Source organism: Rhinolophus sinicus, chromosome 14 (assembly GCF_057876585.1).
Source record: "Rhinolophus sinicus isolate RSI-liver-muscle chromosome 14, RSI-T2T, whole genome shotgun sequence".
In the NCBI taxonomy this organism is placed as follows: Eukaryota; Metazoa; Chordata; class Mammalia; order Chiroptera; family Rhinolophidae; genus Rhinolophus; species Rhinolophus sinicus.
Window position 1 is genome coordinate 21,686,123 of NC_142514.1, and position 52,073 is coordinate 21,738,195.

The window sequence follows — 52,073 nt, forward strand, 5'->3', positions numbered from 1 at the left end:
ATCTGTTTCTCAGAGTCCCTGGGGTGGGGTCCAGAGGTACCTATGTTGTGAAATCACCAGGCCGGCAGCTGCATCTGTGATCCCTGCCTCTGGTGAAAGAGCCACAGAGCTTACTGCAAGTCATTTTCACACACTGATCCTACAGCCCCTCTTCCACGGTGCCAGGGAACTGAGCAAGGGTCCCTTCACTCAGGCAGATAAAGGATATGCCCAAGGAATGAGTCTCCTACCCTTGTCCTCTGGCACCTAGCCAGCCTGACCCCTCGACCCACACGCACCCTGAACCTTTGAACCTAAGGCTCCACCACAGTCTGGCTCCCGGCCACTCCCCTGCAGCCGTAAAGACCAGGCCCCTGCAAGCTGAGCTCCAGCTTCCTGTCCTACCAGTGGGCATTGATAAAGGTGAGGTCCCCGTCCTGCCTCTGTCTGTGGCCTTGGGCAGGTCACTTCCATTTCTGACCTCCTTTTCCTTTCTACAAAATGGGCAACCTAAAACCTTCCGGCAAGGTTATGGTGAGGGGTCAGGGGTCATGTGTGTGAAGCTCCTAGCACAGAGCACAGCATGAGACCAAGTGCCAAGGGACAACAGCTGATACTTAAAGACCTTATTCTGTGCCAGGCAGTCACTAAGTGCTTTACATATACATCAGTTTGTTTTATCCTCATAACAACCCTATGAGGTAGGTACTAGTACCAACCCCATTTCACAGATGGGGAAACTGAGGTCACCAAGCTCTGCCTGGGCTCCAGCTCAGGCAGTCTGGCATCTGGGCTCCAATGAAAGGCCGCCATGACCATCACAGCCATTGGGGAAGGCCAGTAGCAAGGGGACCCACTCCGCATTCCCAATCTGCTTACCCTAGGCCCTGACACAGAAAAGGACGTGTCCAAGGTAACCCAGGGATTCAAGGGCAAAGATAGGGTCAGAGTCCAGGTGCCCTCTCCCAATCAGAGCCAGCCCGACTCTATCATACAATTTGACAAGACCAAGCAAGGTGAACCAAGGAGATGGAGGAACAAAGTTGGCATCCCAGGGCTGGGCCTTCACCTGGGAGAAGCAAACAGCTCAGCAGCAAAATCCACAGAGTGAAGTTTATTCCCAACAAAGTTTCCCTCCCCCCTCCCCAGCCCGGGACAGAGACAGACAGGCTGGGGCAAAGATGGAGCTCCAGTGGCTGAGGGACCTCTGAGAAACAGGGAAGGGTCCTGGCCCCCCAGGCCCAGCTGTGTCTGGCTCCCCCAGCCTGGCTGAGTCCATTGTGCCTCCCTGCCCAGCCCTCGGGGGAGGGGAGGGGGCGCTGGCTCCTGGGTAGTTCCAAAGTGGAGTGTGAAAATAGAGAGATATATATATTTATACGCAGTGGACAGTCCGGTGTGGCACTCACACCTCTGTCTGGAAGTCGCCATCTGGTGGTTCTGTGGGCTCCCAGGCTGTTGCCCGGTGCAGAGCTAGCCGTTCTCGGGGCTTGGGGGGCAGCGAGCCCAGTGTCATAGACTTGAAGGTGCTCCAGCTCTGATGTCGCCGCTGTTGGGACAAGCTGGGACGTTCCCCCGGACTGGGCTTCTCCTGTCGGGGGAGAGGGAAGGGCCCGTGGAGATGGGCCAATACCCTCTCACCCATTGTACAGAAGGAGAAACTGAGGAGGCCCAGTGATGGCCAAAGCTACTGAGCGATCAGGTGCTCAAGTCAGGTTCAAATACAGATCGGCCTGGCTCCAGAGGTGGCCCCCTGAGACCATCTCTCCTGTCGGTCCACCCTCCTTAAGACCCTGGTAGAATCCCTGTCCATGTTCCCCATCCCCGAGCAACTCCAGAGCTGTTGCTTATGCCATGGGTAGGCCCTTGTTGAGGCAGGCTGAGGTTGCCCAAGCAGGGGAGACGGATAGGGAGGGAATGAATCCCCGGGAGTCCCCTCACCCCCATCCAGCCCAGGGGGACTTACGCTGGACACGCTCCGTTCGGCTGCCCCACCCGAGGACACACTCCACCGCTTCTCCCTCTGTAACGGGGGCCATGGGTCAGGGTCTGACCCCAGGGGCCACTGCACCAGGCCAGGCCCGGAGCTTCAGACAGGGGCAACCACAGGAGGAGCCCTCACCTTGGCGGTGGACTGGCTGCGGTAGCGGTCGAAAGTGTGGAATTTCTGGTTGAGCTCATGGTAGAGTTCCGAGTGCCGTTTCCGGGTATGCATCACCTTCTGGGAGCCACAGGGCTTCAGAGGAGATGCTACCCAGTGGGGCAGCCCCATGAGCCAGCCCCCCACTCAGGGTCCCCATATCCCTGCCTGCTGCTGGCCCCTCTAGGACAAGGCCTGCCTATCTCTTTACCCCAGAGCTACAGGCTTGGGCAGGGAGAGAATGTTGGGAGGATCCCACAGAAACCACAGGATTGTGGGGTCAGGCTCTGCAATGGGGTCTGGGCTAGTTTTAGGAGTGGACCCTCCAGAGACGACCCCTGGCCCCAATACACACATACACACACTTACCTCAAAGTCCAGGTCTGAATACCGTAACTTCTTTCGCTGGGAAGGAGCAGCAAGGAGGCAGTGAAGGAGAAGAAAGCTTTATACCATATGCAGGGACCGGAAACCTGGTACCCCGGGTTCTGCCCACTGCACCTTCCCCCAGACCATGCCCAGGAGTTCAGGATCCTGAAGGGGCAGCCCCTGGGGCTGTGGGAACAGGGGCTGCGGCCTGAGGCGTGAGGAGCTGAGGCACTACCCTGCCAAGGGCTGCAGCTCCGGCCCCAGGCCCGCACTCCTTGCCACCTCTGCCTGCACACCTATGGAGACAGACGCTCACAGGGAACACACCCACATTGGCACACGTGCAGACATGCAACCGCACACAGGCCAAATGTCCCGTGCAGCCTTCCAACGTGGCAGGGACACGGATTCCCACATGGGAGCACAGAGCCGATGCTCCTTCCTCTGTGCCCTGGATTCCACCCTTTGCCCCATCTTGCCCCTTTCTCATTGCCAGCACAGGCTCCCCTCGCCCCGGAACCCTCCACTTGCGCTGCAAACACGAGGACTCAGGTTTTCAGCCCTTCCTTTGATCCTGCCTTGCCCCTTTTCCTTACAAACCAGGCGCTGCCTCCCTGGCCTCCCTACCCTGTCATGTCTCTGCGGTCCTCACTTGCCCAAGATCAGCTCCAAGGCCCCAACAACCTACACAGTGTCCAGCGCTGCTGAAGGAGGAGGCCTTAGTCTTCAAATGCTGGCACGGAGCACTCATGAGACCAAGACCAGGTTACATTGGGGAAACTGTGGTCCAGGGAGGAGAAGGGACTTGCCCCAAGGCCCTCAAGGATGATGCTAAAGCCACCATCTAGACTTCCCAAGCCCCAAGCCCAGCAGATTTGCTCGCCACCACTGGCCTTCATTACACCCCTCTCCCGGTTCTCCTCCCACCTCCCTGCCAGCCCCTTGCCCACCAGCTACCCTGGCTTCCCTAACACTAGGCTCTGTGCTCCCTGCCCTGGACCTTCCTCTGCCCTTTACCATGCACATGTGTGTCCTCCCTGTTCCTGACCACACCTTGCTTTTTGGAGGCAGCCAGATACCTCCGTCTGCCCCCTGCTGCCCACAGGCCCTGCACACACAGCTGTGCCCAACGGAATAAAGGTGGACTCCTCAGCCGCAAACCCACTCCTCCACTTCTGCGCCCCTGCAGCTGCCCACGCTAGAATTCCGGATGTCAACCTTGACCTCTCAAGACGCTGCCACATTTATTGCCACCTCCCACACAAGGAGCACAGTGCTGGCCTCTCCTCAGTGGTCCAACCATGGGCAGCTGTCCACAGACCAAAACCTGCTGTGACGCTGAGCGCAACCCACCGCTAATGCCAACATCGAGTTTTCTGTCTTTGTTACGCCTTCCTGTTTTTGCCATCTGCAGCAGGAGCAGGCACCAAATGTTCAAGAAACATTTTGGGAGAAAAACGAAACTTGAGAATCTTCTAGCTGCTAACTTAATTTCCTTAGTGCGGAGGATGGGGAGCAGCTTTCTGAGGCCGAACATGAGCAGCCAACAGTGTCTAAGCTGTGACTCCTGTCCCTTTCCTTATCCATATCCCACTTATCCCTCCAACTAGAGTTCTAGAATGTTCTAAAGTTCTACAGTGGGTCACCACCACCTGCTTGTTCCCAGTGATTCCATGCAGGCAGCAGGTCCGAGGAGGCCAGAGGGATGGTGGGGCATCCACAGAAACCACATAGGCAGGGTGAGAGAGGGGCTGACATTTTCTCAGGAAAGGAGTGGTCAATTAGCACAGGCTTATGGGCAGTGCTGAGGCTGATTTCAGGGATGATAACAGTAGCAATTCCCAATTATCTAGCACTTTCTACCCATTCCACACAGGAACAAATGTTTTATGTCACTCAGTCCTCACAACAACTCTACAAAGAGGCTGCTCTGTTCTCCCCACTTTACAAATGAGGAAACTGAGACTCAGAGATTTTGTTCCAGTTCTCACTGCTGATCAGCAGCATCCAGATGCACAGAACTCAGAGGCCCAGGCTCTCAGCCCGTTATGTCTGCCCCCAAACAATACAGCATCTGGCCTGCGCCACAGGCCCCTTCAAGGAAGACCCATCCTAACCAGTCACCCCAAAGTAAGACCTAAAGCAAGTGTGAATACACCGAGAAGTGTACCCTCAGTGCATGGAGTCCAAGCCCACTTGAGTTCAGAGAAGCCGGGATTCCCTTGGCGCTGCCATGGGCACAAGCAGAGGTTAGACACGCACGGCGTATCACTCCCAGCAACTTCGTACAAAGGAGCTGCTCTGGGGAGCTGCCTTCCTGGCTGTGGCCTGCGACTCAGACACGGTCTCAGGCCCGTGGGGGCAGGCCTCCCACCCCACCCTACCCCTGTGCCCTGCCGCCCCTCACCTCCAGGGAGCCCAGCTTCATGGTGGAGCCGGGCACAGTGCGGGGCATGGTCCGGCTGCGCTCCCCAGGCTCGGGGACTTGGCGGGCGCTGGGGGTCGGCGGTGGTGGTTGGAAGGTCATCCCATAGGGGTTCTGTAAAGACCCATAGGCAGGGCCCAAGCCCAGGCCCGAGTGGTCCACAGACAGGAAGCTGGGGTAGCCTTCAGGGTGGGCCAGTGCCTTGGCGGCCCGTCGGGGGGTGCCCTCAGGCCGGGCCCTCGGGGGATCCTCACCCCCTCCGCCCCCACTGCCAGGCTGCAGGCTCAGAGTCCGTCGGGGCAGCACCATGTAGTCCCCTTCGGAGCCCGGCTCAGCTGACCGTAGCCATGTGAGATCCAGCTGCCGCAGGCTGCCCTCCCCACACATGTACACGGGGTTGGCCTCCTGCGGGGGAGGCGGCTCCCCCAGGCCTGGTGGGGCTGCCATGGGCACCAGGATATTCCCAGGCAGAGGTGAGAAGCTGAGGCCACCTTCAGGACCCACAAGGCAGGACTTGGGCTCCTCGTCCTCATCCAGGGACAGGCGGGACAGTGTGCCTGTGATGGTGGACGGGTTGCAAGTGTTGACCTCCTTGAACAGAACTGGGGGCAGGAGTGAGAAGGAGGTTAAGTCCTGGGGAGGAGGAGCCCCAGATGCTTCTGTCCGGGCTGGGCAGGTACCAAGCCCCTGAGGTCAGATGGAGGAGGAAACTGAGTCCTGGAGAGACGGCTGGGTGCTTGGTACTCGCTCCAGCAGCAGAGGGGTTAAGAAAACAACTGGCCCAGAGGCTCGCAGCAAGGCAGGGCAAGGAATGAAGCCAAGGCCCAGCTTCCACAGGTCAGCCTCTGCTGCAGGTCCTGACCTCTGATCCCACAGCCCAGAGACTGTCACAAGCATCTTGCTCCTCCCCTCTCCCTACGCAGTTCCCGCCCAGGAGACAAAACTAGAAAGCGACTCTGGTAAGAATCATGGAAATGACATAATACTGTAACAGGCACCATGGGCCAAGCACCCTGCTAGGCACTTGATGTCCCCTAATCCATTTAAGGCTCAGAGTGGTAAGCCATTTGCCCAAAGTCGCACAGTAAGTGTGCTCACAGCCTTCAATCCGCTAAGGACTGTCTGACTCTAAAGCTAAATCCCATAGCCAGACCCCTGTCAGGGCCTCCCACGATGGGGCTGGGGACCCTCCCTTCCTGCCCTTCCCTGGGGGGCCATTCTCAGCTCTGCACAGGGAGACTCACCTGTCTGACAAGCCAGATCCACATCCTTTTCAAAGTCTGACTATAGGCAGAGAGGGACAGAGCAGGTGGGCAGAGAATCAATGTATCAGGGTGGGTGCGGGCAGCTCAGTCCCCTCCCTACCCACCCAAAGCTTCTGCCCATGGCACACCGCCCAACCGAGCCCAGGACCCCAGACACGTCCACTCCAGCCCCACCTGACAGATGGGGAAAATGAACGAGGGAAAGACTTGTCCAATGCTACCCAGCAGTCAGTGGCTGAGCCTGAATTAAACCTGATCTCTGTCCCCTCCCCACCATGGATAGGAAAGGCGAGGGGACTGGGGCAGGGGAATTGGGGAGGGCACAGTCAGAACCCACTGTGCCCTGCCCAGGCCTCTTCACTCACCAGGATCTGCAGCTGCCCATTCTTACACGAGTCGGGGGAGTCTTCACTCTCATCAGCCCGGCACACGCCCATCTGGCACTTCACCACGTCCTGGACCTGGGAGCAGCAGGTATCTGCTGTCCTGAGGCCGCCACAGGGCCCTTCCCACCCCAGGCACCCAGGCAGATGTGGAAGGACAGAAGCGCATTCGGCTAGGGGGAGGTCAGAGGGGAGAAGGAGCTGGAGACCAAAAGGCCAAGGACGAGGCTGCCCAGGCTCTCAGCTTCCACACCAAGGGCTGCCCAGCTGGAGGCCGGGGCGGGGCCTCAGCCCGCCTCGTCTGCACAGTGAGGAGAAGTGAGAGGACTGGCCAGGTGAGGTGTGTGTGCAAGGACAGGAGAGGCCGAGCCCCACCTCTCGGCGCAGGAAGCAGTGCACAGCCGTGATGACAAAGCCTTGCGCAGAGTTGAAGACAGCGAAGAGGGCCTGGAAGAGGATGGAGCGGCGGTCTGTCATGGCCAGGACAGCAGACATCCAGGTGAGCGCCAGCAGAGGCAGCACCACACAGGAGCTCCAAAGGGAGGCCCTGAAGACAGCAGCAGAGCGTCCATCAGGGTGACACTCCAGGAGACAGAGTGGGCTGAGCCCAGGCCTGCACTCAGCCTTAAGCTGCCCAAGACTGGCAGGGCCCCAAACTCCAAGAGCTCAGTAATGGTCCCAAGCAGAGAGGGGCTGAGGAACCGAAGGCAGAGAAACAGAGAAAGAAAGGGGAGAACTGTGGGGCCAGAGCAGGGACCAGGAGAGATGGGAGGGGCAGGCACCCTGACACAGTGGGGCTGAGCCAGAGCCAGAGGCAGACGCAGCATCAGGGGGCAGAGCCAGAGAAGGTGAAGGAGACAGTGGGAGAAAAGACAAGAAGGGAGACAGATGCAGAGGCTGTGACTTTCAGCCTAGTCGCAGAGAATCACAGGCCTGGGCCACATCCCCAGAGATTTGGGGAGAGGAGGAGAGGAAGAGGGACAAAGAGATGACAGGCACAGTGAGAGAGAGGATGAGGCAGGCAGAGACACACAGACAGAAAGAGCACATGGAGGACGCCACAGAGCACACATCTTTGGGGAGAAGATGGGGGCCAGGGCCGGTGCAGCAGAGGCTCATCCCCTTCAGTTCCCCAAGGAGAGGCCACCAGGCCCTCAGTGGCTGCTCAGAGCCCTGAGCAGAAAGATCATAGCTGGTGCTGGGGGTAAAAGCCAGGATCAAGGCCCAACCCACACATCCCCTGACTTCTTGACAGGGGAAGGCAGAGGGAAAAAGGCAGTTGGGCCCTGCATCCAGGTACCAGTGTCAACCTGCCATCACTGGCTATAGCCCACCTGGGCACAGGAGGGCAGTCTTGCCCTATTGGGCCAGGTGCCACACCCAGCCCATCCTGCTTCATGAACACCCCCGGTGGGAGAGTCAGCTCTGGCCAAGGCAGAAAGATGGGCAGGGGCCAAGACCCATCCTAGGAAGAGCGCTTGGGGGTTGTTCAGCCTAGCCAGGGGCAGGCACAGCGGTCTCCACAGCCCCCAGGGGCAGAGCCAAGACTGAGAGAGGGCCTAATTGGAGTCACAAGAGCTACCATTGATTAACCACCAATTCTCTGCCAGGCCCTACACTGAACACTTTACATACATTAGTTCACATTGTGATCAAAACAACTCCAATAAACAGGCATGGGAATTATTATCCCAATTTACAGACCAGGAAACTGGAGTGTGCCCAGCTGGGTAGAGAGAGACCAAGCTGGGATGCAAACCCAGCTTGGCTGCCTCTGAAACCCAAGCTTTTAACTACTAGTTCTGACAGAGAGTCAGAGAGGCAGATGGCAGCCCAAGTGACAGCAAGCTTTCTATTCCACACAGCTTCCCAGAGATGGTGTCAGCTGCCTCCTAAAGCAGTGAGCTCCCTGACTCTGGAGGTGTGTAAGATAAAGCTGGACCCCGCTGGTCAGACAGGCTGAGATGGATTTCCGGCCCTGGGTGGGATGCTGGGCCTAAAGCCCTGGTGGATTTGTGCACGGCTGGGATTTTGAGATTCTCAGCTGCCGAGGACAGGGGTGTCTCAGTGACGTAATTCTCTACCTCCAAGATTCTCTGTCCCCCAATTGGTTGAGATTCAATGCCTGTGAAATTCTAACTCTCAGATTCTATGACAGGTGATAAGACCATGATTCACATTCTAACATTCTTAGCTTCTGATTCTTAGTCCAACATTCTATCACTCTAATTCTAAGGTTCTATGGGCTCAAAAATTCTAAGGCCCTGAGATTCTATGAACCTCTCTATAGGTTGGGGTGTAAGGGGGGGGGTTTCAGCTGTGCCTAGATAAAATGTAAGCCAGCAGTGAGGGCAGGGGTGGGAGGAAGGGGTGGGCACAGGAATCTAGCATTTTCCAGGAAGCAGACATTTACTCCCAATGCCCTCTGCCACCTCAATGCCAAGCCCTTGAGAGTGTGTGGCAGCGGCACGGCAAGCTTTCCAGGGCACTAGACTGATTCCCTCCTCCACCCACCAAAGGCACTACCCCCCAATTCTTTTGCCCCCGCCCACCCCACCCCACCCCCCAGGGGGCACAACTAACATGGCGTTCCTGGCCGAGGCTGAGCTGAGCAGGGGGCTGGGGACCGCTCCACACGCTGAGCAGGGGAGGAGCAGGCTGGCCCAGGGGCACCGCTCCGACCTCGGGTGTGGCACAGACACGGGAGAAGGGGGGAAACACATGGGAAGTGGGAAATGGGGCAGCATGAGCCCCGAGTGGGGTGGGAGGGGGAGGGCAGGTGAGAGAGAGAGAGGCGGGTTAGGGTGGGCGAGGGGCTGCAGCGGAGCACTGAGTGCCCATCTTGCCTGCACCCTTGATGCACCGAGGTTAGGGAGCGCCAGTCAGTCGCAGCGTAGAGCCCTGAGTCTCTGAGAGTGGCCGTAGCCCTCCCTCCCTATACCATTTCCCACAAGGCCAAGCCACAGAGAACCCCCTTACCCGGCCCTCTGTTTCTTGGATTTGTCTGAGATGCCGTCGCGCGCCATGAGCTTGTTGAAGACAATGATTCCAATGAGCATATTCACCTGAGGGCCCAGCAGCGTGGGGGGAGGGGAGGAGACAGGATCACCAGGTGCCCTCCTGGCAGGAGAGCCCCTGGTGGGAGCTGGAGGGCAGGGAGGAGTAGAACCCTGGCCACACCCCTCCCAGGACAAGTGCACATACCAAGACGATGACAGCCGCAGGGCCCACAAAGGCATAGAGCAGGCCACCCTCCAGGGAGAGCCAGCAGCTAGGGGGTGGGGGGAGAAGGGGCATCAGACATCCTCAAATACCATCTCTCAGTGCCCTCGGGGCTGCCAGGCCCACGTCGGCAATGGGGCTGAGCCCCAGACAGGGGTAGAGGGAGCCACTGGCTCTTGCTGAGCCTCAGTTTCCCGTTTATCAAAAACTAAGACCTTCAGGCCCAGCCCCATGGGGATCAAACAAGGCTGATCCCCGAGCTAAAGGGTTCTCAGAGATTACCCAATCCCAGCACATACTTTAATAGTCAGGGAAACTGAAGGTCTGAGACGGGGAAGGATTTGCCCAAAGCCCCACAGCAGGCGTGGGCCAAGCGTGCAGCCTGAGAGGGCCTGAGGCCCAGTGTGGGCGCCTAGCAGTAACCCCCACCGCCCACCACGGGAGGCCCACGTACTAGCTGGATGTACCATATCCTTTGGTGCGGGTAAAGCCGACAGACACGGCCACCACCAGAGCAGGCAGACCTAAGGGAACAGGGGAAGCCAGAGTGAAACTGCTGTCAGTCTTCAGGGTCCTCTCATCCTCCCAGAACCCCACCCAGCCCAGCTGACTCCTGTGCCCACAAAGAGTGGCCAGGGCCGAAGCTGAACCTGTCTTGCTGCCCCTGCTCCCAAGGCCCATTGGCAGAGTCCAGCACAGGCCCTGCTCACCCCAGCCCAGGCAGAGGAAGCGCTTGCGAACAAGGCGGGTACGCATCCGTCCAATGACAGCCAGGTAAGACTGCCAAGCCTCAGTGAGCACCCAGCAAAAGGAGGAGAGGAAGAAGAAGTGCAGGAAGGCAGCTGTCATGGTGCATACACCCTGGAAGGAGAGGGAAAAAGAGGGAGTGGCCCTGAGCAGCCGCCAGGGCGGGAGGCACCAGGCTTCCCACGCCCGCTGCTGGGCGCTGCCATGGCCGCCCACCCGAGCTCCGCCCTCCACAGAGCCCTGCCAGGCAACCCCCCGTCTTCCTGCACCCACACACAGCACGACACAGGCCTGGTGACATGCACACAGCGCTCAGCATCCGGGAGGCGGGCAGGCAGGCTACCCACGCACAGACGGGGTTGGCAGGGAGCGGGGCAGACAGGAGCACCTGCCATGTCACGGCCAGGCGGGCCCCAGACCTGGCACACACAGTGCTGGCACTGTGCAGAGAAGGCTGAGGGGGCATAAGGGGCAGCCAGCACAGGTCATCTATAGGCAGGTGGCCCAAGAGGCCGTGCTCAGGCTCGACATGTCCACAGACATGAGAAGGCTCAGGTTCCACCAATGCCACCCGCCCAACACATGTGCACACAGGCACTCAGCTCACGTACTCGTTCACAGAGGTACACAGACATTCATCACTCGAGTACACACATCCCTCCTCTTCAATGCTTTCATGTATGCGCGCACACAATTTTCCCACACACACCCAACACACAGCTGGAGTGTATACAAACATCCATCACTTACGTATATATATACACAAACACACATTGTCACCTGCAAACACTCTCCACCCTCACCCCCTTCACCCCACTCTCACTCCCTGGCTCCCCCATGAGCCTGCACCTGCCTTGCTCAGCACCCGCGACTGGCCCACGAGGATCAGGATATTGGACGCCAGAATGGACAGGCAGAAATTGAGCAAGATGATGGAGCGTTCAGATTTTATAAACCTGAGAGGGCACAGCAGGCAGAGACAAAGGAGCTGGCTGCCCCGCCCAACCTGGGGTGACTGGTCACCTCCCCCCCTCCATCTTCCCAGTGTCCCACCTACCTCCAGAATGCAGCATAGATGGCAAGCAGGGTGAGCAGTGCCATGCAGGACACAGCACAGCCAATCACAAGGGGGACCGAGGGGGAGCCTGCCAGCTCCAGGGTCTGGGGGAGATGAGCAGATGTTCAGATGGGTCACTGGGAGAGGGCTGCTGCAGAGGTGCCCTTGGCCTCCCCACTCCCTGTCTGGTACAGACTGGCACCTGCACCTTTATCACAGCCACACACAGACGAGGGCTCACCATTGCCTTCACACGTGCATGGAGCAGACCCATGCATACATGTGGAGGCATATGTATGCTCAGTCACCTACACTCTCGCACACACAACCAGAAACGCACATGTGTGTACATGCACATGACTGCCCACTGCCACACACCCTCAGGCACATGTCATCACTGTGAGCACCATCCCAGGGGCACAGATTTCCATGTGCAACCCCAGAAGTGCAGCTGCTCAGACACACGTGTGGGATCACCCAGGTCCCTGCTGACGGTCACAGATGGCCGCTGGCACCCAGGCATCTCTTCCCTGCCCACCCCAGGCACCTCCCACTCACCAGGTCTTTGGGTGGCTGGGCCAGCACAGCAAAGGTAGACAGATGCTGGCACTGGCAGCGGGTGTGTGCTGCCTGGGTCTCCAGCGTCTGGCAGCTCTCAGTGTCCCAGTCCCCTGAGCTGGCGTCTCTTGGGTGGGTGGAGAGGTAGAGTGAGACCCAGCCCAGTTCTGTGTCCCCACCTCTAGCAGTGACCACTGCCCAAGGACAGGTGAATCCAGGGCAAGGCCATATCCAAGAGGTAGGCAGTTGGGAGCTCCAGGATGCACCCTCGAGCCCTTAGGCCAAGGATGGCACCGAGGAGCCCTCTGGCCTTCCAGACAGGGGGTCCCCTCCTGAGGAGAGGTCCTAGGGCTGCACTCTTCCCCACAGAGACCCTGCCCAACTCACGCTCTGGAGTAGTCCCAGCTGGCACAGTGGGGATCCGTGGTGCCCTGGGGAGTGGGGAACAGAACACCTGACTGCAGTGTGGGGTGGGGAGCTCACCACCCTGACCACCACCCGTCCTGCCATGGCAGGGCCCACACAGGTCTGAGGGTCATCCTGCCATTGAGCACACCACCGTCCTCTCAGACAGGTCTGACCACCCAAGCTGGGGTGTGCCCAGGGTCCCTGCCTGGGCCCCTACTCACATTGATGATATAGGAGAGCTCCACTGTGATGAGGGGCTCAACTGGTGGCTGTGTGGGGGGCCGCACAGTCACTGTCATCACCCGGGATGTGACGGCCAGGGGGGGCCTGGGGACAGGTTCTGAGGTCAGCTCCTGCCAGCGGGTGCCCAGACCCAGTCAGAAACCCCAAAGGTGCTTTGGATGGGAGGCAGGGGGTGACGGGGCCAAGTCCGGGGGAGGCCTAGAGCTCAGTGGGGCCCAGGATTCGGGTGAGGTCTAGAGCTCAGTCCAACACCCCCTGGACCACAGCAAAGCCTCTGGGAGCTGCATGGACATCTCTGAGAAGCATGTCTGTTCAGAGCCAGGCAAGGAGTCGCAGAGGCTGCAGGAGGCTGCAGCTGCATCTCTCCGTGACCAGCGCAGGCTCAGTCCTCCTCTCACCGGGACCTTCCTACACCCTTGGCAGCCCCATCCATCTCTCCCAGGGACTCACCTGGGGGGCGGCAGGATGAGGCCAAGGGTGCGGTAGAGCACAGCACCGATCACAAAGTAGGAGGAGGCGTCCTCGGGGTCTGCTGGGAGGAGGCGCTGGTGGGAGTAGCCCGGGCCAGGGCCCACCGTTCCTGGGCCCCTCCCCCTGCCGGGGCTGCTTGCTGCCCCCGAGGCAGCTGGCTTCCCTGGGGAGGAGAGGCTGAGCACCTCCTTGGGCAGGAAGAGGCGGTCCTCGGAGTGCCGCACCCAGTCCTTCATGCCCCGGCGGCCGCGCATGGGGAACGTGATGTCGCTGGACACAGCTGAGACGGGCTCTCGCTGAATGCTGATCACTGCAGGGGGATGGAGGATGGCAGCCCACACCAGGACAGACAGACACAGGAGACAGACACAAGGAAGAGACAGATGTGGGGGAGGCGGACACCAGGAAGGCAGAAGCATACACCCAGGTTGGCACCAACCCAGAGGCGGGGGGATGCGTACATAGAGAAACACCACACAGAGATGGAGGAGGGGAAAAAAACATGGAAAGATACAAACAAGAGGTTAAATGAGGGAAAGACGGGGCCTCGAGAAAGAGAGAAATAGAAGAAACCATCCCTCCCCCACCGAGGCCTGGCTTCCACCACATGCGGCACCCCTGCCAGCTTTCTGTACCCAGGTTGTCTGTGACGATCAAAGAGCTCTGGAAGGCCTTGAGAGCATCGCCCACCAAGTGAATGAAGTCCTCCACGACACGGAGCAGGTGCACAGAGCCAGGGGACACCTGGGGACAAAGAGTGTGTAAGGGTCCAAGATGGCGGTGGGTCATGGAGGAGGAAACTGAGCAGCCTGGCCTCTCACCTGCTGGGCATCATCCCACTTCTCCTTGTTCTCTGCATCCACCATGAAGCTCACCACCTGGAAGAAGCGCTGGGGAGACAGTGATTGTCAGGAGGTCCCAGCCCCAAGGACGGGGCTTCCCCACCACAGTCACACTGGCCACCCCCAGAGACCAGGACTCCCCATTCAGTGTGGGACTTCCGCACCCTCAGCCCTACTTCCTCCCACAAGGGCAGGGAGGCACCTGCACATCATCAGCCGAGGGCACATAGGTGGCCCTCTTGAAGGTATCAGTGACGTTCCTCAGAATGTCCACGGAGAAGAGCAGGTCCCCGCTATAGTAGGTGCGCCGGGCCAGCAGCTCCTGCAGGCTGCGCACCACTTGTGACATGCCCTCACCTGCCAGCATGCGCTGCCCCTTGGCCAGGTGCTCCCGAAGCTGCAGGTGACAGGTGGGCGACTGTCATGGGAGTGTCAGGAGCTGGGACCAACCCCTGGCCCATCCCATGCCAGTCCACCCACTGCTTGCATCCAGGAGGAAAGGGAGGGGAAAAGGCAGACAGAGGTGCTCAAGGGGAGACAGAGTCCAAGAAAGAGGCCCATAAAGAGAGAGAATCCCCAAAGATACTTTAAAAAGGCTAAAACAGAAAGAGCTCAGAAGGAAGGTGCCCAAATGTACATATAAAAGATGATAAGCATGGTACAAGGGCAAGGTACCCCCATCCCAAAAGGGTCACGCACACTCTGGAGTGTAACATATTCTGTCTCTCTCCCTCTCTAACACAAGCTCTAAATGCAACCACACAACGAATACCAATTATAGTCAGACAAACAAGTACACACGAGCCACATTTGCTGATAACATTCTTACCCCACGGTATGCCCTCAGCTGGGCACTGGGGGCACAAAAATAAATTCAACTTTGTCCCTGCCTTTAAGGAACTTCTGGTCAAACAGGACACAGACATTTCAAAGAGCACTCACAACACCTAATGACTAAGCAGCTCAGGGGGGCTATAGGAACACAGAGGTAGGCACCAGGGATAAGGGAAGACACTTGAGAGTGAGGACTTGAGGTATGAGTAGAAGTTTGCCAGACAGGGAGAGGCACAGCCAGGCAGAAGTGGGCACAGCATATATATGCCAAGGCACATGGGCATGAGCGAGAATCAAGCTCCCTCCACGTCCTACCAGTGTCTAGGGGAGATTTTGTGTTGCCCCAGCCCAACAGGGCACACTCACTGACAGATATAAGTAGCGGTACTCGTGGGAGATGCAGCGGGCAAAGCTGGGCAGCCCCCAGTATGCCACACCCTGGGCACTGAGAAGACAGCGGCGGCTGGCGGACCCTGCAGGGGACAGGACAAAGGGTTGGGTAGGGGGACCGAACTTTCACCCACTTCATTCCACACCTCAGGATAGAGGATCAAAGAAGCTGGGGGCCCAGAAGGGAGCAGCCAGAATGGCGAGGTGAGGGCCTGAGGGGAGAGCCACACGTCCCCTCACCTGAGGCATTGGGGGGACACTTGTTGTAGATGATCTCGCCAGCAGCTGCCTTCTTCCACGTCATCAGCATCACGTACTCATCCCTGCACATCTCATGGAAGGCTGTGGGTATAGCGGAAGGGCTCAGCCAGGCCCATACGCTTGTTCCCCAACCCCCAGGGTCCTGCGAGCAATACCTGGACACCTCTTCTCACTGCAGGGCTTCACCTCCTCTCCGGTGCCCTCACACGGGTAGCCCTGCGTGCCCGTGGCCTGGCACATGCGGAAGCGACGCTGCCAGCCTGTATCACACGTCTTGGAGCACAGGCTCCACGAGTTCCATGGCCCCCACTTGCCATCTGTGGCTATGGGAGAGGGGGGCGTGAGTGGCCCCAGGTGCCCCCAGGGCCAGGACGGCCACCTGCGGCCCTTGCGCTGAGCACTCACCGGGGCACTCAAGGTTGCTGCACTCGCGGGTGTCTGTGAGGGCACCTGTACACGTGGCCCAGGCTGGGCCTGCCACACTGCACTTCCGGCTGCGCTGTTGGGTCCCATTGGCACAGGACGTGGAGCACGGGCCCCAGGGACCCCATTCTAGCCACTGGCCTTCCACTGCATGGGGAGACACAAGCAGGGGTGGCCGTTGAGCAAGGGGTGTGGGGACTGGAGGGGGCAGAGCACTGCAGGGAGATGACAGAGCCTGCTAAGCACTGAGACTTGAGCCAGGCCAGACTCACTGGAGAGAGGTGGATGAAGGGGTCTGGAGTGAGCAGGTGGGGCCTGGGCCAGGGCCTGCCTGCCTGTCACCAACTCCAGGAACACAGGACACCTCTCCACTCAGCATCAAGGCACACGTCCTCTTTTGGCTAGGGAAAGGGGCCCCAGGGTCACCAACTGATCAATCTTTGCCTACACTTAAGCCCAGCTTTATGTCCCCTCATAGCCCAACTTGCCATGAGCACCAAAGTGCTATGAACAGCAAGGGTAGCCCAGGACTTAGGAAAGGGGGCACTGGAAAGCAGCACCCCCTTTGATGGGGTCACAAGATGCCATATCCACCTCAGATAGGCCAGGTCACCTCCCATGCTGGCAGTCTCCCCGTGCTTGGTCAAATTTCAGGGGGCCCCCAGGGGTAGGGCACTGGACCTGACTGCCTCCTTTGTCTCCCGACCCCCACCCGGCTGGGCAGCGCCCGCCTGGAAGCCCGTGGGTGCTACTGACCCGGGCAGGCAGCCATACTGCAGAGCTTAGTCTGCAGCTCGGGACCCTCGCAGGCCTTGCCGCCGTGCTGGGGGGGCACGCAGGTCCGCATCCGGCTCCGGGACCCCCGCCCGCAGCTGCGGGAGCACAGGCTCCAGGACCCCCACTCCTCCCACACGCCGTGCACTGCAAGGAAGCACGGGGCCGTGGCTGGGCCGCACTTTGGCCCCGCCCACTCCCCATCTGCCCACCAATCAGGAGCTCCAGCAGTTCTGCGACCACTCCTCATTGGTTCTGCCCTGGACCCCAGGACTCAACCCTTTGAGAGGGTGTGGATGACATGGGTTTCTATTCCCAACTCACACAGGATACCTCCTGTGGACACCCAGACAGGGAATCTGGGATCCATCCAGAAGGGGAACCAGGGGTCCTCTCCTGGAGGGACAGGAAAGCCCAGGAAAGGATACAAGATCTACCCCCACCCTATCCCACCTTATCCCTCCCCAGCCCTTCCCACCCCCAGACCCAGAGCAGGAAGCCAACATGGCAAGCGTGGGGCAAAAGAAGTGCCCCTTCAACCCCAAGCGCATGAACACACAAATAGACATGAACCTCTACACAGACACTGACACAAAGAGCTCACACTCCAGAACACAGCTTTGCCCCAGCCCTTTGCAAGCTCCTGCCACAGCCCCAAGTACCAAGACCCCTTCCCAGGTAGCCCTATCTTAATTCCATAGCCGGGAGCTAGCCATGGCCTAGGCGCCACTGCACTCCCTCAGTGTGAGGAGCAGGACTGGCAGAAGCTGTCCTGCCCCTCATGGTGGACCCCCTGTCCCAGGCAAGCACATGCGCATTCTCAACTCCATGCTGAACTGAGGAAGGTTTCAGGGTCTACAGGAGGCTCCTTGGGGAATAGGATGAGGAGTCAGAGAAGGGAGGGGATGGTCAGGGAAGGTTTCACTTTTTTTAAAGTGGCATTTGTCTTAGATCTTGAAGTACAGGATGAATTTTGATAACCCAGGCAGAGAATACGGAAATGCAGGGAGGTAGGAAAGTTCAAGGAGCGCTGGTGTGGCCAGAGTGTAGGGAACATGGAGGGCAAAGAGCGTCGAAAGATAAGCCTGATTACCAGGCCCTAGGCATCTGGGGAGTGATGTGCCCAGAACCCAGCCCACTGGCCTTGGTGTGGGCCTTGGTCTGATTCATCTGTGTCCCCAGTGCCCTGGACTGGGCTGGGCATGGTGTGGGAGACATTCATTTGCTGACTAAAAGAAGACAACCAACCATCTTTGGAAGATTAACCTGCCCGAGTCCCAGGCAGGACCTAACCCTGCAGGCAGACCGGGGAGGATGGGCATACCTGGGCAAGTGGCTGAATTGTTGCAGGGCCGGGTCTCCCGCAGGGGCCCGCTGCACAGGGTCCCATAGGGGGAGGACACACAGGAGCGGGTCCGCACCTGCAAACCCTGCCCACACGTCAGGGAACACACGCTCCACGGGGACCACTCCTCGGCCGCCGGGTCTCCTACAAGAGAGGGACAGCGTCGGCGGCAGGGGCACCTCCCAAGCACTCAACCTCTTAGGAATCCTCCTACCCTGACCCCAAGTGACAGGCCCTTCAGGAGGCAACACAGCCCTGCCCACAGGACTCACATGGCAGGGAGACACAACTGAACTCCAGGACGTAGACAGAGATGGGCATAGACACACGCCAAACACACATGCCACCAGACACCACACGGGCCTCCGCCACAGAGGAAGGGAGGCGGGCCCGAGTTACCTGTCTGCGCCAGGTATACCCCAGGCTCATCTGCAGACCTTGGCCACTGGGTTTTCACCTTCGGTTCCTCTTCCGGCTCCTCACCTGGAACACGGAGGTGGTGGCAGGGGCTCAGCCAGGGCCAGCTCTGTCCTGCCATAGTGGCAGGGAGAGGGCAACCTCGCTTGCCCTCAGACTGAGGGTCTGGAACCAACTGCAGGTGATGCTCAGAGGGCATCACATCCTGCCCCCTACCCCACGACCACCATTTTACAGATAAGGAAACTGAGGCACAGAAGGCCACGCAGGACTCACTCACAGCCTCACAACCATCCTTTCCTCCTCTTGCTTCAGCCAGACTAGGGGAGACTGGAGAGAAGCGGCAACTCATATTAATGAGTTCTGAGAGGCTTCTGTGCCAAGTGCTGTCACAAACCTATCTCCTTTGATCCTCCCCTGGGAAGTAGGGACCACCATCTCTGTTTAAAGATGAGGAAACTGAGAACTAGAAGGGGGAAGTGGCTTGTCCAAGACGACACAGCTTCATGGGCCTGAAGCCCAGGCTCTTTCCCCTCAGAGAGCTGACTCCTAGGGCTAACAGCCATGCCGGCCATCCGTGACCACCCCCAAGCCTGCCTCCAGGATACGACCCCTGCCAAGCCAAGGGCTGGGTTGGGCCTAGATTCAGCTCCCCAGGCCGCACTGGACTGTGACCTGGAAGTGCAGGAAGAATGCCATTCCTCTGAGACCCAAGGGCCTAGGGCAGGTGCCTACATCCAGCAGACCCTCCTCCCCACTGACCCTACAGCCAGGAGAGCAGCAGGTACTCCAGGAGGCCACTACTGCCTCGGCCTCAGCTTCACGGGGCTCTTGGCTGCCCTGATGTATGTGTCTGCTCCAGGCCTTGGAAGCACCGCCAGTGCTGGAGGAGAGGCTGGGAGCTCCCATTCTCCAAAGCCCGCCCCTCCTGCCCAGACATGAGCTCATCCACACCCTCTCCCACAGGCTGGGTAGCAGGGATGGGGGCAGATGTCAGTGCAGAGGGGAAAGACCCAGCCCATGTAGAGGCTGCTGGGCAAGTGGGACTGGAACAGCATTTGAAGACAGGGTTCAGCCCATGCTGTCCCCAGACTAGTAGGTACTCCGCTCCCTCTCCCCCGGGCCCGCTCCAATTTCTAAAAGCCAGGTTAGCACAGAACAGGCACTCTGAAGGAACCCAAGAGGGTTGTATTCTTCCTGCCCCCTGCTGCCCAGTCCAGGCTCTGCATTGGAGAGAAAGCTCTTCCTGACAAGGCATGAAGAGTGGCCACCCTGAGGAAACCAGCTATCCAGGGGGCCTTCAACTGCCACTCAGCCCAGCTTCTAGTCTCATCAACTCTGGCCACCAGGCCCAGGATCTGCTCTACATCATCCCCAGAACTTCTCCACCATCTCTGAAAGCTGGGACCCCCAGGACATCTTTGTCAGGCACCCCTGGACCCCAACTGGGACGAGGACATTGACCACCTGTGTGACCCGGGGCAAGTGTCTTTGCCTCTCTGACCCCATTTTTACCTCTATGAAACAATACTTCAATAGCCCCTAACTCAAAGTCTGACACAAGGACTCCCTGACAGTAGGCCATGACGCCCTTAGCACCTTGCATGGCACGTGGCAAATGCTCAGAAGGCAGGAACTATCTGGTGTATTTTTACCATCGCCCCTCCCCTCACAGCCTCCACCCCTTCTGCACTCTCACAAGCCACCCTTCAGCCCCTGGGCCCCCTCCCTTTGAACAGTGGTCCCTCCTGGCCTCACTTTGGGCCCTGCCTCCATCAGGACCACCAAGGTGTTAGTGCCACGCCTGCCAGCTCCTCAATCTGCTCACCCAACTCTTCCACCACACCCGCTCAGCCAGTCCCCCGCCCTGGATCCTTGTGACAAGCTGCTTTCTCCACGCCCACCCCCAGGCTGCTGAAGAAATCTACAGTTGTGCCAGCTGGCACCATGACAGACTCAGGGTTGCACATCCGCTGGGTGCCCGGACTTCTCAGCAGCCCTTCTGGGCTCCCTGCCTTCTCCATTCCCCACCTCGGCTAGCTATGCCAGAACTTGACCTCTCTCCTTAAGTCCATCTCCACCCACCCTCTCTGCAACAAGCTTCTTTACAGGGAAAGCAGAAGCTATGAAATGGGAGCCCCCCAACTTCTTGCCCCACACCTCCAACTCCTAACTTTCCTGCAGCCCTTCTCAAAAAGGCCAGTCCCTCAGCCTGGTCCTGCAGCCCACTCCCTGTCTTTTCTGGAGGGTTCCATCCATTATCCCCATTCCCGTCAGCATTTTCTCTTCTCATCACATAGCTCATGAATGTATCCAGGCCTTCTGCATTCTGGGGGGAGCCCTCCTTTGACCCTCTTTCTTCCTCTGGCTACTACCCTCTGGCTTCCTTCTCTTCACCATCAATGAATGGCCCACAGCTGGCACTCTAGTTTCTCACCTGCCACTCATGTCCTGACTCAAATGTCACCTCACCTGGTAATCCATTGCTGTCGGGCTCCTGACCACATCTTTCTACTGAAACCATTCTTGACAAAGTCATTAACACCCTCCTTGCTGCTAAATCCTATAGACACTTTGCAGGCCTCGTTTCACTCAGCAGCATTTGGCCTTGTTGACCCTTCCTGCCTTGAAACACACTCCTCCCTGACTCTCCTGCTTTCCTCCTGCCTCTCTGGCTCCTCAGTCCCAGTTTCCCTGACTGGTCTATCTTCCTGCTGCTTCCAGCATTCATACTTCATCCAGTTTTCACTGCATACTCTGCACCCCTCCCCCAGGCTTAATCAATCCCCTCTGAATGGCTGCTCCCAAGTCATTATCCAGCGTACCTCCCCTTCATGTCTACCTAGCATCCTGCCTCCTGAACAGGTCTCCTGACAAACTCAGCATGTCCAAAATAGGATCGTCATCTCCTCTCAAACCTCTACCTGCTTGTTCCCCACCTTCTTTCCCTGGAAAACTCCTACTTGACCTTTAAAACCCACCTCAAATGACCTCTCATCTGTGAAGTTTTCCTTATTCCCCTGCTCTCCAGGCAGAATTGGCTGCCCCCTCTTCTATGTGCCCTCTCATCACAGATGATTCCATCCTCCGTCTGAACTTCCCCTCACCCATGAGCCCTTTGAAGGAAGGCTGTGTGAGAGCCATCTCCCTGACCGCAGTAAACACAGCACAGAATCTGGTCCAGGGAAATATCAATAAACACCTACGAACACACTGATCCCAGCTTTCCCTCACCTCCACCCCAGCCCATCGGGGTCACTGGAAACAGTTGTTTATATCTTGAGTATCAGCTCTGCCTAGCAGCCCTCCACCAATTTATTAATGAACCTGACACCCTTTATTAATAAACATTCTAGAGATGCCTTCGACCTGTTGCAAATCCAGCCATGAGTCCCCTCATCCAACTCCTGTTTTGGCATCCCGACCATCTTCATCTCTGTGACAACACCCCCCCACCACCAGCACCAGCCTGGCATCCAGTAAGCCCATCAAACAGCGACATGTGACAGACCAGCCTGACTTGCTTGTCGTGGACTCACACTGTTTCCTGAGGTCTCCATGTCTTCTACTAACTGCTCACCAGCCGTTTATGGACCAACCCAACAATATAACCAGAGGTGATGTCGCTGGTTTCCAAAACACCCCTAATTAAAAATCAGAACATGCCCCAGGTCCCTTTCCTAGCGTCCTGGGCTGGGCCAGAGAGGGGAAGGAATAAGCCCAAGGCCACACACACTGACTGCCCTCCCCTCCATTTTCGCCCCCACCTCCCTCAGAGGAGTGGCCAGCAATTTATTTCCCCCACATGTGAAAGCCAGTTCTCCCTGAAGGGGAAAGAAGACAGGTAAAACCAGAGGTGTCATCTACGGAAACAAATGTTTATTCAGCATCTACCCAGTGCAGGCCCCAGCCAGCTCCAGGCCCAGAACAGAGGGAATCTGAGAGGAAGCTGAGCCAAGAGGACAAGCAGGGTCCAGGAAGGGCTGTGAGTGCCACCACGACTCCCGAGTGTCCCACCCAGTGAGCTGAGGGCTTGCTGGAGCGGGGTCTGATGCTCACAGGCCTATAGTCTATCCGTTTTCCCACCTGGCTGCCAGACATGGTGCCAGACAGACCTGCTGCCTGGGACAGGCTTCCCTGCTGAATTCCTAACAACCTTTGATCAATTCTGTTTTATTTCGAATAAGACAACATTTACTACACAAATGCTACCTGCCAGTCTACACTATGCAGTCTACATCACCTCATTCCATCCTCATTAGGACAGGATTTCCCATTTCCTAGTGAGACACAAGGCTCCAAATTCTCACATTGGAGAGAGGCTGCTGGGGATTCACACCCAGGCCTGCCTGACTCCAGAGGCCACTGCTCTTTCCACTGAACTGCACTTGCTCTTACAAAATGCAACTCAACTTGGATCACCTCAGAGATGCCCTTCCTAATTCCCCTGGGACTCCCAAGTCACTCCCTCATCCCACCAAAGGCCCTCAGACTTGCTTCTATTATCCTGTTTCGAATTGATCCTTTGTGCATCTACTTCCCCTCCCCCAAAGCAAGCCTGATTCTCCTCTGTAGCCTCCGAAGTGACTGTCTGGGAGATGGGCTCCAGACACACACACACTCCCCTGCTCAGGAAACTTCAGTGGCTCCCCGCTGCTCCAGCCACAATGTCAACCTCTGAGCCTGGCATGCTCCAGACCCTGCTGACCTGTCCAGTCCTGTTCTCCCCTCTCCACCAAGCAGCTAAGCACACTGTGAGGCCATGTGGAAAGTGGGAAGGACATAGTTTCGGGAACCAGGCAGATGTAGGTTTGATTCCCAACTCTGCCACAGTCTTGCTGTGTGCCCTTGGGTGAGTCGCCTCACGTCTCTGAGCTTAAAAATCTTCAACTGAAAATAAAGGTGACACTTCTTACCACGGGTTTATTGTGAGAATTAAAATCAATCTGCCAACATCTTCTACATGTCAAATGCCACCTCCTCCAGGAAGTCTTCCTAGGCTGACTACACAGGGTTTTAGGTATGCCAGTCCTGTCTTCTGTGGCTTAGACCCCAAGCTGCCTCCTGCTACAGCTGTGAATATCCTGGGCTCATCCCTCTTGTAAGCCCCAAGGAAGGGTCTTAATCTCCCTCTCCCCTCTTGCACTGAGGACCTAGCTCTGAGCAGCCAGACACAGACAGGCATGTAGCAAACATAGGCCAGACATCCCTGAGGGTTCGTATACTCAGCCACACAGGGGCCACTCTTGTCTCACCCTGGCATTGGTAGGCAGGGTTGGCACAGGTTCTCTGCCATTTGAGCAGGACTGCAGGCCCTGCTCCCCAAACTCCACACAGTCCAGCCTCCTCAGCGTCCTTTGTTGGGAATTGTTAAAAATAACCATGATAATCATCACTTCCATGGAAGAGAGTGGTGTGATTTACAAAGCAGTCCTCCCTCAGTTGGGCTTTCTGTATCCTCCCTGAGGCTGGCCCCAGAGTCCTGAGTAGGGACCAACTGATCCCCTTTACACCTGGTTCCCCAGCCCCAGCAGTGCTTCTTGTACCCCATAGTGCATCAGAATTCCAGGGGTGCAGGGACAGAGGGAGGTAGTTTCTGAAATTTCCAGGCCCTGCATCTGCAGTCCAGTGCAATTGGCTGTCCTTATGAGACCAGAAACCCAGCCAGACTGCCAGAAGAAGACAACTTTTCCCGCAATCCGCCAGTCTAACTGCCCAGCCTCCCAACAAAGTTAGCTGGGTCCCTGCCACCACCCCCAGGTAGCCAGGAGCTCCTCGAGAGCAGGGACTATGTTTGACTCACCCTGCCTCCCACATGACGCCCAACTTCTTGCTACCTTACTTAAAGCCTTCGGCCAACAGGGCGAGGTCCCAGTGTTTGGTGATGGCAGTCAGAGACTTGGCCCTGTCTCCCAGCACCAGGGCTACTGTCCAGTAACACCAGTCTGCCACATCTCCCCTGTACCCGGCATGTTCACACCTCCACACCCTGGCACAGGCTGTTTCCTCTGCCTCCAAAGCCTCTTCTTCTACGGAGTTTCCCAAAGTATGCAGTAGGAGATGACGGGGGGTGGCTCACAAACGTGCCATTAAATAACACTGGGTCATTGACAGAGGAAGTTATCCCCTTTCCATGTCTCTTCTAATCAAGGTGACTATTTGCCAATCTGCCTGGGATAGTCGGGATGCAACTGTCACTCCAATGTAATTAATTGTATCCCCTCCCTGCCTTTATAACCCCCAAAATATCCCAGTTTAGATGATGAATTATATGGTCACCTTACATTTAATCCTTCCAAATGCATGAAAGATAAAGCCTCTGTGACTTTATCACCTTTAACACCTCCCCAGCAAGTGCCGATTTCTCTATCTAACAAACTGAGAGGAGAGGAGCATCTGGCTAGAATTTAATAATGTTTTGTTTTCACTGTGGTTGTCTTCGGTTATCTTCTATTTCAGATAAGTGATACAATTTTTCCATTTATGATATGGAATTTTTTTAAATATAATATTAAAAGCGATTCAAGGGGCCAGCCTGGTGGCTCAGGTCATTGGAGTGCCATGCTCCTGACACCGAGGTCACTGGTTCGATTCCCACATGGGCCAGTAAGCTGCACCCTCTACAGCTAAGATTGTGAACAACGGCTCTCCCTGGAGCTGGGCTGCGGTGAGCAACTGGAGGTTGGCGTGAGCTGCTACGGGCTGCTGTGTGCTGCTATGTGCTGCCAGGAGCGGCCAGTGGCCAGCATAAGTGGCCGGCAGCCAGAGAGAGCTGCCGTGAGCAGCCGACCGGCAACTGAAGGCTCATAATACCAGCATGGGCCAGGGAGCTGTGTCCTACACAACTAGACTGAGAAACAATGGCTTGAACCGGAGTTGCAGCGGTGGGGGAGGAGGAAGGGGGGGGGAAAGCGATTCAATTTGAGGAAAAATTTCACAGGCCAGTGAATTCCTATTCACTCCTCAAAACCCAACTCAGAATCACCTTCTTTAGACTTAGGCTGCTTTCTCACACCTTGATGGTGATAGAGCACAGAGAGCTCCAGCAGCACTGATGGGGCTAGAAGGGTCTTCCAGGAAATGCACTGTATGTGCTGGATCTTCCCCCACCCCACCCAGAGAGAGCCCCAAACAGGCAGGTAGGGCCCCACTTCCTGCCACCGGGGCCCCACTTCCTGCCACTAGTCTAGCCAAAAGAAGACAGCAGGGCCTGAGTGCTGAAAGGAGAAACGCCAATCTAGGACTGGGCTGGGCAGTTCACAGGCAGGGCTTAGAAGGGTGCAGAAGTTCTGGATAACCAAGGGCAAAGGGCATTCCAGGTGAGAGAGACAGCCTAAGAAAAGGCAAGGAGGCCAGAAAGCAGGGGGTTCAGGGGCCACAGTTGAAAGGGTAGGAGAGAATTAGAGGGAAGGCTGAAAAGCAGGTGGCAGCTGGATCTAGGGTGGGGCTGGAATGCCAAACTGAGGCATTTGGGCCACAATGGGGAGTCACTGGGGGCTGGATCAGGGAAGTAACACAGAGAACTGGGGATCCTGAGGCCCCAGTTGGCAGCACCTTGTCCAAGTCACACAGCAGCAGTGGCAGAGTGGAGATTTTAACTTACTCTTGCCTCCCAGGCCCAACACTCAGGGGACCGCAGGCTTACCTGGTGGCCATGACTCAGGAATGGAGCCTGGATGATGGGGAGGGTGGACTAGCAGCAACCAGCCAAGGGTGGGCCAGGGCCTGTGATGGGAGGCGGGGAGTATAGCAGAAGGAGGGAGGGCAATCGCAAGAATGAAAGACACTTTTTCCCAGGTGTCACTCTGCACAGCCATCCCCATTGGCTGGTGCCTCCTGAGGATTGGTGGGTCAGTGGGCAGGAGCTATAGGTCGGTGGCCAGCCCCCAGGAACTAGGCTCTGCCTGCCCCGGCCTCAACCAGCCCCCGTGCCAGTCCTCCACTGAGCTCCTTCCTGCCTGTCTTTCCTTTCTTCCTCTCCCCCTACTTAACAGATTGCGGCAGCAAGATGGCACAAATTTATGGCTCAACTCACCAAAAATAACAAGAGATCTATCAAAGGCAGTTTGCGTGAAATTAACAGGCGCCTGTACCCTCTTGTCAAATGCACTCAGCTCTGAGGCCGGCCCAGGTACTCCACTCTGCCACTGCCCACCAGTTCCCCGCCTTATCACTCTTCCAGTACCAACCAGCCCCATCCACCTGGCCTTGCCACTGATCCTACTCAGGGTGTCTCATAGAAGGTGAGCACAGCTCCCTGCCCCAGTGCCTGGCAGAGGAGCCAGGAGGAGGGTCTCATTCTTCCTGCTCACCACCATCCCCACCAATCTTGTTCTCAGTCTGGCAGCTCCACGTGCCAGCCAGTTCTCCTGTTGGCCCAGTGGGGAGGAGATGAGGAGAAGCATGTAGGTGAGGCCAAGGGCTTGGCAAAGGTGGTGCTGCCACCAAGCATAGAGTGTCCTGGGCCTTCATGATGCCACTGGCCCTCAGACACTCCCTGCCACATGGAACGAACTGAGTGTTGTCCCAGAGAGGTTGGGCAGAAGAGAGTAGGTGGCAGAGAGGAAGAGTCTCTTGCCTGCCAGGGGAGAGGAAGGGGCTGTGCCAGCCCAGCTCTGGGCCCCAGTGTGCCATGTGAGCCCACTTAGGAGGGCTGATGTCCCATCACCCCTGCCCCCGCAGCTCCCCACAAGGGTCCTCCTACAGGCAAGTCCATAGAGCAGCCTGGAAACATGCCAAGCAGGACAAGGGGCATGAACCGAGGTCAGGCTGGGATCCCAGGGCTCTCTGCTCAGAAACGACACCAGGCCTCATGTCCAAGGACAATCAGTGTCCAATCTCCACCCATGCTCAGTCCCAGAGGTGGGGACTGAGTCCCCAGATGGTGGGGACGATGGTACCCTTCTCGTCATCGGTCCTCTCTGATGTCCAGATACATCCCGGCTACCAACCAACTCCTGCTTCCGGCTTCAACCAAGCTGGGCTGGCTGCTCCTGGCTCTGTGCTCCACATGGCAGCCTGCCCAGATGGTGCCTGCCCAGGAGGGCAGAGCCTTGCTCCATCCACTGCGGACCACTGGGCCAATGGACCATAGGGAAAGCCAGACAAAGGAACCCACTCTCTGCTGAGCACAATTGGGGAGGCCCTCACAGAGTGACAGGCAGTGGCAGCCAGGCAGGAAGAGCCATAAACCTCCTGATATACGCCTGGCACTCTCCGTAGATGTTCGACAAAGAAGCAAAATTCAATTTCTTCCTGCAGGCACTAAATCCCAGGCCAGCCTCCAGGGCCTGTAACCTGCCCACGGCCTAGCTGTCACTGGGACGGCTTCATTGACTGCTGTTAAGAGGCCAGGCTGGCCTAGGGGAGACGCCAGAGCAAGGCCACTGGGCACTTGCCATGGTTGGGCATGATGCCAAATGTCCCATGGGGGAGGCTGAGAAGCCCCTCCCCCAAAGCACTGGGAGAGATTATTGTCATGATAAACACCCTCTCTAGTTAATTCAGAGGTATATCCCTATTTTATAGACAAGAAACTGATGACAAAAAAGGTGGGGAGTCCACTCAAAGTAACAGCCAAAAGCAGTGCCCAACTCCAGGGTTCTGGTCTCCAAAGCAGGGATGGGGACAGAACATACTCCAGGACTCCTAGCGGCCCCCCCCCCCCCCGAACCCCCTGCCTCCTTGTCATCCTCTCTGTCAGCTCTAGATGCCGCTTCTGATCTGCATCCCTGCGTGACATCCTCAGGATGCTCAACCAACACCTGTTATCTCATAGGGAGAAACTGAGGCCAGAGAAGGGCAGGAGCTACCTGTTCGTACCAGAGCTGAGGCCCAGATCCCAGATCTGCCTCCCTCCCACCCACTCCGTGCCAGGCCCCTGGCCAGTCCCTGGCCCAGCACTGTTTAGCAGGCACGCAGGATCCAGCTGAGGGGTTTAGGGCCTCAAAGTGGCATGAAGGCAGGTTGGCAGAAGGGAGCTGGGGTGGGAGCAGGAGCAGGCAGGACTCAAGGACTCACAGAGCTTTTGCCCAGTCAGCAGGAAGCTCTAGCAGCTGGCAGCCTTGGTCCCAGAAGACACGGGTCCAGAAGGGGGAGGCAAGGGACCCTGGGAGCTGAGCCAGCTCAGCCCTCCAAGGCAGCCTCAAATCTCTTCACCCAGGCACATTCTTCTGCTCCTCCCTTTGCCTTGACCCTGGCGCCACTGCCAAAAATCAGTGACCCATGTGGACAGGAACACGTCGCTGCTCCCTGCCTACTCCAGCCTCCAGGCAAACTTGTCAATTTGCAGTGCCAGGGCCTACCACGGTCACTCCCAGCTTTGGGCCTTTGTACACTCTGCTCCCTCTGCCTGGAAAGCCCTCATCACTCCTTGGGCTTGGCTCACTTCCACTTGTCCTTCAGATCTCTGCTCCTGTATCACTTCCTTCAGGAAGCCTTCCCTGACTGGCCCATTAGGGGAACCCCTCCCTGGGTTTATCATGCTGTGTTGTCTCTTCAGTGCCCCCATTCATCCACCTAAACTGCAAACTCTTCAAGAGGGAGGCCTGACCCCAATCCATTTTGCTGACCCCAACATCTGGACAAGGCTGGACACAGGTGACATGAGTGAATGACTATATGAACGGCCCCGGGATCTGCCAAGATGGGCACCAGCAGGCACCTCAGGCCCCGGGACACACGTACCCCACTCGGGTGCTGCTCAGACTCACCATATCTCATCTCAGTTGTGAACAGGTCATTGCTGCTCCCCGAGTGCAAATCAGCCTCAGCAGGTGGGGCTGGGCCCCCAGGCACCAGGGCATTGGACAGAGTGTGGGCGGCAGGCGGACCTGGAGACGTGCTGGTGGCAGGACTGGTCCCCGCCTCACCAGGGCAGCTGCAGCCTGGCTGGGCAAAGCCACAGGCCCTGCCGGCAGCGCGGCCACACTCCTCACTCCAGCGGCAGAGCACACCACAGGTGAACTGGCTGGAGTTGTTGTTGTTGATGAGCAAGACCTCGACAAAGCGGAAGGCCAGGGCCGCGGGCGCCAGCAGGCGCCGGGCCTCCGAGGGCTCAGCTGACAGGCACAGCTGCACGAAGTTCTTGTCGAAGTGCAGGAAGGTAAAGGGGCCTGAGCCGCCACACAGCTCCAACCCTGCTGCTGCCTCCTCCTCCTCTGGCCGCCCCACCTCCGACTCCACCTGGGCCACTGCTTCCTCCAGGCTAGGCCGCAGACAGGTAAAGTTGACCAGGTAGTGGTCCAGAGGCAGCAGGCGGGGGGCAAAGTGGGCACACACTTCTTCCTGGCGGTTGAAGCGCAGGTAGAGGGAGTACTTAGTGGGGTCAGGGTTCTCCAGGGTCCAGGAGCAGCCTGAGGCGATGGTAGGAAAGAGGTCCTGCAGCGAGAAGGCCCCGTAGAGTACGCCCGAGGCCAGGGCGGAGCAGGCACTGGGGTCAGGGTCGAAGGCGGTGGCCAGGTGCAGGGACAGAATCACAGATAGTAAGAGGGGACAGGCTGGGGTCATCCTATGTCCCTTGCCCTGTGGAGAGAGACAGTGGTCAGTGGTCCCAGGCACAGCCAGCATGGGCTCTGAACCTCCTGTGGCTAGCTGCAGGTAGTGGGCCTCATGGTTAAGACCTCCTGTGTGATCTTAGACAAGGGACTTGACCTCTCTGAGCCTCAGTTTCCTTACCTGTAGAATGAAAGCAGTTGGGAGAGTGCCTGGCATCTTACAAGCCCTTAAGAAACATTCGTTGTAGTTGTTGTTTTCGTTGTTACTATTATCCTATAGTCCCGTCAACCACAAGCATCTCAGCTTGACATTCAGATCCAGTCCCATCCCCACCACCCAACTTGTATTCTCCAGAACTGTTGATCTCAGTCGCAGTGTGTCGTGATCAGCTGTGAGGCGTGTCATGCGTAATCCAACAGTAATTGTCAAAGCAGTGATGTTTGACAACGATTTGCTTTTTTATAACTCAGAGCGATTCAAGGTTATTCCCAGAACAATGTCATTCTCACTCACTTGCTTTACCGAGTGGGAGAGAAAGGGGAGGCATTACCGCCAGTGTGCCAGAGACTGCACACAACCTGAGCCATGCCCATGGGAGAGCGTCGCAAGTATGAACGTCAAGAGTATCGCTGTTGTGGATTTCCTAGTGGAAACAAGTGGGAACGGCATCTGCAAAGTGGGTGCAGTAATTCTCCTCAAACCCCTCTTCCCCACCCACCATGGGGCTACCATCCAAGACCTGGCTCAGAGCCTGCTACCCCCAGTGCGGCCACCATGCCATCTCCCTGCTGTTAGCTCCCATAGCCCTGGCCTGAAAGTCCACACCACCAGTCTTGCCCTCTGTCCCTTGCTATCTCCCCAGGGATGGTTCATGCATCTCATAAGTATTCAAGCACCTAAGAGTGAAGGACCAGAGTTCACTGATTTCCACCTTCCCCTCAAAATGCTGCCCTAAGCTGAGCTCCCAGCAGGCGTGAATGTCCTCTAGGTGTGGAAGAGCAACAAGGCCCAAGCCCAACCCTAACAGACACACAGGGCAGTTAGGCCAAAGTGGACAAGGGCTGGTTGGCGGGGCTCCTACAGGTGCCCTTCCACCTGCCAGGAGAGAACCTCCGCCCGGAGCCTGCCCAGCCTCTCTATTCCAGCTGTCCAGAAAACGGAGCCTGGTGCCTGGGCCGGCTCAGCCCCACTTCCAGCCCTGCCCCCAAAGCCATCCACACTGCCTCCCTCCTCCATGCCCACAGCATAGCTCACAGAACTGGATGGGCCCCTAGAGCCTGGTTGTTCCACATTAGAGGAAAAAAGATGAGGCTCGGAGAGGGGAGGCAACCTGCTCAAGATCACACAAGAGTGGCCGAGCTGGGAACGGATGGAGTCCAGGGTCTGAGGCCCCAGAGCAAGTTTCTCTCTCATCCACCAATAGCCTCTTGCTCCATCCCCTGCCTTGCTCAGGCTTCAGGACCAATGGACAAGCCATTAGCTCTGGGTACTGCATTACAAACATAGGAAATGCACAGATATGGCTAGATTTTCCCAAGACAAAGCTGCTCCCAAGGACAGATTTCTCTTGGCTGTTCAGAAGTCTAAAGAGTGGCCAGAGGTGGGGCTGGGGGCCGGGGGGGGGGCAGCACAGGAATTAAAACCCCAGAATTCTAATCCCTGTGCAGCATCCACAGAGCTCCTCACTGCCCCAGCTACCACATGCTGCAACTCTGAGCCAGGCTCAAGGCCTCACCACAAACAAGCACTTGCCGCTCCCCAACCACAGGGGGATGAGAGAGAAATAGAGGGAAGCAAGTTCAAGACAGCCCCACTTACTTGGGAGGAGCCACCCCACGCTCCTCCAAAGATCCACCTGGAGTTTATTCAGCAGATGCCAGAACAGGCTGTGCCTCCACTGTCCCCCCAGAGCTGAAAAAGGGATCCTGGCCTTCCCCGCCCCACATCATGCCTATCCCAAACTGTTCACCCTGCCCAGCCTGCTGCAGCACCAGCAAAGGCAGCGGCTGATGGTGAGTGACATCCAATCCCCTGGCTGCCCCCAATTATTTTTAAGCAGGCTGCAAAATTCAGGCCATGGCTGGGGCTCAGTGGAGGGGAGGTGGGAGCTCATTATAACTGGCCTCGCCTCCCCCACTTAGAGCAGGCGGGGAATCTCCCCACACAGACACCGACACATGTGGCCTTGAACATCCCTGTGCCCTGCAGGCCTGCACACAAAAGCATGTATGCACAGATGCATGTTTAGACAGGCGATCGCAGGCATTCTGCGTGTGAACACACACACATGCACCGAGATGAGTGTGGACCGCTGATGTATAAACTCACAGGCACACAGGATTGTGCACACTCACATGTACAAAGGTATAAAGAGCCAGATGTTTGTTCGCATAGGCAGAGATGCAAACGTACTCTCTGAATACACACAGGTATTTGGTTCTCTCAGGCTCAGCATATGACAGCTAAGTGTCAGGCAGGATCTGACCTGCTGCTCTTTCCTTTGCGTCCCTGAAGCTGGGGGCTCAGACTCCCCACCTTCTGGGCCTCCATTGTCCCCTACTCCAGAGCCCTGACCCATCAAGAAGCACTCGGTCCACATCCTTCAGAGCCACAGCCTGGCTTCTCCAGAATTGAGCCACCTCTAAAACCTGCCCAAGCCCCTCCCCTACTCAGTCTCCTTCAGCTATCCGCTTCACACCAATTCTTGAATTTCACTCTGGGTATAACCCTCACCGTTCCTGCTGTGACCTAGACCTTTTTATATGGGGCCCCTCTTTATATCACTCCCCACTCACAAAATAAGACAAGGAGCCCAATTCCAAGCTAGGTCAGAGAGAGCCTCCCCTGGGAAGAGACCTAGAAGGATCTTTGCCTCTCAGGCAGCCTAAGTGGTTATTAGTGGTGATTGACCTCCCTGAGCCTGTTTCCCACTCTGGATCGGAGACGGTGATCCCTGCCCTCAGGATTGCATCCTCCTCATTCAGCTTCCCAGTTAGTTCCCGGCACAGAACCTGGCACAGGGAGAGGGCTCACAAGTTCCCTTTCCCTCCTCCCCTTCCTCTTACCAGAAACTCACAAACTCTCCCTTCTTTCCTGCTGAGGTCAACCACTGCCTCTGGGAAGACTCTTTGGGTTGAACCACAAGAGTGGCTTTGCCACCTCCAAGCCCAGTAAGCCCACAAACCTGCCTTGCACAATAGCTAGAGAGGAGAGACACGGAGGTCAGCTCTGAGGAAGAACTTCCTGGGTCAGGAGGTTAATGGAGAGGATAATCAAAAGACCACTTCCCTCAGGACCTCAGTGGGCTGAGATGGGTGAGTTGCTGGAGAGGGTAATCTCAGTCTCAGGGACCACCACCTCCCTCTCCTCCCGCTACCTTCACTGCATACCTGCTTCCTCCCAGCAAACCTGGGAATCTCACCCTCTGCCCAAGCACACTCAGGCCCCCTTCCTCCCAGACCCCACAGGTCCGCCCAGCCTCTGGCTTCCCTTCTGAACGAAAGGGGGAATCGGAGGTTTTCGCATATGCTAGAAGGGCTAGGACAAGACTATGGGGTGGGAGGCGGTGGGGTGGCAACTCAAGGCAAGGGCTGGGTCTCCAGGGATCCCCGGGATTGACCCCTATCCATCGCCCAGCCGGGAGCAGGGGTGCTGCGCGGTGGGGAGCTGGGAGCCCGGGCCGCGGGCGGGGGAGGGGCGGCAAGTGGGGGAGGGGGTGCGGCGGTGCGCACATCCGTCGCGTTTATCCACCTGGCAGCTCCAATTCGCCTGGCCGTCACTCACCCTCCATCTCCCCGGAGCTTGCTGCGGGGCCCAGCTCAGGCCAACCTGAGGGCGAGGACCCCCAGTTGGGGCCTCAGGGTCCCCTGCCCACGCACCTGCTGGGGATTGGGGTCCTCAAGATCCCCGTTCCCGGACTTCTGACACCCAGGAGGGTGCACAGCCTCGGTCCAGCCTCTGGAGCTGGTGGGCAGGACCGGGGGAAGGAGGAGATTTCCCCAGGGCGGGCCCCTCTCTCTCGGACTAGCAGAGAGGGTGTCTCTGTCCGGGAAGGGGGGCTCCGGGAGCCTCCAGAACACCATAAGAAGGGGGATGAGGGGCGGCCCCCAGACCCCCCGGGCGGTGCCGCGCGGGCGGCGGGGGAGGGGGCGGTGACTCAGCCGCCCTCGGCCCGCCTCCCCGGAACTTTGCAGCAGCTGGAGCCGCCGTTGCTACAGGAACGGAAAGCTTTTGTTCCCCAATGTCAGGGCTGCCAGGGCAAGAGGGAGGCTGGGAGGCTGCCACTCCCTGGTGGGACCCAGGACACCACACTACCCAGAGGACTGGCAGCCCAGAACGGCCTCACGGTTCCGAGTCCCCTCTCTCCTTTCACCAAGCCAGTCACGCCAAAGCCAGGTTTTTCAAACTCTTGGGGCCCTTAGGCCAGGTGGCCCCCTAACTCTGATCTGGAGATCTGGAGCGGTAACTGCCCTGGAAAGACCTGATGGCGGCTGACCTCCTGGGGGAGGAAGAGGTGCCTCTGTGCCCCATATGCTCCTCTGTGACTGATTTCCCACGTGGGCCCCCTAACAGGCAGTCTACCTTTGGGGACTTTGGCTTGGGCTTCTTCTCAGTACTTACTCCACCTCCCAGCCTCTACACCTGAACCAGGACCTCAGAGACCTTGGTCTGGCTTTTACTGGTGCCCCTCTGAGTAGAACTGATCCCAGAGCAGTCCAGTGGGATGCCGAGGGGGGGGGGGACTAACAGTCACAGGCTCCCTGGACCCACTCTGGGGGGCTGAGTATTTTCTGGCTTTATTATCCTAGGGGTTGTAGTGAAGTCACTAGAACCTGCTCTGCATTTCTCTTCTGGGATGATGAGTGGATAGGGGCCTGACCTTGGCCTTGAAGACAAACAGCCCAACACACCTATCATTGTTGAGCATTTTAGGTGCCAGACACTCTATATACAATCATTCTCCCAGCAAATATATGTGGCCGTTATTATTGACCCATTTTATAGAGGGCCAACTGAGGCTCAGAAAGGTTATGTAGCTCACCCGGGTCACACAACTTTTGAACCCAGGTCATCTGACCAAAAGCTGAGTTTCTAACTACTTACTCAGCTCTTTTATCTGGGGGGGGGGGGGCGGGGGGAGAAGACAGAGACCAGCTGGGACCTCACTTTGGGTCATAGAAATGCCTACCACACACACACACACCCCAAGCTAGACCTATTCCTTTCTAAAGAGTAATGGGGGAGGGAAGGAGAAGAGAAGGCAGACAAGGGAAGAAAAGAGGGAAATCTCTGTTAGTCTTGATCCAGGGAAGACCTTCCCTAAGGCTTCCACCACCACCAAACCCTGTACAGAGTCCACACTGACCCTCACCACTTCCCCAGATACCTGCTCTATCCCAGGGCCAGGTAGACTCCCTACCGCCTACCCTGTGCTCAAGCCAGACAGAGCCCACCTCCACCCTCACCCCTATGTGGGGACTGCCCTGGGGTAGACAAAAGCTCCCTGAGAATACCTGCCCAAGCCCAAACAAGCCAAATCAGACCATCTCAAATCCAGGGGCCAGTCCTGCTGGTCTGTGCCTGATGGCTCAGAGTTCCAGAATTGCTGCTAGGATGAGCCCTTCCCTCCCCCCACCCCCCCATTCTCCCCTCCCCCCCCACCCCCGTATATGGTCTGACCACCAAGGCTGTTCTGGTAGGGCCAGCACGTGGGGGCACTCGGCCTCGCCAACCAACCTCCTCTCCCCAGGGACTTCCCAGTGCTAGTCCCGCAGCCGCCGCTGCTGCTCCGGCTGCGGAAACCTGGGGTTGCCCACGGGAGGGAAAGGGGCGGCGAGTACAGGGCGGAGGGCAGGGGGCGCCAGAGGACGCCCAGGGGCCCGGCCGGCAGCTGGGAAGGCGGGCAGGCGGGCAGTATCTCACCGCCCCGGAGCCCCTCCCCCCGCCAGTACCAGACCCTTCGCCTGCTCTGCACCCGCCGCGGCGCGGAGGACTTCCCTCGGACCAAGCCGACTGCGGGAGTGGCCGTCAACTTCACAGCCTATAATCCCCTCCCTTGCCTATCATGCCAGCCCCGGGGCTGCGGGAGAGTGCGTTTGGTGCCTGGCTCTATGTCCCGGGGGTGGGAGGAGAGGGATGGGGGTTGGACAGATAGACTCCGGACAAAGATGGATACGGGAGCCAGGCATGCGGGGCCAGTTGAGATACCGGCTAGAGAGGTGGGGGCTCCGAGCAGACAGGGGGGACACGGCCCCAAGTCCCGGCTGAGGGGGAGGAGACTTGAAGCAGAGATTGGCAAGGGATAGCGGGACTCCGGACAGATATGGGGGAGGGGGCAATAGCGATAGAAATAAGACGGGAAGCATGGTCCGGGTACCAGCGCGGGGAAAGGCAGTAACTATGGGCAGACATGGACGGGGACAGGAAGGACTCGGGGCAGAGATAAAGTGGAGGCGAGGAGCAGGGTCTGGCATCCAGACGAGAAGAGGTGATTAAAGGGGGCGACACAGTCGAGCTGCAGGTTGGAGAGAGGGGCTTTAATGAAGGTGGGGGCCGCACGGCCCGGATCCAAGCTGAGATAGAGAGAGGCTCGAGCCAACGATGGGGGTAAGGTCTGGGTCAGGATTGGGCAGGGGCTGGGGGCGCTTTAGCAAAGATGGGTAAGGGGGAGGGGGACAGAAAAGGGACTCACCAGGGATAACGGGGGCCTCGGCCCCAGGGTTGGAAGTTTCCAAAAAGATAAGAATGGGTAGGTGCCGAACGAAGTCAATTCAGGCGGAGGAGAATTCAGCAGAGATGGGCTAGGCGAGCGCCCCGAGTCCGGGCTGGTGCGGAAACTCAAAACCATGCAGGGAGAGCTCGGTGCGGGGCTGGATGAGGGTTTGGGGCCGAGCACTCACCTGGGCGCCGTCAGCAGCAGGAGCGGGGGCCGGCGCTGGCGGAGGCGACCACGGGGCGCAAGTTTGCCATCCCTAGGCGGGGGCCTGGCCGAGCGCGGGGCAGCTCGCGGCAGCCGCGCGGAGGGCCGAGGCTCCCGCTCCGCCGAGCGGTGGGTGCAGAAGAGGCGTCGCGGAGCAGCACCGGGCGGGCGGGCGGGCGGGCACCCGGCCGGGCGCGGGCTCCTGCCGCCGCCTCCTCGCCGCGCCGCCCCCCCACCCCCACCCCTCGCTCCCAGCTCCCCCGCCTGGATCACCACCCGCGTCGTGCACCGCCTCCTATTCGCGGGCGGCGGCCGCAGCCCCAGGCTCTAAAACCCGGCGCCGCATCCTCCTCGGTCTCTGAGCGCCGCCGCCGCCGCCACCGCCAAACCGGGTTCCTCCGGCCGCTCCGGCCGCTGCCCGCAGCGCGCACCGGGCCGAGTGACGGCCGAGGCGGGACGCGGCGCCTGCGCGGGCCGGGCCCGGGAGGGGGCGCGCGCCGGGCCGGGCGCGAGGAGCCGCGGGAGAAGGGGCGGAGGGCGGGGGCGACGCGCGCCGCCTCCTGTTAAAGCGGGAGCTGCGCCAGCCAAGCCAAGCGCACCCTCCCCTCCCTGCCCTGGGCCCCAGGCGCCGGCGCGGGAGAAGCCCCGGGTAAGCCCCCGCCCCGCCCCGCGGTCTCCTGGACCGCAGGATGAGGCGATCCGCGACGCCCCTCCAGCGATATCCTAGGCCAGAAGCCATCTCCTGTGGCCAGGGTCTCAGGGGCCCTGGGGACTGAAGCATTTGCCCCCACCTTGTGCATTGCAAATTGCATATCTCGGTGCATGTGGGTGCCGCTCATGTGCGCTGAACTTTGCATATGCTTATGCATACAGGTGCCTTTTGTGTTCACTGCAATGTTGTCTGGCTCTGTGCATGCAACTGTTACACATATGCAGTGTGTTAACATGTGCTTACTGGATCCTGTGGGTAGGGATGCTATTTGCATGCAAGCTTACAAGTGCCACATATGTGCTGAGCGCTGTGGGTCACTTGTATATAGGAGCCACACATGTACACTGCAGTGTGATATGTTTGGTGCATACTCTGGTGTAAACTCTGCAATGTTGCATGTCCCTAGGCACCGGGATGTTACACGTGTACAGTGTGTTACATGTTTTCCAGAATGCCTGTCTATTCCCACAAGTGCCTTTCCCTGTGGCAGGGGCGCCCCCATGTTACATCTGCCTGTGTAGAAGCAGCAGAAATATACAGACCCGCCCATCTCCCATCCTGGCACTGTGCCCAGGGACAATTGGGTTGGGCTAGAGTCCACATGATAAAGGTGGTACCCAGGGAGATGCCCATGGCTCAGGGCCCTGGTCAGGCAGTTTGTGGCCTGGGCATGTTGCCATCAGAAGATGGGCAGACCAGGGACACACCACTTCGGCCAAAGACAAGTAGGTTAATCAGATGGCTCTGGTCAAAGGAGGAGCCAGTGGTGGGGGGACAGCTTTGCAGAGAGGATAGGATTTCAGGAACCCTATTTTTTGAAGGTTCTCCAGCCAGGAAGACCAAACCTGGGGAGGAAGGAAGTCCCCAGTCCACTCAGTCCCAACCCCACTTCTCCACTGAAGCCCCTTAAGTTCTGTCACCTTGGAGACTGGGGCAGGATGAGAGGACTCCACCTCTCCTCAGGGCAGTGCCAGGAAGAGGCAGAGAAAAGCCCCTTTTTCCTTCCCTCTGTCCCTCCCCCCTTCCAGCAGTCTCCATGACATTTGTTGTGAGTGATTGTGAGAGATTATCGACTTTAATGGAAGGAGGTAATAAGGGGCGATGAAGGAATCTCACCCGTCACCTTAAGGGAATTTATGAGGCTGTATGAGGCAGGGAGGGCTGGCACTTTTCCTTTCCCAGTGGGAGCCCAAGGAGGCCTGTGCCTTGGGCCTAGCACTGGCAGGCAGAGCTCCCAGGTTCTTCTGGTTACCCTCAAACACCTACCCTGTGTCCTTGGGTTTGGAGGCTCAGCCCCTGCTGTGAAAGTCAAACCAGGCAGCCTTGCCATCTGCATGGTGTGTTGAGAGCTACCCCAAGGGCAGTGGGGATCCCTGCCTCCTCACTTAGGCATTGTGAGGGACAATGGGGTTGCTGGGGCTGAGGCTCAAGGAGGTGGGCAAAAGTGGACAGAATGATGGGGACATGGGGTACCCATAAGGGTATGAGGATTGGCGCTCAGAAGCCTCCAGGACCCTGTCCTCCAGAGCTTCAGCGCCTTCCACTCCTTCAGGGAGCTGCCTTCTTCTTTATGAATATTCATGACATTAGCATACTAGAGACCCAGAGCCCAGAGAAACTCAGGCATGTCTCTTGCAGATGTGATGCAGCTGGATCCCTAAGGCCCTCTCCTTCCCCTCAGGATCCAGGTGGGTGTGGGGGTAATGGGAGGGGCTGGCTCCAGAGAAATAGCAGCGTTTTGTCTGTTTCTCTGTTCCTTGGTAGCCCTCTGACTTCTTGACCCCATTCTTTCAGCCACAAAAATGTATGCCCTAGGAAAGAGAGATTGTCAGACAGAGTGAAGGACTGACAGAGATGGGACCCCATACCGGGGGCTCAGGGGGGCAGAGTGAGGAGACCAGCAAGATGGAAGGGCTCTGGGAACAGGGTGGAGAACGCAGGACCTCCCAGGGGTCGAGTAGAAGCAGGTTAGATTAAGGCAAACCTCTGGAAGGCTCTCTCCAAGGTGCCTCCCTGCATCAGGGCTTCCCCACCTCCTTTCCCGGGTGCCCCTGCCCTTCCAGACTCACTTGGTGATAATGGTGCCCGGGAGGACTCAGAGTAATTACAAATCGTTTCCATATTCAAATCCAGCTGGTTGAAGAAAAATGACTTCTCAGCCCAGGCGGGGTGGAAAGAGCAAGACTTAGCCCCAGGAAGGGCCGCCAGGGAGCCTGGAGCAGAGACTGGGCGAGGGAAGGGTCACCAGCCAGAGCTTGAGCACAAAGGGCTGGGCAGAGTGGAGGGACATCCCCTGCCTGCCCCTTTCCCCACAGACTGGGCAAAGGACAGTGACTCCTCTGGAACCGCTGATGGGACCAATCACACAAGGGCACCTAGAAGTCAGGCTCTCTACCCTGCTCTTACACTGTCATTCTAGGTGACCTTGAGAAAGTCCCTTCAGCTTTCTGAGCCTCTGTTTCCTTATCTGTGAAATGGTGTAAATGGTCTCACCTGGGTGTAAGTGATGGCTCCAGTAAGATAAAAGATATGGATTAGTAAGAGCTATGCCTCTGAAAGGGGCCTTTTAAAATTATTTTTATTACCAATTAATTCATAGTTTTGTTAGCAGTAACAACCACCACTGGCCCACCCAGTCTGGAGGCAGCACAACTCTTAGTGGAGCAGCTCAGGGGAGGATCGTGGGTCGAAGGGAGCCTAAACCCTGGCCTCCGCCCTGCCTCACGCTAGGCCAGCCTCTGCTATGCTTCGTTGCCCTTTAAACAGATGAGAAAATGTTCTTCCCTTCCCAATGATTTATTTGGCCCAGAGCCTGGGCAGGTTGCCTTCTAGCCAGTGGGACTTAGAAACACCCCTCCCTCAGTTCCAACCCTCTCTTGCCACTTAGCCAGTTACCCACGGCCACCCACGGCCATCCAAAGCTCAGTCTCCCATCCCCACTCCAGGTACCTCTCAGAAGCTCTTAACATGTCCCCAAAGACACCGAAATCCACGTGATGGTCTTCTACCACCATCTGCCCCAGATGCCCAAACTCGTTGCTCTGGATGTCATGGATGCTGGAGGGGAATTTGGAAAAGATGGACTGGCCCTCTCTGCCAGTGGGAAGTCCTGCATATCCAGCTTCCATCTTTCCTGCTGCAGATGCCAAATGGCTTAAGAGCCTGGTGCAACCCAAGCTGGGTGTTTGTCATTTTCTTGGTGCTATAGATTAGGGAGAGAAAGGAGGATTACTTGCTCCCCAGCCAAATCTTCCCAGAAGGTCAGTGCCTGGTTTGTATGCAACATTCTGGGCCCTCTGGGGTCCCTGCCCCCTAGGGCAGAGGGTGCAGAAGACCTTTAGAGTCCTGTGTGATCTTCACACACGTCTTATACTGGAGGGTGTACACAACAGCCTGACACCAAAAAGGTGCCTTCACTCATTCATTCAAAAATATTTATTGGTTATTTATTAATACTATGTTCTAGGCACTGGGATCCAGGCCATTGGTAAATCCCATTGCTTCTATCTCCCAAAATATCCCAAATCTATTCATTCTTCATATTCCCACTGCCAATACCAGAGTCTAAGCCACCGTCATCTGGTGCCTGGACTCGCCCTTATTTAATCTCTGGGCTCCGACTTCTTTCTCACCACCCCAATTCATTCTCCCGGAGCCTACTAGGCCATCTTTTTAACATGTATATCAGGACACCTCTTCTTAAGCCCTCCAATGGCTTCCCACTACCCTTACCAGCCTCTTCAGGGCCATCTCCTCTACCCCACCCCACACTATGCTCGGATAACACAGGTCTCCTTGCTGTTCTTAGAAAACTCCAAGCCCTTCTTCCCCTAGCACTTCCCATGGCTGACTCCCTCTCATCAGAAAAGTCTCAGTTCCAACATCACCTCTTCTAGGAGGCCTCCCCTGATTATACTTCTAAGGCAGCCCTACCCATGCCCCACTCCCCAAGTCATTCCATTCCATGGCCTTGTGTTTCCTTCCTACACTCATTACTCTGAAAATATGTTATCTATTTACACACATGTCATCTGTTTCCCCCACTGGACTATGAGTTCTGTAAAGACAGGGACCTTGTCCATTCATTAACAGTTGGATCCTCTGGCACAAAGCATTGTGACAAGTATGTGGCAGGTAACCAATAAATATTTGTTGAGTGAATGAATGGCGAAAGGATAAGCAAAAACCCTGCCCTCATGAAGCTTCCAATCTGTGATCCCTGATTGATGTTTGTCCAACAAACAGTGTTTTACTGTTACCATGTGATGAAGCAGAAAGAGTTCTGTCCCTGTGATCACAGAGATCTGGACTTCTGCCTCTGTCCCTCACTGGGTGTGTGACCTTGGACAGGTCACTTATGCTCTTTAAGCCTTGGTTTTCTCTTCTGTAAAATGGAAATAAAAGGGTCACAACCTAACAGAGCTGACTGAGTCACATGAGATGATAAAGATGCCGTACCTCACACAGAGCCAGACCCAGGGAGGTGTCACCTGCATGAGTGTGGGCCCCTTTCAGACTTAGAGCTGTGGGCTGTCCAGGTTCTGAGGACCTGGGGATGACCCACAATGGGCCTCTGAGCCCTTCCCAGTGCCCCCTCCCTCCTCCCAGGGTGAGAGGCATACCCGCAGATGTTATCTGCTGAGATCATTGCAGAGAAGGGAGCAGCGGGAGCCACGGAGTGACCTGGACGGTAGGCACGTGTGATCCCTGCACAGAAACTGAATCTGTACCCGCTTCTCTGTGGCACCTCCTTTCCTATTTGGAAGCACCTCTTCCTTTCCTGCCTTCCTTGTGTATGTAAACACATACACACACACACTTATATGGATACATGTACAGATAAACCCCTATTCACACACTTACACAGTCACTGCTCCACAGACATGTACTCTTGACTGGGATACGCAGGTATATAAATAACCACACGCATACAACCCCAAGATGCAACCACCCTGCATTTTTCGGTCCAGTGGGGACCTGTCTGGCTTATCTGTCAGTCCTATCAGCTCCTGCTTGAGGCTGAGGTCAGACACAACCCCTCCAGGTTGACAGGGGGCAGCCCAGGCGCTCCCCCTGGTAAAATTCTTCCTTAGGTCTAACCCCACATTCCCCTGCTGCAGGCCTTCAGAGAAAGGAACGCTGGCCACCACTCTCGGCACCCAGAAATGACAGCACCATGCCCTGGATCCACACCCCAGGCTGGTGGATATGCAGGGATACCTGAGAAGAGCTGCTCCCAGCTTCCTGCCTGGTGGACAGGGAATAGGAATCCCTCGGAAAGGGCCTGGGACACTTGGCAGGCCTGGGGCACACCAGCAGTGCGGGGCCAATGTATTGCCACCATCTAGGATGCTTCAGGTTCTCTCCCCTGGGCGCTGTGCCACCTGGATCCTGCTGGACTGGGCTTGTACCAAGCAGGACACATGAGCATAGCAGGCGGGGTGCGGGTGACCTAGAGGTCTAGAGGGACCAGCTCATCCTCTTGAGACTCTCTGTGGGCCTGACACTGTATCAGCTGCTTTTAACTTATTGTCACAGCCCTCGGAACAACCACTTAAATTGGTCTGGTCACCCCCATTTCACAGATGAGCAAACTGTGCTTAGAGAGAGGCAGAGATAGAGCCCTGCCTCCCCTCATTCAGTGATACCCTGCCTTCATCCAGCCTCGTCCTGGTCCTCTTTGCCACCCCCAGAGGACAGATCAAGCACCAACTATGGAAAACAACTTATTTCCGGATACAGCTGATCTTTCAGAGAAGACCCAGTCCCTCCGGGTGAGAAATTTGAGGGGGTCTGACTCCCAGGGCCTGGCCCCTGCAAGGAGAGGCTGGGGCTGGATACCGGATTTGGGGGAGGAAACCAGAGTTGCCAAGGGTTTTGGGAAGGACCTCACACTAGGACCACTGACACCTACACACATCCCGGACAGGCCCAACCACACTGTCACTCACACCACTGCATGCTGACACACCCCAGGAGGTCAGCCCTCTTGCCTGAACACACTTGCCTTTATGCTGGCAGTAAAGCAATCATGCTGGGGGAGGAGGCTGGACCTCTAGCTCACTGCCAGCCTAGCACAACTCTAACCTCTGGCAGTCCCATGCTTGGGGGCAAGTCCTGTGGATGAGGCAGGGGGTGGGAAGAGAAGGTTCCTAAATGTTGGAGTGAGAAGGGAGAGGTCCTGGGGTGCATTGCTGAGCCAGTGTTCTGCATGTCAGAGTGGGAGTGAGGGGGGCTGAGCTTGGGTACAGGTGTGGGTGGTTGTGTGCGTCAATGTGTGGGGGGAGAGTCTGTGTGTGTGTGTATGGTGTGCCTGTGCGCAGGTTTTGTGTGTGTCTGCCTGGCCTTGTACGTCAGAAGCCTGGGCCTGGCGCTGGGGAATCTATGCTCTGAGTGTGTGTGTGTCTTTATATGCAGGGTGTGTGCCATTTTCATGCATTTATTTTTCTGGGTGTGTATATGTGTGGTGTAGAATGCATACGTGTGTGACTCGTGTTTGTGTCCTTGCTCAGCGTTTGGTGAATGTCGGGTGTGTTGACAGGGCAGTGTTTGCCTGTTGTTGGAGTTTGTGTGCAACCAGAGTATGTGGTGTTTCTTTGTATTCAGTGTAGGCTGTGGTGTGTGTGTGTGGGTGTGTGTGTGTGTGTGTGTAGGGGAAAGCGTTTTCAGGCCTGTGTCTGTCTGTGCCTTCGGGTGAGGTCTGAGTCAAGGTGTATGGCATTTGCAGGCCTGTGTGTGACTGTCTCTGTGTGTCAGTGTTTGCTATGTATCTGTGCTAGCCTCTGGTGTGTATCCCCGTGTGTGCTTGGGGGTGTTGGCAGGCCTTCAAGTTTGGGGTGTGTGTATGATACTATTTGGTATGTGTCTGTGGGCAGTTGTGGTCCTGGGTGGTTTATATAAACTTAGATGAGGGCTGTGGATTTGTGTGTTGTGTCTGTCGGCAGATCTGTACATGTGACATTGTGATTCTTATGTTTGGGGACTTGTTGAACTAGTGTTTTCCAGGCAGCCCCCACCCTTTCCCCATGCTGAGATCCTGGCCCTCATCTATACTCCCAGCCAGCAGGGCCAGCTTGGTGCCTACCTTGGAGGGGAGGGGCCCTCCTGAGGGAACACAGAGACTGACAGCCACCAGGTCAAGGTCACACAGCAGGAGCCTCAGGGGTTCCTTCTCCTACAGTGCCCCACACGCCTCCCGTCGCACCAAGGGTCCTGACACCGAGGCCACCCGGTCCTAAGCAGGTCTCTCCTGAAATGAATTTTAATTTCTGCTCCAGGCAGTTGGCTGTAACAGGTCCCCTGAGCCAGCAGTGGTGGGGCGGGGCCGCTGGGCCGCAGAAACGCGGAAGGGAGTACGGATTTGAATTTCAAAGGCAGCTGTGGCCCAAGCACCTCTGCGTAGTGTGATCCTGTGCATAGCGCTGGCGCTGGCATGTCTGCTAATGCAGGCCTGCGTGTGTGGCGAGTGTCTGGGTGACTGTGTTTTGTGACTGTGCCTCTGTGAGGCCCTTGCTGGGCTGTGAGCGCGGGTGTCAGTGAGCCGAATGTTCCGGGTCTCTGTCACTGTGTGAATGTCCACAAAAGAGTATGGGCGTGTTTGTGCACACTTGTGGACACGAGTTCACATCTGCCTGGTGTATTTTTAGGACGAGTCTGTAGAAACGTGTCTTGTCTTTGTGTATTGTGTTCCAGGCCCTGCATGTATCTGCAAGTGTGTCAGTGCCTTTGGGTGCTCACTGACTGTGTCACTGAGTGAATGAGTGCAGGGGTGCGAGGGCGTGTCTGTGTGTCGTTGCATATATACGGACAGGCTTTGCATCTGTGAATCTGTATGGGTGTGTCTTTGTAGGAACGAGTCTGCACAAGCGTGTCTGTGTCTTTGTGGGTCCGGGTTCCCGGCCCCGCGTGGGTCTGCAAGTGTGTCCATGCATTTGTTTGCTTGGATGTCTGTGTCATTGTGTGCCCCTGCAAGTGTTTGCGCCTGCAAGTGTCAGTGTCTGTGTGAGTGTGCACCTGTTGGGATGGGTGTGTGTGAGCATTCGGTAGGGGCATAGTGCACAGGAGCACAGGGTGCAAGAAGACGCAGCAGGCTGGCGCCCCCCCCCCCAGCCACCTCCTGCTGTGTGTTAGCACCTTCAGCACCTTTATGGCTGGTCATCTCTGGGGACCCACAGTGGGCTGAGTGAACGGCCTCTCCTCACAGGGACCCAGGGCTGCTGCCAACCCTGGGCACATCCCACCCCTCCTGGAGCAGCTGGGCTCCCCAACCCGCAGGCCTCCAAGGGCTCTCAGGCAATGGCCAGAGAGGATGGGCCTTAGACCAGAGAGGGGTGCTGTTTCACATTCTCATTCTGCTGAGGGTGTGGGGGCGGTTCATCTGGCTTGGACAATGTGCCTGCGTGGCGGTGAGTCTTCACGGTCCTGTGGCTGCACTGGAGACTGAGCTAAAGTACAGGAAGGCCCAACGGGCCCCAGGTGATGCCATCTCCTAACAAGCACACACACACAAGCCCTAACCCAGACACACCTGGGCACATTCGCAAGCACAGGGAACACACACAGACGTGTGTAACAGGCCCTTGACACTGGGGTCAGAGGGCCCACTGATGCACACCTAGGAATGCACACACACACACATTAATCCAGAGACACAGGCAATTTCACGTGTATCTCACACTCACTTGAACAACCTCACCCCTCCCTAAGTTTTGGGCCTTTTGAGGTGAAGTGGGCTGAGGCTCAGAAGTCTCAGTGAAAAGGGGCATCCTGAGTTACTCGATGTCCCTTCTATGCTGGGCCCTGGGGACCTAGAGGAAGTTCACTCTGCATCCTATCTCCCAGACATTCTGGAGTAGCAGGTGGGAAGGGCAAGACCCCAAATCCAGTTGTTCCCAGTCATTCCCATAATGTGCCTCCCATGGCCATAGACAGGCAAGAGTCAGGAGCTGCCTCCTCAGGGGGACCCCCAGGAGCCTGGCTGGGCACAGGGAGGTGATGTCAGGATGCCCAGAGAACAATAAAAGAGGAACTAAGGATGGAATGATGATTTCAGCTCCTCTTTCCCTGCCATATCGGGAGCATTTTGAGAAGGGGTAGGGGCTAACTCCTCCCAATAAGGCTCCGCAATGGGCTTGGCACCCAAAAACACTTATTGACTGCATGAAGGAAAGAAAGAAATGAGTCAGAGAATGCGGGGGACCACCTAAGAGCTGAGGGAGCACCATACAGAAGCAGAAATAGTATATCCAGGCTCTGTGCATGACTCTGTGCCTGCGTGTACACACATGCCTATATGTCCACATACTCGTGTGCGTGTGCACGCGTGTTGTGCGTGTGTGTATGTGTGTGTGTGTGTGTGTGTGATGATATTTGGGGAGGACATGTGAAGCTGGAGGTTAGGATGGAAATACATCAATGAAAACCTTGTAAGCTAAACCAGAGGTAGATTTTATTCTGAAAGCAACAGAGATGTGTGAAGTTTTTGGAGAGGAAAGAATCATGGTCAGTTTGTTTAAGGAAAGACAACTGGGGCAATTGGAGGGTGGATTTGAGGAATCAGGATTAGAGAAGGGGACTGGTTAGAGGCCCATTCATTCATTCAATCATTCATTTATTCAACAAATACTGGGAGCTTACTAAAAATGTCTGGCACTCTGAGTGAAACGGGTACAACCTGGGACCCCATGGAACTTCTAGAACCTGCCCACATAACTGCTGTGTTTATGTGGGGTTTACCTTCTAATGGGAAGGGGAGGCACACACAAATGCATAAATATATGAAATGTTCGTGTTAATAAATACAAAGGACGATAAAGGGTAAGGGGACGGGAGCGAGAGCAGAGAACAGGAGGCTATTTTAGGTAAAGTGATCAGAGAAGATGTCTCTGAGAAAGTGACATCTGAGCTGAGACCTGTAGGGGGTAAGGGATATTTGGAGGAAGAGCTATCCAAATAGGGGAAATCACAAGTGCAAAGGCCCTGGGGGGCAGTGTGCCATTTACTCAGATGGGGAAAGACTTGTGGGAAGTCGATGATTTCTATTTTGGACGTGCTGCATTGAGGTGCCTTCAGGACATCCAGGGATGGTGACCAGAAAACAGGAGAGATCTGGGTAAAGATAGGGATTAGAGAGAATGGAACCCTGGGAACCGACACAGTAGGATGGAGAGTGGGAGATGGGGACCATGTGACTAAAATGGCATCCCCAGACGGGTCCTGGTACTAACTGCCCGCCTCCCCATCCTGCCTAGACCCACAGCTTCTCCTTACTTGCCAGACTGCCCTGCTGCCTGGGAGAGAGCCAGGGAAACAGGCTAGGTTGTTGACAGGAGCCCCTTTCTACGTGACCTCCTATGGTCCCCTGGGCTCCGTCTGCCCCTGTCTTGGTCATCAGAGTCAACCTGTCCACTTTTAACGCTTCCTTCCTCTAGCTTGAGGCTGAATCCTCAAGTCACTCTGCAGCCCCCTCCACTGTGCTTAATACTGGGAAGCAGTGGAGCCTGGGCTGAGAGTCTGGAGGGTCACAGACTTCCTAGGTGGCCTCTGAGCCTCAGTTTCTCCCCTAGTGTAAAGATATGGAGGGACAATATCTAAGGAGGACCTTTCAGCCCTAACATGACCAGAATCTCTGGGGCTCTTTCGTTACAGTTCAATGGTTTCAGCATGTACTCAACAACTGGCTCTGGTAGGGAGTGGGGAGGGTTAGCCTTGATTTGTAGCATTTGCCAATTTCCAGGGTGTAAATCCTCCCATGATGGCCAATTTAAACTACCAAGGTGAAGTCAACTGGCTGGCAAAGTTCCTAAACATTTAACAATCAGCTCTCACAAGCTGGTATGAGCTGGCTCCAGCACCTTTGCCAGACTCTTTCCAGAGAGACAGAAAAGCAAAAAGCCTGGGATGGAGCTTGGAGGTATTTACCTATAGATGAGGAAGGAGAAAAGCTGGGCTTTTGAGCCTCCCCATCTTCCCTCTCAACACCCAAGTCATTCCCCAAGGAGAGGCTCACAGCAGCTTATCTGCCCCCATTGCGACTCCAACTTTAACCATTTGACATCCTTCCTAGACTCTCTACCCACTGCACTTCCTTCTCTAAGGTGAGCTGGTGCCCACAGCCTCCCCCACTTTCCTTGTTTCCCCCCGAAAGGGTGCTTTTATTTGGAAACAGAGGCCAGACAGCCATAGGTCATGCCATCCTGACTCACAGCCAGGCCACACCTGTGGTCACTGTAGACAAGCAACCTGGATATGTGGCCCAGCTCTGCCACCAACTCCCAGGAGTTTCCTTTCTCTACCTGTCCTCAGTTTCCCCATCTGTAAGCTAGGCCTCTCCAAAGGAGAGCCTACCATTTCTATCACTCCTTGTTTCAGCCCTGGTGATAGGTCAGAACCTCCTCTCTCAGACGCATTTCCCCAGCCTCTAAGACCCTCCCTGCTCCAGCAGCCCCCTACCACCTCTGGCTCCCCAGGCTCCCCGATAAGGGACCCAACTAATCACATTAGGATTTCATGCCAATTAGCAAACAATTACACGGGCAAATTGGTACCTAATTTGGAGCAATAATGATAGCTCCTTTGGCCGAGGCGAAATAGCTGCAGATAAAACTATTCGCCAGGCCTGGCCCTATCCGAGTCCCTGGAGTATGGGAGCTGGCTTCTGCCCTGACCTGAGCCAAAGTCCGCAGTTTTCCTTTAAGGACCTTCAAGCAACTGCTGATGCTGGTGACATGGTGTGCCCAGGTCTTTGCTAAGTAAAGGGTATAGAGGAAAGGGAGGGAAGGTGGGCTGAGGGGGACAAAGGGAAGCTAAGGCAGACAGGGATGGCTTCACTGAGGAGGTGGGGAAGATTTGGGAAGGCAGGGAGGAGGGAAGACATGGCAAGACAGTAATAAATATGAACAAAGGCATGGATGCTGGAGTGGGTCATGTGAGTTCACAACTAATGGAGAAACCAGTTGGGCCACAGCACAGGATGGTGGGGGGAACTGAGGCAGCAGAGGTAGGTAGGGCCAGACTGGGAATGCCATTCTGGGGAATTGAAACATAGAGGCCTTAGGAGCACTGGGCGCTCAGGTTAAGAGGAGGACACTGTGCTGAAACTCACTGGGCCCCTGACCTTGGGTCACAGGCAATCATCCTTCCCACCTACGGCTGCCATGGGGTCCCATCTGGTCTCCCCTCTTAACATCTCTGGAACCCACTGCCCTGCTCAGGACCACAGAGACCATAGCAGTAGCTGCCAGTCCTGCCCCCATGCCCTGTCCATATTTTCCCCAAGTGACCACCCTAAGGAACAAACCCACCCACATGCCTCCTTTGCTTAAACCCTCAATGCCTCCCCAGTGCTCTTGGGATAAAATTCAATTTTAGTATATGTGCCGCCAAAGTTCAAACCAACTCTGTACCTCAACACACACTGCTTTTCACCATCTGGCCCCTGCAGACCTCCCCGCTTTTCCTCTCTTCTCGTCTCCGCATCTGCCCTGTGCCCTGGGACCAGACCCCATTTCCTGATCGTGCCAGGCTCTATCTCACCCCCCAGCCTTTGACCCTGTGTTCCTCTGCCTAGATTGCTCTTCCAACACCCCTTCCTTGTTACCAAATGCATCCTTCCAGGCCTCCTCCTCCGCCTCCCAGGTTCCTACAGGAAGCACCAATTCTTCTCTCTCCTGGGCTCCCCTTCTCACTGTAGGACTATTCACTTGGTATTGGAGCTGTTGTATCAGCATCTGCCTGTCCCACTGGCCGATGAGCTGCTCATGGGCAGGGCCTGGAGCTGATTTACTCCATGTCTCCCTCATCCAGCATCAAAAGAGAATGAATAGAGAAGATAAAAGGATGGGATAAAAACATGTTCTCCTGAGAACGGTGAGGAAACTGAGGCAGGGACCAAGAGACATATTCATAAATCTGGTGGATGCTTCACTTATAAAAGAAAGCTGGGTCAGCTTTCAGCCCTCTGCCCATTGGAGCCAAGCCCTGCCTCTATCCCTCCAGGGTTTTTTCCTGAACACCTTCAAAAAGCTTGGACTACCTCACTTCAACCAACCTTTCCCAGGTGTTTTTGCCTCTGCTTTCAACAAATGAGATTTTAAAAGGCCCTACTAAGCTAAGGATACCCCCAAAACCTAAGCTAAGGACACCCCCAAAAGTAAAGGCAGCTCTCATGAGGGTGATGGAATAGCACATTGAACTGCAACATGAAGGAGTATGGGCAGACTCAAGGAGGAACCTCCTGACCGTGAGGGCTCAGCCCCTAAAGTAATCCCTAAAGGAATGACCAATGGAGCCGGGGAGGTGGGGTGGGCTTGGCCCATCTAAGGGAGACCAATCAGAGGCCAGGGATGGCACACAAAGACAGGGGGATGACCTGGCTGACTTTCCTGGGAGCGTGGTTCTCACTTGGGGGGTGGCTGCCACTCCATCTTAAGGCCCATCACTCATGTTAATTACCAAGAAAAAGCCAATTTCTCCTCATTTCCAGACTCCAAATGACAATATCATTAGGCTGGTAATGTGCAAAGAAATTGTGCGTGTCTGTCTTGGAACTTGTCCTGAGCCAGAATGGGTGACGGCACCCTTAGCCAGGGTTTGTCTCCAAGATGCTCCCTGTGGCAGAGGGCCAATCTCAGGAAGAGATGCTGTACCACCAATGCAAAGGTGCTCTCCCTCTCTGTTCAGTGGGCACCACTGATGGTGATTAAACTAGACCAGGCAATGGCATGGGTGACAGCCCACAACACACAAACTCTGGCAGATATAAACAGTCATCAGCTCCTCTCTCAGACGTGCACAAGGACACAAACCCCCTTATCTCAACTTGAACTCACACCTGTCCGCGGCCACGGCCCTTCCCAGTCTTGCCCAAACCCTTTGCTCTGAGTTCCCTGCCCACCTCTGGACCAAGAGGCATCTGGGCAGGGAGTTCGCCATCCTGCACATTCCTACCTGCCTCTGCAAAGCCAGCTCCCTAAGTGCAAGCAAACCTCAAACAATAGCCACTGCTCACAGCCCTTTACATTCTCTTCATTGTGTTTAATCCTCACTCAAACCCACTTAACATACAAGGAAAGTGAGGCCAAGAGAGGCACGTGATTTGCTCTGTGTTCAAGTCTCAGAGCTCAGCTTGACCCTAGGTCTGCCCAAGGTCAAAGCTCAGGCTGAAGACAGAATCTGAGATTCAATCCATGTTGTACTCTGGGGGTAAACATGTCCTTCTCCTGATACAGAGAATTGAACCCAAACAGGCTCTGCCCTCAAGAGCTGAGGTTGGTGAGAGAGAGGCAGGATGTAAAAATATAATTATAGCTCAGTGTGATCTTTGCATGACACAAAAGAGGAGATACAAAAGGTTTATCCTCACCAGTAATCAAAGACATGCAAATTAAAACAACAAT

The 52,073-nt window shown here is 56.5% G+C and overlaps 1 protein-coding gene across 17 annotated transcripts; it reads right to left on the reverse strand.

Annotated features, from left to right (window-relative positions):
* Window positions 1-1,078: 1,078 nt before the first annotated feature.
* Window positions 1,079-37,165, reverse strand: ADGRB2 (adhesion G protein-coupled receptor B2). Of its 17 annotated transcripts, XM_088790874.1 has the most exons (31): window positions 36,946-37,085; window positions 29,263-30,073; window positions 18,533-18,616; window positions 18,113-18,277; window positions 16,771-16,935; window positions 15,997-16,161; window positions 15,747-15,914; window positions 15,571-15,672; window positions 15,307-15,413; window positions 14,309-14,503; window positions 14,086-14,154; window positions 13,900-14,008; window positions 13,244-13,574; window positions 12,772-12,877; window positions 12,530-12,573; window positions 12,143-12,269; window positions 11,585-11,688; window positions 11,381-11,483; window positions 10,491-10,641; window positions 10,235-10,304; window positions 9,763-9,829; window positions 9,538-9,623; window positions 9,142-9,240; window positions 6,934-7,105; window positions 6,541-6,636; window positions 6,155-6,194; window positions 4,893-5,512; window positions 2,486-2,521; window positions 2,099-2,212; window positions 1,943-1,999; window positions 1,248-1,567 (listed from the first exon to the last, which is right to left on the reverse strand). In XM_088790874.1, exons 2-31 carry the CDS (start codon window positions 30,056-30,058, stop codon window positions 1,382-1,384), a joined length of 4,734 nt encoding a protein of 1,577 aa, XP_088647000.1. In that variant the 5' UTR covers window positions 30,059-30,073; window positions 36,946-37,085; the 3' UTR covers window positions 1,248-1,381. The 17 variants fall into 17 exon arrangements, with proteins under 17 accessions (XP_088647005.1, XP_088647004.1, XP_088647002.1 ...); XM_088790879.1 differs by lacking the exon at window positions 18,113-18,277 and having other exon boundaries at window positions 1,079-1,567; window positions 2,099-2,194; window positions 36,946-37,165; XM_088790878.1 differs by lacking the exon at window positions 9,142-9,240 and having other exon boundaries at window positions 1,079-1,567; window positions 2,099-2,197; window positions 36,946-37,155.
* Window positions 37,166-52,073: the final 14,908 nt, after the last annotated feature.

Bases quoted from the DNA above. Each gene is read 5' to 3' on its own strand.
- ADGRB2 (XM_088790874.1), bottom strand. From the start codon at position 30,058: ATGACCCCAGCCTGTCCCCTCTTACTATCTGTGATTCTGTCCCTGCAC. The intron at 6,637-6,933 runs GTGGGGCTCGGC...TGCTGCTCCCAG, and splicing joins ACTGCTTCCTGCGCCGAGAG to GTCCAGGACGTGGTGAAGTG. The intron at 2,213-2,485 runs GTAAGTGTGTGT...TCTCCTCTGAAG, and splicing joins ATTCAGACCTGGACTTTGAG to CCCTGTGGCTCCCAGAAGGT.